The sequence below is a fragment of the Carassius carassius genome, chromosome 2 (assembly GCF_963082965.1).
Source record: "Carassius carassius chromosome 2, fCarCar2.1, whole genome shotgun sequence".
NCBI lineage: Eukaryota > Metazoa > Chordata > Actinopteri > Cypriniformes > Cyprinidae > Carassius > Carassius carassius.
In genome coordinates this window covers 44,268,309-44,329,256 of record NC_081756.1, presented here as the reverse complement: position 1 = coordinate 44,329,256, position 60,948 = coordinate 44,268,309, and the positions used below count along the sequence as shown (strand labels likewise).

General features: G+C 37.2%; 2 protein-coding genes across 3 annotated transcripts; one reads left to right on the top strand and one right to left on the bottom strand.

Moving 5' to 3' along the window:
• Nucleotides 1–546: 546 nt before the first annotated feature.
• Nucleotides 547–20,680, top strand: LOC132110496 (RNA polymerase-associated protein CTR9 homolog). The gene is made up of 23 exons (XM_059517154.1): nt 547–719; nt 2,363–2,461; nt 2,538–2,777; nt 2,870–2,987; nt 4,524–4,613; nt 5,150–5,406; nt 5,484–5,591; nt 7,384–7,620; nt 7,699–7,788; nt 7,867–7,995; nt 8,083–8,266; nt 8,354–8,442; nt 10,496–10,681; nt 10,757–10,844; nt 10,974–11,122; nt 11,211–11,327; nt 13,927–14,072; nt 14,161–14,232; nt 16,408–16,690; nt 16,764–16,918; nt 17,413–17,506; nt 17,596–17,702; nt 19,954–20,680. Exons 1-23 carry the CDS (start codon nt 675–677, stop codon nt 20,348–20,350), a joined length of 3,480 nt encoding a protein of 1,159 aa, XP_059373137.1. The 5' UTR covers nt 547–674; the 3' UTR covers nt 20,351–20,680.
• An 899-nt stretch (nt 20,681–21,579) lies between these two features.
• Nucleotides 21,580–33,378, bottom strand: LOC132110485 (eukaryotic translation initiation factor 4 gamma 2-like). Of its 2 annotated transcripts, XM_059517133.1 has the most exons (21): nt 33,320–33,378; nt 32,677–32,787; nt 32,400–32,462; nt 31,640–31,765; nt 31,392–31,494; nt 31,054–31,185; nt 30,904–30,970; nt 30,665–30,816; nt 30,464–30,574; nt 30,205–30,387; nt 27,328–27,466; nt 27,092–27,228; nt 26,894–27,001; nt 26,599–26,727; nt 26,413–26,517; nt 26,123–26,338; nt 25,784–26,042; nt 24,590–24,794; nt 24,296–24,504; nt 22,779–22,900; nt 21,580–22,695 (listed from the first exon to the last, which is right to left on the bottom strand). In XM_059517133.1, the coding sequence occupies exons 1-21, from the start codon at nt 33,361–33,363 to the stop codon at nt 22,630–22,632; spliced, it is 2,787 nt and encodes a 928-aa protein (XP_059373116.1). In that variant the 5' UTR covers nt 33,364–33,378; the 3' UTR covers nt 21,580–22,629. The 2 variants fall into 2 exon arrangements, with proteins under 2 accessions (XP_059373116.1, XP_059373125.1); XM_059517142.1 differs by lacking the exon at nt 32,400–32,462.
• Between the last annotated feature and the right edge of the window lie 27,570 nt (nt 33,379–60,948).

The following is a 60,948-nucleotide window of genomic DNA, read 5'->3' as shown; positions in this document are numbered from 1 at the left end:
ACACTTATTGACTATTAACTACAGAATAGTGAATATTAGACCCTCAAATAAAGTGTTACCAAATAATTTATTAGATACTACTTTCATTTCGTTATATATTTATAATTTAATTATTATTTATCTTTTTCTGCAAAATGATAATAGTAGTATAGAAGAAACGGAAATAGTAGTAATTTTATGTAAAATTATAATATTCAGAATTGCACATTTGTTATTTTTATGTATCTTTTTATTTTTATTCATATAAATTTAGATGTAAATATGCTTTTATCGTATCATATGTGTCTTGTTTTTGTTGTTTTAATTGTTATTATTTTGTTACGCCATGCTCAAGCTAAATATACTTTAATTAATATTTGCATTCTTAATCATTTGTCACGCTACATGATAATTTACGACAGCTCACGACAGAACACCATTGACTCACGACAGAAGAGTCATTAAAATGTTGAAACAAGAATTAGTGACCAGTTTTTGTTTATTTAAAAGTCCGTAGGCGCTTGTGTAAGAAATTTTCGAAGACTTTTCATTTGAAGCGCTGTACCGCTAACCCGGATGTGTAGGGTCCAGGTTCAGTCGGTGGTGAGTGTGTAGAGCTGCTGCTGATCACCGCTGGATACAAACGAATACAAACCAAAAGCTGCAGTATTGGGTTCCTGGCTTGAGTCGCAACCATGTCTCGGGGATCCATCGAAATCCCTCTGCGGGACACAGATGAGGTTTGGACTTGTTTTATCTCAGTGCGGCGCTGAATATAATTGGATTGCAGTTCTGCTATGATCTGCTAACATGCTATCATTCACGCGCTTTTAATAAGTTTACATAAAAAAAATAAACCAACATCGGCGAACGACAGAAATACCCCAATGAGTCTTAGGATACTCAAATCATAAATCATACAACGAGAAACTGAACGTGTTTCACGAGATGTACAATACTTCACCCGAGCATCTTTCAGTCTTTTTCTGTTGAGGTTCATGTCTGCGATCAGTAAGATTTGTGATGTTTGTTGAAGAAGTCATCAACAAGGCTGCATTTATTTGATCAGGAATGCAGAAAACAGTAATATTGATAAATATTATGTCACTTTAAAATAATGGTTTTCTATTTTAATATACTTTAAAATCGAATTTATTCTTGCGATGCAAAGCTGAATTTTCATCAGCATCATTTACGTTACTCCAGTCTTCAGTGTCACGTCATCTTTCAGAAATCATTCTAATATGCTGATTTAATTCTTTTTTTTTCATGATTCTTTTATTAATAAAAAGTTTAAAAGAATTGAGTTTATTCAAATCTAAAATATTTTGTAGCAATATACACCACTGTTCAAAAGCTTGTGGTCTGTATTTTTTTCCATCCTTTAAAAAATAATAAAAATAAATAATGCTTTTATTCAGCAATGATGTGTGAATTTGATAAAAAGTGAGAATAAAGACTTGTATTGGTAGAAGAAAAGATTCCTATTTTAAATAAACCCAGTTTTTTTAATTACTTTTATTCATTAAATAATCCTTAAGTTTCCAAAAATAAATATAATGCAGACCAAATGTTTCCAACATTGATATTAAATCAGCGTAGTTGAATGATTTCTGAAGATCATGTGACACTGGAGTAATGGCTGATAAAAAAATCATCTTTGCATCACTGAAATAAATTATATTTTAAAGTATACTGAAATAGAAATCCATTATTTCAAATGGTAATAATATTTTACAATATAATTTTTTTTATCTGTATTTTTGGTCAAATAAATGCAGCCTTTGATGAGCAGAAGAGACTTCTGTAAAAGTAAAACTCATTAAAAATCTTACTGATCCCAAACGTTTGAAAAACAGTGTATTTGTGAAATGTCCTTTATTGAAACCCAAGCAAATCGTATTAACAAACATCTCGGAAGTAAATAGAAGAAGAAACCATTGTACATTTTAAACCGCACCATAGTTCATAGTTTTATTTATTTTGACCTTATGAATATATGACAACGTGTCGACGTGCATGTCCAATACAAATACTAGAAACACCTTAACATCTTCAAATTAACCAAATTAATCATAGCTTCTACCAAATTAACAATAATCCTAGCTTCATATATTTTAAAACAAATCAATTAAATAATTATCTCCAAATTAACTACAAAAATGGTGTACCTGATGATATTCCCATAATAAATGATTAATCGTCTCAGGGGCTTTTTTACACACATTCTTTCACATTGACTGAAGCTGTATTTTATTGCATGTTATTAATAAATGATATTTATCGTAGGTGTTAGAGTTCTATTGTCTCACTGGAGGAGTTTTATCCTATGTTCATGATCTCATCCTTGTTAATGGTCATTCATTTGTTGCTTCTTTCTCAGGTCATTGAGCTTGACTTCGACCAGCTTCCAGAAGGAGATGAAGTCATCAGTATCCTCAAACAGGAGCACACACAGCTGCACATATGGATTGCACTCGCTGTGAGTCACAAGCTCGTTTACGGTGACATTATTAGGATTTCTGGTGCGCAAAAATCTCACGACTATTTCTTTGCAGTTGGAGTACTACAAACAAGGCAAGACGGAGGATTTTGTCAAGTTGCTGGAGGCGGCGCGCATCGATGGAAACCTGGATTACAGAGACCACGAGAAGGACCAGATGACGTGTCTGGACACACTGGCAGCTTATTATGTCCAGCAGGCTCGGAAAGAGAAGAACAAGGATGCAAAGAAGGACCTCATCAACCAGTCCACTCTTCTGTACACCATGGCAGACAAGATCATCATGTACGATCAGGTAAATGAAGGTTACAGTTTTCATAGTAATCTCTGTCATTGTTGTATTTTTTTGTTAGGTCTTTAGCCTTGTGATATTTCTCATTTCCATAGAGCCATCTGCTGGGAAGAGCTTGCTTTTGTCTCCTGGAAGGAGATAAGATGGATCAGGCAGATGCTCAGTTTCAGTTTGTACTCAACCAGTCGACAAACAACATCCCTGCACTCCTGGGTAAATCATATGGCACATGATCATTATATACTTAAGAGTCTGAACTTGAAATCACATTTCACTTTATTTTTCCTAATACAGCAGAGTTTCTGTGGGTCTTGAAAAGTCTTAATTTGCCCTTTTCATAAACTAAGGCCTGAAAAACGGTCTTAAATTGGAGCGAAAAGTCTTTAATTCGTAAAGTCATTAAATGTTGCAAATATCTGAACATTATTAAATCAAGATACATTTACTTGAGATGCAAATTGAACATGAAGTTTCGTTTTCTGAGAAAACAAACAAAATTAAGTACATTTATGTTTAAAACATGAATAAACATGAACTCGCTTTCCCTTTCAATCAAGTTGATTTTTTCTGAGCCCAGTGGAAGGTATTTGTTCTTGTTTTGATCATAAACTCTCTTCATTTTAAGCAATTTCTCATTAAAGATGGCTTTTTATTATTTTTTTTATTTGATGCAAACATGCAGAAAGCCTCTACGGTGTTCCTTTGAATTCTTTAAAAGTCTTAGGCTACGTATACACGACAACGGTGTAGTCAAAACAGCAAAATTCCCTTGCAGTTTAAAAAAAGTTTCACGTATACTAGAAAACATTTTCAAAACGTTTCGCGTTTATACACATCCAGTCAAAAATGCTTTATTACTTATGCCAGGCCAGTAGTTGGTGCTGTCACCTTGTTAGTAATCAGTACCTGTAGGAAAGTGATGATTATATGATTCATCTCCGCTGTTGGTTGTTATGTTGAAGTAAATCCACACTTTAGTGAAGAAGCGTTAGCAAACTCTTGAGCAGCAACAACAGTACCATATATACTCTGCTATTGTTGTGTATGTTTGTTCGCGCTTGCCTTTAAAATCGACACGTATTGCACATGTCTGCATACCTAACACGTACTACGCACGAGCACGATGTCACCGTTTTCATTTCATTTCAGATTTTCTTACTGGGTGTTTACCCAAAAATGATAACATTTGCGTTTTCAAAAACTTGCACTTTGAAAACCGTTTTCAAAAATATGCGTTTATAGTCCCGAAAAAAACGTTGTCGTGTAAACGAACAGTCAAAAGGCATAAAAAGTTTCCAGTTTTTGTCTGAAAACATTGTAGTGTAAACGGCCTCTTAAATTTACGTTCATAAAAACCTGCAGAAACCCTACAGTGTTCCTTCAAATCCTTTAAAAGTCTTAAATTCAGTTAGATCAAATTTAAGGTCAAGCCAAGTCTTATGTTATAACTAAAGCCTTAATTTGAAGAGGACTTAAATTGCATCCTTAATTTGAGGGAGAAAAAACACAAATATGTGGCCTAATAACGATATGGCCTAATTTGATAATTAAACTCCATATTAGTTAATTTAATTTATTAAAATGATTGCTGCATGCTCAAATTCGAAACAGCTCAATCTTGCACATTCTACAGGATCAGTTTTCAGAGTAAATCGCGATCATTGACTATTGCACATTTATGCCAAGCGTTTGCTCTTAATAGATGTTGTCGTGTTATGAATGATTATTTATGTTTATGTCCTTCAATAGGTAAGGCGTGTATCTCCTTCAACAAAAAAGATTACAGAGGAGCTCTAGCCTACTACAAAAAAGCTCTCCGCACTAACCCTGGCTGTCCAGGTGAGTCTGTCAGATGTGTTTAAATACTATTGTCATAGTAGATCAATGTATCCTAATCACATCTTGACAAAATTATACGTCAATTGAAAGATGAAGAAACGTCAAGATTTTAATAAAAATGTAGGCCCCCTATGAAATCAGTTTTATTTTTCCTAAAATGCTGTGTTTTTAATTTTTCTGTATTTTGTTTTAATGGTTTAAATAAATATGACTAATCAAAATGCAATCAATAGAATTCATAACTTGAGTATTATTCAGTTCGGTCATCTGTACAGTCCTACTTTTGATATATTCATTCATCCAAAATTTGCTACATTGTCAAATTCCACATTTTGCTGTAAATTACATTTTTATGATTGAAATCCATGATTCTGTCTCCATTTTCTGCATCACCGCAATCTTAGGGGTCTATATTTAAGCCACTGTAATCTCAAATGTTGTTTTAGGGTCCATGTTCCAAACTGCTGTTTAACGGGTTAACCTTAACTGTTATAATTCACACAGAGCTGATTTCTGCGTAAATTGTCTTATTGCAGCCGAGGTGAGACTAGGCATGGGCCACTGCTTTGTAAAGCTCAACAAACTAGATAAAGCTCGACTGGCGTTTGGCAGAGCCCTGGAGCTCAACTCCAAATGTGTGGGAGCTTTGGTGGGGTTGGCTGTGCTGGAGCTCAACAACAAAGAGGCCGACTCCATCAAGAACGGGGTGCAGCTGCTTTCCAGAGCCTACACCATTGACCCCAGCAACCCCATGGTGCTCAACCACCTCGCCAATCATTTCTTTTTCAAGAAGGTAAAGCTGGATCTCTCTTGTGATCTGCTTTTTTAAAGTGGAGATCTTGTACTTTATATGTGCATTGTGTTTTTCAGGATTACAGCAAAGTGCAGCATCTGGCTCTTCATGCTTTTCACAACACAGAGGTGGAGGCTATGCAAGCGGAGAGCTGCTATCAGTTAGCTCGATCCTTCCATGTCCAGGTAACAAAGAGACTTCTTTCATTTGAAATAGTTGTCAGTCAGTATATTTTAGGGCTGAAACAATTAGTAGACATTATTATCGGCAAATATTTTTGTTGTCGAGTAGTCGTTAAAGTCATATGATCTAACGTAAGAGCCTGCAATAACGTGGTTTGACCAGTGTGGCGCTGTAGCGCAAGACTGTAATTCAGCTCTCCAGATGAAATCCAGGAGAAGAAGACAGCGCTTCAGAGCAAACGGAGCCAAATCCGAGGGTGCTGAACTGCATTTGGATGATTGTTAATATTTGCTGCGTATTTAATAACAAAATAAACACATCAAAAACTGATAGAGGTTAGAAGGCAGTAGTTTAAAATGCATCTGATTAAAAAAATGTGGATGTTTGCACGAGCTCTGTAGTTAGTGAAGTGACATTCAGCCAAGTATGGTGACCCATACTCAGAATTCGTGCTCTGCATTTAACCCATCCGAAATGCGCACACACACAGAGCAGTGAACACACACACACACACTGTGAGCACACACCCGGAGCAGTGGGCAGCCATTTATGCTGCGGCGCCCAGGGAGCAGTTGGGGGTTCGATGCCTTGCTCAAGGGCACCTAAGTCGTGGTATTGAAGGTACTGAAGTTCAGTACTTCAGTGAAGTAGTCACGTTTATTTATTTAGTACTTTAGTTCTATAGATAGCCTTAAAGAGTTAGTTCAGCCAAAAATGAAATTTATGTCACACTCATGTCGTTACAAACCCATGAGACCTCCGTTCATCTTCGGAACACAGTTTAAGATATTTTAGATTTAGTCCGAGAGCTTTCTGTCCCTCCATTGAAAATGTATGTACGGTCTACTTTCCATGTCAAGAAAGGTAAGAAAAACATCATCAAAGTAGTCCATGTGACATCAGAGGGTCAGTTAGAATTTGTTGAAGCGGCTCTGTTGTGAGCGCGTTCAAGTGATTACCTTTATTTATTAGAATATGTACAACTCAATATTTTAACTTATTGCAAAAGCTGAATAATCAATAAATGTCTACTGATTAATCAGCAAAATAATGATGCTTAGCTGATTAATCGATCCAATAATCGGTAGATTAATCGATTATCAAAATAATCGTTTGTTGCAGCCCTAGTATATTTCAATTATAACGTGTAATTACATATAAAATAAACTGGGAATTGTAGCATAATCTTCTTTAAACTGTTATTTTAGTATTATTCATATTTTAACTTTTTAATTTATTTTTGATTGGCTTTTATTATACTTTTAGTTTGAATTTCAAGCATTTTTATTACATGCTTTTTTATTTCATTAATTACAATGTTTTTGATTTAAATTCATATTTTAATTCATTTATTTATCACTTAATTTTTATTTCAGTTTTAGTTTCAGTAATTTAAACTTATTTCAATAATCTAATATTTATCTTTAATTTAATATTTAATATCTAATATACTATTTATTTATATTTAACTGTGTTTTATTACAGCCTTATTTGAATTACCGAAAACTATTTTTTAATAGTTGCATTAATATTCAAAACACTGAAGTCAAAACCTTTTACTGACCTCAACACTGACCTTTTACTTATTTTTATTTTTATTTTTACATTTTTTACATGCTTTACAAAAAGTGAAATGTTAAGTGTAATATTTACTCAAAAATGTTAAAGACTGATAATATGGACAGAGGCCAAACATTATTCGACCTGGCCAATATATCAGCCTGTCAGTCAGCTTAAATTTCCTGCAGTGTGTATCACCAATGCTGATAAACGTGCACATGTGTTTGCTTTTAGGAGGACTACGACCAGGCCTTCCAGTACTACTATCAGGCCACTCAGTTTGCGTCGTCTACTTTCGTACTGCCCTTCTTTGGCCTGGGCCAGATGTATGTGTATCGTAGAGACAAAGAGAATGCTGCACAGTGCTTTGAAAAGGTCCTGAAAGCTTATCCCAACAACTATGAAACCATGAAAATCCTTGGGTCTCTTTATGCCACATCGGATGACCAGGAGAAGAGAGACATTGCTAAGGTACGACATTATATATCAAAAACTGCATTACATAATAGATAATTATAAGTCTCCTGTTTGTTTGTTTTTTACTCGTAGGAACATCTGAAAAAAATCACAGTGCAGCATTCCGATGATGTGGAAGCCTGGATTGAGCTCGCCCAGATTTTGGAACAAACAGATATTCAGGTAACAGTGTTATTCCTGCACCTGCTTGTGTCTGGACTCATGCAAGATATAACTCTCTAACACCCATGTTTCCTGCAGGGTGCTCTTTCTGCATATGGCACGGCCACTCGTATCCTCCAGGAGAAGGTCCAAGCGGATGTTCCTCCTGAGATCCTCAATAATTTAGGGGCTTTACACTTCAGATTGGGAAACCTTGGCGAGGCAAAGGTAAAGAGGGATTTTAGGCTCGAATTAAATGAATGTTGCGGTTCTGCTGTTTGGTACTACAGAAAACACATCTCAATTTCTATGTAGAAATACTTCTTGGCTTCTTTGGAGAGGGCAAAAGCTGAGGGCGAGCATGATGAGCACTACTACAACGCCATCTCCGTCACAACCTCGTATAACCTGGCCAGACTGTATGAAGCCATGTGCGAGTTCCACGAGGCTGAGAAGCTCTACAAGAACATCTTGAGAGAGCATCCCAATTATGTCGACTGTAGGCATCATCACAGTGTGTCTGTTTTTTTTTGTTTTTTTTTTCAGGAAATGGTCTGTTCAGTTGCTTTATTTGAATCTGTCACAGGTTACTTGCGACTTGGAGCGATGGCACGTGATAAGGGAAATTTCTATGAGGCCTCTGACTGGTTTAAAGAAGCCCTTCAGATCAATCAGGTATGTAGTTCTTATCCTTACGCCGCCTTCACACTGGCAGTTGAAATCAGCTCCGATACGGCAGCGAAACGACCGGAAGTCATTCATTTTCTATGGAGATTCGCAGACCGCATGCGAATGGGTCCGAACCAGGTGCGAACGAGTGCGGTGCGAAAAAAATCGTGTCCGTTGGCCATCCGGATGCGTTCAAAAAATTGAACTCTTGCGAAAGGCTACGGACGGTTCCTATCCGACAATTCCAGCGGAAGTTGGCGTTGCTATGGTACTGATAAACAAACCTGAATTCTTAACTTTTAATAAAATAAATAATGATTTTATAACGACAAGTTATGTCATTTTTTTCATTTTAATGATTTTATAACGTAATTTATGCAGTTAATACAATTAAATAATTAAATATTTAAATATTGTACAATTCAATGTTGTGGCCATTTTCCCGCTCATTCACATACAGCCAGAAAATTATATTATGGCTAATCGTAGACTTGTCAATGCTCTTGCTGTTGCTCTCCTATACTGGAGAAGCAAGCAAAAAAAAAAAGAGATCCATGTGGGTAAAATACTACCTGGCAGAGAGGTATCAGTACGGGGAGTTTCACCGCCTGGTGGGTGAGCTGCGTCTGAACAACGGTGAGGATTTCAGGGAGTATTTCAGGGTGTCGCGCTGTCAGCCTTTCCAACCTTTCCGCCATTTTTGTTCTACTCGGTTCCGAGGCTTCCGACACTTTTCACCGTTGTGTACGACGTCCACTGGGGGTGTATTGCGTATTACGGAGCTGATTTCAACTGCCAGTGTGAAGGCGGCGTTATATGTATTACCGACAAATATTCTCATTCTTCTAGTTCTGTTTTAATCCAAATAAAAAAAGCCAACAAAAAAGCAAATGCAAGATAAAAACCACAGCTTTACTGAGGAACAGCAAACATTTTGGACACAACATGTGACCTTCTGTGCCTAATTGCAATGTCAGGTCACATGATCGTGCATAACGTGATGACCAAAAATCGAATGGTTTAATTAACACGGTCATGTTCTTTAGAATTCAGTAAGGCTCTAATCTGTTGAGATTAATAAAATAATTCTCAGTTAATTAATCTATTTTCATTCACTAGCAATTGTTTAATTTTGCTTTAAGTCTAATCATAATTCATTACTTATTATTTATGTATCTAATGTTATCTTTTTTTGGGGGGGGGGGGTAATCATGTAAAGTATGCAACCTTGTAATCTTTGTTTTAAGGTGATTTCTTGTACTTTGTTGTAATTAGACACTGAAGAAGGTTACGATCTAAACATTTTCCATTCCTCAGTAAAGCGGTGCTGTTTTAGTATCATTGTTTTTATAAGTGCTGTCAAACAATTAATCGTGATTAATAGTTTTTTTGTTTACATAAAATGTGTGTGCGTGTATATTTATTATGTATATATAAATACACAAACGTGTATGTTTGAATTTTTTTTTACGTGTGTTTGTGTGTGTGTGTATATATATATATATGTGTATATATAATAATTATCATAATACATCTTATTTGTAATGTGCTTTTCTTAATACTCAAAGCGCTAACATATATTTATAAAAATTGTTTATATATATATAAACAGAACATTTTATGTATGTTTTTATATAGATAATAAATATACACGGTACACACAAATATTGTGTAAACAAAAATGTTTATTTATGATGCGACTAATTGCGATTAATTGTTCGACAGCACTAGTTTTTATAATTTTTTTAAATTTGTTACATTTTCAATTAGTGAATAATCATTTTCAGTAATTTATGTATGACTATATACTTTTTAATGAATTTTATTTAAGTTTTAATTGCTTTATTAAATCAAGTCAAACTGAAATGAGAAATGTTGCTAGCTGAAATAAAGTTTATATTAAGTTAAAAAACATTTTTTATTGTTTAACTATAATAGTGCTTCAGTACAGCTATAGTTTTTATCTTGCTATTTTGGCTAACGCACCTAGACTTTCTAGACGTATTTTCAGGTTTTTGTTGATTTCTTCAGATCTTTATTAATGAATTGTGTTTTGCAGGACCACCCCGATGCCTGGTCTCTGATTGGTAACCTTCACTTGGCGAAGCAAGAGTGGGGTCCCGGGCAGAAGAAGTTTGAACGCATCCTTAAGCAGCCCTCCACTCAGAACGACACTTACTCGATGCTGGCGCTGGGAAACGTGTGGCTCCAGACGCTGCATCAGCCCTCTAGAGACCGAGAGAAGGTGACAAACTATCTTGTGTTGTCATAATTTGTGGTCTGTTTTATTTATTACAAATTCTTTTGTTTGTTTTCACAGGAAAAGCGGCACCAGGATCGAGCTTTGGCGATCTACAAACAAGTTCTGAGGAATGATTCCAAAAATCTGTATGCTGCCAATGGCATAGGTGCTTTATCTGCTGTTTAATTAGTCTTGTAAACCCTGTCCTGTAACTAGCAATATAGACCAACATACTGGTGGTTAACCGTCTTTTTGTTTTATTTCATCATAAGCGTCTTTCTTTCGTGTGGCACAGGTGCTGTTTTGGCACACAAGGGTTATTTCCGAGAGGCACGGGATGTTTTTGCCCAGGTCCGAGAGGCCACGGCAGAGATCAGTGATGTCTGGCTGAATCTCGCACACATCTATGTGGAGCAGAAGCAGTACATCAGTGCAGTGCAGATGGTGAGAGAATAAACTGAAGGAAAAGTCTCCTGAGGATGAGGGTTTTGTTCTGATTGTGCACTCGTGTTCTGTTTTTCTGTCTCTTCAGTATGAAAACTGTTTGAAGAAATTCTACAAACATCAGAACACCGAGGTGCTGCTGTATCTGGCCCGAGCGCTCTTCAAGTGTGGCAAGCTGCAGGAGTGCAAACAGACTCTTCTGAGGGTGAGCCAATCTTAATAAAACTTTAGAGCTTCTTTTCTCTACTGAAGGGTTTCCCAAACTGAGTTTTGTAAAAACTGATAACTGATTAAAAAATGAAAACAAGTTATTTTAAAAAAACAACACATTTTATATACAAATTATTATTTTTGTCATGTGCCTTTGACAACATCGAGACACTATTATAGTTTTTATTGATATTTTGAATTGGTATTTATTTTATTTTCAGGTTTCATTTATATTTTTGCTAAAGTTTAAATAGTTTTTTGTCATTATTATTCTTATTTTTTTTTAAATGTCAATAGTTTTTTTTTAACATATATTTTTACATCAGTTTCAGTTAGTTTAGTACCATATTATAATCGTTAAGCTGAATGCAAACAATAAATTTCATCTTATAAGTTGTTTTAAAAAAATGAAAACAATTACACGTATTTTGAGAATTACATAAATATTAGTTTTCAAAAAGTTTGCTGCTAAACTGCTTTTAGATCTTTGTTTCAGTTGTTTCTGTGATGTACCGAAATATAATTACAAGCACTTCATACGTTTCAAAGGCTTTTATCGACAATCACATGACATTTATGCAAAAAGTCAGTATTTGCAGTGTTGGCCCTTCTTTTTCAGGACCTCTGCAATTCGACTGGGCATGCTCTCAATCAACTTCTGGGCCAAATCCTGACTGATAGCAACCCATTCTTTCATATTCACTTCTTGGAGTCAGAATTAGTGGGTTTTTGTTTGTCCACCCGCCTCTTGAGGATTGACCACAAGTTCTCAATGGGATTAAGATCTGGGGAGTTTCCAGGCCATGGACCCAAAATTTCAACATTCTGGTCCCCGAGCCACTTAGTTCTCACTTTTGCCTTATGGCACGGTGCTCCATCGTGCTGGAAAATGCATTGTTCTTCACCAAACTGTTGTTGGATTGTTGGAAGAAGTTGCTGTTGGAGGGTGTTTTGGTACCATTCTTTATTCATGGCTGTGTTTTTGGGCAGAATTGTGAGTGAGCCCACTCCCTTGGATGAGAAGCAACCCCACACATGAATGGTGTCAGGATGCTTTACTGTTGGCATGACACAGGACTGATGGTAGCGCTCACCTTTTCTTCTCCGGACAAGCCTTTTTCCAGATGCCCCAAACAATCGGAAAGGGGCTTCATCGGAGAATATGACTTTGCCCCAGTCCTCAGCAGTCCATTCACTCTACTTTCTGCAGAAGATTAATCTGTCCCTGATGTTTTTTTTTGGAGAGAAGTGGCTTCTTTGCTGCCCTTCTTGACACCAGGCCATCTTCCAAAAGTCTTGGCCTCACTGTGCGTGCAGATGCGCACACACTTGCCTGCTGCCATTCCTGAGCAAGCTCTGCACTGGTGGCACTCCGATCCCGCAGCTGAATCCTCTTTAGGAGACGATCCTGGCACTTGCTGGACTTTCTTGGACGCCCTGAAGCCTTCTTTACAAGAATTGAACCTCTTTCCTTGAAGTTCTTGATGTTCTTATAAATTGTTGATTTAGGTGCAATCTTAGTAGCCACAATATCCTTGCCTGTGAAGCCATTTTTATGCAACGCAATGATGGCTGCACGCGTTTCTTTGCAGGTCACCATGGTTAACAATGGAAGAACAATGATTTCAAGCATCACCCTCCTTTTAACATGTCAAGTCTGCCATTCTAACCCAATCAGCCTGACATAATGATTTCCAGCCTTGTGCTCATCAACATTCTCACCTGAGTTAACAAGACGATTACTGAAATGATCTCAGCAGGTCCTTTAATGACAGCAATGAAATGCAGTGGAAAGGTTTTTTTTGGGATTAAGTTAATTTTCATGGCAAAGAAGGACTATGCAATTCATCTGATCACTCTTCATAACATTCTGGAGTATATGCAAATTGCTATTATAAAAACTTAAGCAGCAACTTTTCCAATTTCCAATATTTATGTAATTCTCAAAACTTTTGGCCACGACTGTAACATATTACTTTAGTTATATTTTACAAGTGCAACCCAGTGTATTATACTGGAATGTACATATATTTAAAGCCGTTTCTCATCAAAAGTAACAAGATTAACACCCATATATTTATTTTTATGCTTATTTTTGTATTATGACTATATTAATTATGATTCATTAACAAAAAATAAAAAACTATATATATATATGTGTGTGTGTGTGTGTGTGTGTGTGTGTGTTTGTGTCTATATATATATATATATATATATATATATATATATATATATATATATATATATATATATATATATATATATATATATATATGTAACACTTTACAGTGCAATAAAGTCCCATTAGTTAATGCTAGGTAATGCATTAACTAGCAATGAGCAATACATTTATTGATATTTGTTAATGTTAGTTAATAAAAAGACAGCTGTTGATTGTTAGTTCAAGTTAGCTTAGGTCCATTAAATAATATTAACGGGTTAGGGTTAACACAACTTTTGATTTTAATAATTTATTATTAAATATATTTAAAAATGTACATTATTTGAACCTATATTTTATTCCTAGTTATTAAAGTTTCTGACATCCTGCTGTTTTTCTTGTTTCTCCTTTTCTCTGGTTCTTTGACTCTCAGGCCCGGCACGTGGCTCCCAGTGACACGGTGCTGATGTTTAATGTGGCGCTGGTGCTGCAGAGGTTGGCCACGCTGGTGCTGAAGGACGAGAAGAGTAATCTGAAGGCTGTGTTAAGTGCGGTGAAAGAGCTGGAGTTGGCTCACAGGTACGTGAACTCTATGACCTCCAGCCTATGACGCACTACAGCTTGAAGCTCTCATGTCTTTCATAACTTTCTGTTATTGTTCTCACAGGTACTTCAGCTATCTCAGTAAGGCTGGAGACAAAATGAGATTCGACCTTGCGCTGGCTGCAGGCGAAGCCAGGTATGCTTGTTCTTCCAGATATGGGATATTTGTTCTGAAATAAAAGTTTCCACAAATGTCCCAGTCAGGTGTGACCTGACACACCCCGTGAAAATACAGGGTGTCATGAAAAAATCCACAGCCAATCTAAAAATATTTAATGCTTAATACAACCCGAATTCCGGAAAAGTTGTGACGTTTTTTAAATTTTAATAAAATGAAAACTAAAAGACTTTCAAATCACATGAGCCAATATTTTATTCACAATAGAACATAGATAACATAGCAAATGTTTAAACTGAGAAAGTTTACAATTTTATGCACAAAATGAGCTCATTTCAATTTTGATTTCTGCTACAGGTCTCAAAATAGTTGGGACGGGGCATGTTTACCATGGTGTAGCATCTCCTTTTCTTTTCAAAACAGTTTGAAGACGTCTGGGCATTGAGGCTATGAGTTGCTGGAGTTTTGCTGTTGGAATTTGGTCCCATTCTTGCCTTATATAGATTTCCAGCTGCTGAAGAGTTCGTGGTCGTCTTTGACGTATTTTTCGTTTAATGATGCGCCAAATGTTCTCTATAGGTGAAAGATCTGGACTGCAGGCAGGCCAGGTTAGCACCCGGACTCTTCTACGACGAAGCCATGCTGTTGTTATAGCTGCAGTATGTGGTTTTGCATTGTCCTGCTGAAATAAACAAGGCCTTCCCTGAAATAGACGTTGTTTGGAGGGAAGCATATGTTGCTCTAAAACCTTTATATACCTTTCAGCATTCACAGAGCCTTCCAAAACATGCAAGCTGCCCATGCCGTATGCACTTATGCACCCCCATACCATCAGAGATGCTGGCTTTTGAACTGAACGCTGATAACATGCTGGAAGGTCTCCCTCCTCTTTAGCCCGGAGGACACGGCGTCCATGATTTCCAACAAGAATGTCAAATTTGGACTCGTCTGACCATAAAACACTATTCCACTTTGAAATAGTCCATTTTAAATGAGCCTTGGCCCACAGGACACGACGGCGCTTCTGGACCATGTTCACATATGGCTTCCTTTTTGCATGATAGAGCTTTAGTTGGCATCTGCTGATGGCACGGCGGATTGTGTTTACCGACAGTGGTTTCTGAAAGTATTCCTTAGCCCATTTAGTAATGTCGTTGACACAATCATGCCGATGAGTGATGCAGTGTCGTCTGAGAGCCCGAAGACCACAGGCATCCAATAAAGGTTTCCGGCCTCGTCCCTTACGCACAGAGATTTCTCCAGTTTCTCTGAATCTTTTGATGATGTTATGCACTGTAGATGATGAGATTTGCAAAGCCTTTGCAATTTGACGTTGAGGAACATTGTTTTTAAAGTTTTCCACAATTATTTTACGCAGTCTTTCACAGATTGGAGAGCCTCTGCCCATCTTTACTTCTGAGAGACTCTGCTTCTCTAAGACAAAGCTTTTATAGCTAATCATGTTACAGACCTGATATCAATTAACTTAATTAATCATTAGATGTTCTCCCAGCTGAATCTTTTCAAAACGGCTTGCTTTTTTAGCCATTTGTTGCCCCCGTGCCAACTTTTTTGAGACCTGTAGCAGGCATTAAATTTTAAATGAGCTAATTAAGTGGATAAAAGTGTAAAATTTCTCAGTTTAAACATTTGCTACGTTATCTATGTTCTATTGTGAATAAAATATTGGCTCATGTGATTTGAAATTCCTTTAGTTTTCATTTTATTAAAATTTAAAAAACGTCCCAACTTTTCCGGAATTCGGGTTGTATACAGTTATGTGTAGTTTACCTATACATAATATTTACATGTTTAATTATATAATAATTTTATTCAATTATTCAATAAAATACAAAATATATTTTTCTTTTTTTATATTTTAAACATATTTTGTAAATGTTATAAATTATATAAAAAATGTGTTATAAATCCAAATTAATGTTTTATAATTGTATCCTTTTTCATTTTATATATATATATATATATATATATATATATATATATATATATATATATATATAATTACACATTTTTTTGTATAGGCCTACACTGTATATACACATACATACACATACAAAATTTTATTCTTATTTTTTTTCTTTCATTTTGGGAGGGCGAGGCATTTGAATGACATAAGAGGAAATAAATAAATGACAGAATTGAATCATTTGAAGTGTATGTTATCTCTTTCAGGCAGTGCTCTGATTTGCTAAGCCAGGCTCAATACCATGTGGCCCGAGCTCGGAAACAAGATGAGGAGGAGAAGGAGCACCGCGCCAAACAGGAGCAGGAGAGAGACCTGCTGCGGCAGCAGATGCTGAAAGAACAGCAGGAGAGGAAGAGCAAAGAGGCCGAGGAGCAGAAGAAGCTGCTGGAGCAGAGAGCCCAGTATGTGGAGAAGACCAAGGGCCTGCTCAACTTCTCCGAGTCGATGAAAGCAGCAGCAAAGGAGAAGAAGAAAGGAGGCAGTGGACGGGTGAGTTTAACCACTTCAACACTCTTTTTCACACCCTGTCTTTTCTAAAATGTAAATGTACCTTTTTACTTAGCGCAAGAAAGGAGGCGACTTTGATGACTTTGTCAATGATGACTCTGATGAGGATCTGCCGATCAAGAAAAAGAAGAAGAAGAAAGCTGGGAGTGGCAGTGAAGTGGAGGATGGTGAGGAGGATGGAGAGAAGAAACCCCGTAAAAAGAGGAGGAGGTAAACACTAATGAGAATATATATATATATATATATATATATATATATATATATATATATATATATATATATATATATATATATATATATATATATAACACCGTATTTTTTGGACTATAAGTCGCACCTAAGTATAAGTCGCATCAGTCCAAAAACACGTCATGACGAGGAAAACAACATATATAAGTCACACTGGACTATAAGTCGCATTTATTTAGATCCAAGAGAAAACATTACCGTCTCCAGCCGCGAGAGGGCGCTCTCACGGCTGTAGACGGTTATGTTTTCTCTTGGTTCATTTCTCTCTGTTCATGTCAAATTAATTTTGATAAATAAGTCGCACCTGACTATAAGTCACAGGACCAGCCAAACTATGAAAAAAAGTGCGACTTATAGTCCGAAAAATACGGTGTGTGTGTGTATATATATATATATATATATATATATATATATATATAGGTTGAGTTTCGGAGTGTTTCTCTTTGTTTCCTCAGACCAGCTAGAAGAGAAGATGAAGGTTCAGATGAGGAAGGAGGCTCAAGGCCTAAAAAGCAGCGCAAGCCCAGAGAGCGCAAGAAGTTCGAGAAGGTAGCAATGCTCTGAGCACTTAATGTGAAAGTTTTACGTGTATGTTGAGATTTGGTTCTAATTGCTTTTCTCCCCTTTTTTTTCCCAAGCCGGAGCGCATGCCGCCGTCTCTTAAAGGGAAGATCAAGTCCAAGGCAATCATTTCATCCTCTGATTCCTCCTCCGATGAGGATGGCCTGAAAATAGCAGAAGACAGGTGAGAGACGTCACTTTTCACTCTGTCTATTATGTAAATGCATGTTATAAAACTTATTGTGAACAATTAATTGGTGCATTCTAGAGCTGAAACAACGAATCGATTTAATCGATTAAAATCGATTATTAAAATAGTTGTCAACTAATTTAGTCATCGATTCGTTGCTAAATAACTTTTATTTGCCGTAAGCGGCTCATTTCGTGCATATTTTAAATCTGCGGTGACCAAAGTGTGGCAGTAATGAGCCACCGGAGGTTTTACTCAGCCAGTACAGCAGGAGAAGTAGCGAATAGCCAATAGCTGGCCTTGTTTTATGTCACGTGCTCATATGATGTCTATAGGTCTGCAGCATTCAGCGTGATGTGGGAGTACTTTACATTGAGCCTTTAAAAAAGAAGAGTAACCTGTAAACTCTGCACTACTGCACTGTTTAAGGGAACGTTCACATATCGCGTCTTTTGCGCGCTCAAGTTCGTTATTTCCAACACCGCACCGCATCGAGTTAAAAACATTTAAACTTTTCAGAATGCAGCAACCGCACCGCGGGTCATGTGACAAGAACTAACCAATCAGCTTCATCCTTTCCCGTAACAACATTAAAAGCTCAGTCAAGATGAAGGAACAGCTGATCATAGCTGTATATGGATTTCCATTTTGAAATAAATTTAGTAGCAGAGCTACTGCAAGCGATTTTTTGAGCTGCAAATCCATTTATCCTTTGCTGAAATTTCCGCGTCTTCAAGGAGAGAGCACGTCATGGTTGCTTAGCAAAGGCAGACGCCTCAGGGGCGCTTCTGCCCGAGCGCTTTGGAAAGGAGAAAGCGGTGCACCTATCGTTTTCCACGCGTTTTTAGGCGCGATTTGTGAACGGCCCCTAAGACTTTTATTTGTGCAGATTCTCCAGTACAATGTTGTTTGCAAATGTTTAGTCGTAAAAGCTGATAACATTGCTTTTTAGTCGTGCAGCCTAATTATGACTGAATGAGAGAGGTAAATGTAGATATTTGAAATGCACTTTTTTTTTCTAAGTATTGTTCACTGCTCTTTTTCACACAGCAGGTTTTTTGTGTGTGTCGTATTTTTTTTTCTGGACAACCTTCTGATGGATTTTACTTTAAATTGTGAGTTCCATTCAGGTTTCATGCCATTGGCACTTTTTTTGAAGGATTGTTTACAATTTCACAGCAAAAGCTATAAAGCTTTTTCCCAGTAAATAATAAAATACAATGCACTGCAATTTTATTCTGTTTTATCCTTATTCTTCGTGAAAATATGTTCTGAAAGATTCCTTAATAAGCTTTGTTCAGGATGTTAAACTACTTTAGGAGCTCTAAGGACTGCCATGGTGAAAACATTATTTGAAATCTCCTTGTGAAATTTGCTAGAGTATGGGTCAGTGTTCTGATTGCAGAAGAGTTCGACAAAGGATTACTAACACAATAAAACAACTCCAGGTATATTTTTGATGAGGATATGACGGTGCAAAATGGTTAAAATCTCTTAAATCTATGCTGAATGATAAAGACCATTTATTAATAATTTACTTGGGGAAAAAATGGAACAAACTAAAATATAAGTACATAAACCGATTAATCGATTAATCGTAAAAATAATCGACAGATTAATCGATTATCAAAATAATCGTTAGTTGCAGCCCTAGTGCATTCATTCATTCATTTCCGGATCTTCCAGTGAAACGACAGACTTCTCTTTGGTTTTAATTTTAATTTTTAATTTATTAATTTTTTTACTTTACACTTTTCCTGTAAACATTTACATAGACTCCCTTGCATTTCCTGGACCTCAGTTTGAAAAACCCTGATCTGTTGATGTTGTAAAAAATTACTAAAATAATTAGTTTTGTTACATTGTATTACTTTTTTTCCGTCATATCATAGTACTGCTATAGTACTTCATTCATTCATTCATGCAGTCATTTATATACTCTATTTGAATATAACTTGATATATTTATAGTTTTTTCTTAGATTTTTTTCTGCACTCACACTTTTTCTCTTGTGGTCATCTAGTTTGCAATCCCCTTATTTAGTCTTAAAAGTCTTAAAAGCTCATGTTCATCTGCCTGTTTTTGAGTGAAACACCCGTGTCTCAAAATCGAATCAACAACCGATGTATAGAACCAAGTCCCATAATCTGTTACTCTAGGATCACAATATGAAAAACAACATGTGCTGCAATTTCAGTTTCATTAAGAATATATTCATTTTTTAAATTGTCTGTTTCGTGTCCAGAAACCCCAGGGACAGCGGCTCTGGTTCAGACGAAGACGAAGGCCACAGGAAACGCATCGCTTCTGACAGCGATTCCAACGAGGAGCGTAACCGGTCGGGCAGTGAGGCCGGCAGCCCCCAGCGCTCTGGACGCTCAGACGAGGATGAGTCTGGCAGCGATCGCCCGGTGAAGAGGAGGAGACCACAGCAGCACTCCGACTCGGAGCAGTCAGACAACGAGAGCAAGAAGAGCCGCTCCGAAGGCTCTGACGACGAGTCTCAGGCCGGATCTCCAGCCGCCGCTTCAGATCGAGGCTCAGATATCGAAGGCTCTCCGCAGAGGTCCGATAACGACTCTGAGCCGGAGGGGTCCAACAACGAAGCCTCCAACAGAGGATCTGATGAAGACAGTGACTGAGATACTGACCATACGGTCTGTCGAGAAAAAAAAAAAAGAAGCCTTTGTGCTAATGTTCAGATCATAGTACGTAGTCAAGTGTCTTCCCGGATAATGTTTCTCCGATTTTACACAACGTTTTTGCTTTTATTTTTCAAAAATGAGAATGGTGTTTTCTGTTCAGTCTGTTTGAAACCTCTTCAGCAGGCACTTTTCGTTGAGCGTTACAGCATATAATGTGCTCTGGAGTCTAAAGGGACAATCACACGCTGTGATTCAGAGTCGGTGTACAATATGAAATACCTTTGAATAAAAAATATTTTGAAAAAAAAATTTCTAGTTTGTATTGTATCCTGGTTTATGAGGCGTTTTGAATATATCCACTCATTGTCATGTTCAATATGCTTCGAGTTGATTTGAGCTTTGTGACATGGCGCACTATCCTGTATGAAGTAGCTATGACCAGATCGATACACATTGGGTGAACATGGTCAGTAACAATACTCCGATGGGTTCTGCGGTTTAAACAATGCTTAATGCTCTGTAAACGGTTTAAAAAAAAAAAAAAAAAAAAAAGGGTAGCTGCAATTACTTGATCTGCAAATGTGACTTTTTTTGCATACTTTATTAGAAAATGTTTCCAACATGGTATCAATAATACAATAACAGCCTACGTATGGAAAGCATTGCACAATATGACTGAGATACATACAAACTACTGAAAAACAAGATACAAATGAACATTTTTAAAAATTACATTAAGAAGCATCATTTATGGGTCATCTTGTATACCAGTAAAGTATATTCGGATTTAAAACCAAAGCATTTTCTTAGATTTCATTTCTGATCAAGGATTTTAAGCATCGTTTTTGTTCATTCCTGAATAGTAAGAAACATTTACAAATCACTGCATAAGTTTACATTTCCGATGTCATCATTCAGGGCCAACCACAACTTAAAAAGTAAGTAGTGACAGAGTCAATTCAACGGATACTCTGAAAAAAAGAAAAGAAACACAACCTGAGGAAAAAAAATAAAAAAAGAACTGAACATTGAGGCCTGCAAGTGTAACCAGTAGTGTTATCAGTCATAAAAGCGATTCAGGTTTACATTTCTCTCCAAAAACTACAAAATACAGAAAAAAATAAAACCCAGCATTGTCCATTTGTACTGGAGGCTGACTTCTGTTGACATAAATATTCTTTGTCACATATTCACACCAAAGCACATATGAAATAAGGCCAAATAAATGCTGGTGTGCAACTTTATTGAAAGCAACAGTGGCACACTGAACATTCTGAGCCCTTAAACTAACACTTTAAATAGCAAAACCACATGATCAGGTCATTATTTGTTGTCCTAACTAATGATAAAGTTTTGATTTCCCCTCATGATTAAATAAATATGTATAATATCCATCATGGGAAAACAGGTTGTAAAACAGTGATTTGTATATTGAACATCCATACCAAAATTCTCATCTCGTTTCATCTTTATTTTACCAATTAAAATGCATTAAAAATTACACATTTCTGTTTGGATCAAATTGTTGCATCTAAACAGGCTGTGTTTGGTAATCCCTGCACATGCTGTAAAGAAAAAAAAATATTCAAGTATCAGCTTGACGAGCGCTTATGGGTTTGAAAGAAAAAAAAAAAAAAAAAGGCTGCATAATTTCATCTCTCCCACATGGCTTTGTTAATTATTAGAAATAGTAGGGGAAGGAAAAGAAAGAAGAAGAAGAAAAAAAACACTTTTACAATCATAACTGGAAAGTAAACCATTTTTCCTGTTTCACAGACTCGAGCACTTTGCAGATCTGGAGAATTTTCCATTAGACTCCGTCACACACACAGCACACTACACCCATCACGGTGAGGTATGAGGAAAAGCATCCACTAAACAATATTATGGTAACCAATGACTACTGAGGATTCATTGTAACAAACAAAACTGAATATTGCAGCAACTCAAAATATGACACTGAGCAAAAGTGCATTTCTATAGTTTTGTGGTGAAACGAACAGCAGCAGAAAAGGCTCTTGCAAATACATGTTTTTAAAAGCAAAAAAAGAAATGCAGTTTCAAGCTGCTAATACCATTTGTGTGTGGTGGGTCTGAACAGATGCTAGTCATTACATGCTTTAAACAATGAGGCCAAAGAGAAGCGTGAATAATACGTTGGCTTGACACTGCAGGAAACAGCAGCATGGAATGAACTGCGGCAGGTGAAAGGAGAGATGGAGAAACGAAAAGGGAGAGATCGCAGAGGAGAGTACATCAAGGCTTTGGCTGGTTCTTTAGTCCGCTTCCTCCTCAGACTCTTCCTCTTCCGCAGTCTCCAGCCAGGTGAGCCACTGGTTCACCTGAACAACAAGAAAAAAAAATTCTTGTAAATGTGATTTCCAAAGAAAAGGTGCTTCACTGTTTACCGCAGTAGGATAGTTACCTGGAACAATGCTTTTCCCTTCCCTGGAAACTCTTGGGCAATATCTTCTTTCCATGCTAGGAAGGCCTCTTCTTCAATTATCTCCATATCATAGAAGTTGACAAAGTAGCGCAGTAACATTCCTAAAGACAGAAGAGGCCATTAAAAGCCAGTTCTTCTGAATACTTTAATGTCTTGGTAAACAAACTTCAAGGCTCCCACACCTTTAGATTAGTGGTGTCCCCGACTAAGGATTTTCATAGTCGAATCAGAATTTTCGAATCTTGCTGATATTCGACTGATAGTCAAATCACATGTTTGGGCGCGGGGCAAAATACATTAATTCAAGTCAGACATTCGACGGCCATAATTACTGACGTTAACAGGGAAAATGTGTAACAAATGCCTCGCAGATACAAACGGGGTAAATGTTTTTATGTTTTCATTAAAAGATAGTTAACACTAAATGTCAGCGAAACCTTGATTCACAATTGTTACAATAGTGCTCTCATTATAACATTAGCCTATGCCTAGTTATTAATGTTCTGCATTTCAGTTTTGAGCTGCACGCACTGAAGATGACCAGTAGAGTGAGCATTTGATAGCAAGTTTTTACATCAATGGGATCAATTTAATGTAGAATACGCTTCGTTATTTATACAACATAACTTTAATATTAGGACTTATAGGCTATCTGCAAAAAGAGCCCAAATGCAAATGAATATATCTGCGGGACTCTGAATGCAAACTCTTTTTGTGGACACGTTCTTCACGGAACAATGTGCAGAAACACGGCAGCTAAAGTCTCAATTCACAGCGTTTTATTATAATGGTCTGCTCATTATAATTGTTTGGATGTGACAGTCCAGTCATAGTTATTAATATTTTGCATTGTAGTTTCCCCTGCTCGTGCTGCGCGCTGAACAGATGTAGCACTACAATGAAGCGCTTGACTCAAAACCAGATGCATCTTAGATCAGGTAAATAATATATTCACGATATATACACCGGCTGAAATGTTTTGAAATCACTTATACACCACCTAATCGAAAAAATCTAGTCTCTGTCTGTGTCAGTTTGAGTCTTGGTAAAGTTTTAAATCCCTGCCGCCAAGATGCTCCTCTGTCGGTCACGGATTATAGAAGTGAAACAAATCTATAGGGGTGGTTGGATTTATTCACGTACTTTAAAATATTAATTTGAAGCTTCTGTTCAGATTCTTATTTAGCTTAATCATAATAGGCTGCATATTAACTTATTGGGAGAAAACCGCAAGTTCTATGTGAAATCAGACATTTGAGCGCTCACATATAGTCAAAATGGCATAATCATAACAGCCCGCGAATATTCGACTGTGAGATTGGTAGTCGAATCAGGCTCCTCGAATCGAAGCGTCGACTATTTGGGGTCACCCTTGCTTTAGACCAGTTAATTTCCACGACTTTCTGCATTATTAAAAAAATAATAATAGGCAAGATCTGGGGGGGGGGTTATTAGTACTATTATTTTAATTTAACAAATTCGATTTTTAGCCATACCTTTGGGGAAAGCATGGGCGTTGCAGTGGACTTGCAGTGCATAGAGTGCACTGACTTGAAGGTCCACGTGTTCATGCAGGAATTTTTGCATCACCGGTTTGAAGCCAAGTAGCAGCTGTTTTTCCTGGTCAAGCTGCTCTTTCGTAGGTGCAGATAATTGGTCATCACCTTCAGTGGTATACATCTCATGGATAATGTACTGCAAAAAGCTAGAAGAATTTTGGGAGGGTTAACCAAGTGTCCATAGAGTCAACCTTCTAAGAAACATTCGGGCCAGCATGCCCATCTTCATACCTGGTCATAAGAATGTTAACAAAACCCTTATCAGTGTGCAGTTTTGGAGAAATGTTGTCCTTGATCCACTTGTAGATGGTTTGCGGAGCAGGATCTGCTATAATTTGTTTCAGCAGCTCCTTCTCCAGCTTCATCAGAGGGAATAAGAAGCTCAGGCCCTTCCCCTCCAGAATCTCCAACATACGATCTTTGTTTTGATCTATTTCTGTGGATAGAGACAGGAATATTGGAAATGAACACCAGTCAATACACAATACTAAATGGAAAGTTAATATTCATTTCTTCATAAAGTGATTTAACAAATCAGGCAAATGAATTTTGAACTTCTAGATTTTGCCAACTGAAAGTGTCAACACCGTTACCATGATTTTATATAGTAAACCAAGTGGACAAAACTGAAAGATTCTCTAAAAACTATAAGTCAAAGTAAACTCTAGAATTATGGTCAACCGATATTGGTTTTCTGAATAATGCCGATATCTTAGAAAGCTGATAGCCAATAGTTAACATATATAATTTTAAACAAGAGGGAGAATGTGAGCACGGTGTGCTCAGGTGCTGCAGCTCTCAGTGCAGTCAAAATAAAAGTCTGGTGCACCATCAAAATACATAACTCAAAACACATCGCGCAAGCAGAAAAACGTTTCAGACGATGCCGATACTTGCAAAATGCCAAATATCACACTTGGCGATACTCTAGAAGCATCAACCCTGTTACCACTCTAAAGATAATTACACACTGGTGATAAAGGGGACATCAGATGCCCATTTTCCACAAGCTGGTATAATTCTTTAGGGTCTTCATGAAATGTCTGTAACATACTTTGGTTAAAATTCCTAATTGGTTGTGTAAAACAACAGCCTTTTTACCTTCTCAAAAACTAGCTTAGTTCACAGCGACCCGTTTCATGCATGTCTCTTTAAATGATAATGAGCTACTGTTTCATGGGGCATGTTGAAACAAGACATGCCTTGAATTCTGTATACAGAGGTGGTCTTTCAAAAAGCTAGCTCTCTATGTAGAGAACCCACTCATTGGATGACACTGGTTAAGACTGACAGTACAAAACAAATTGGCTTCATGCTTTTACAGCTTTTCTGAGCTGGCAGACACATAAAAAAAAAGTGAAACCTTCATCTGATGTTCAATTCAAGTTAATTTACTTAAAACAGGGAGGAAACTGTCACACATACCTGGCAGCATCTTCTGCATGTTGACCTTGCTCTGCTGGAACAGGTCAGTCAACCACTCCCGATCTTTCATTTTGGTCATTTGCTGCAAGCAGAGGAGGAAAAGAGGAAAGTGGGTGCCGTTCTGCAGAGGGTGGGCCAACTCTGCCATGCTCACAAGCTCAGCAATGATCGCCCGGGCAGCAAACTGAGCCAGGTAAGACTTCACCAAGGGAACATCCAACTCTATCTTGGGACACTGGTCCAGAACATTGAGGAAAGCCTGTAAAAAAACGTTTTGAGTTCCGGTTTCAGTAAAGATGTTGCACCAGTGAAATTCACCCTCATAACATGTATACAAACCTGCATAAAGTTCTCCCCTGTGACCAGTCCCTCCATGCGGAGCATGTTGATCAGAGTGCTGACATGCTCTCGGTCCTCGTCTGGGCTCTCCAGTGAGCACATGATCATCTTACTCAACATCTCAGGCAGGAAGTGTTTGGGAGCTTTCATCTCTCGCACCCCATTCACAGCATCGTTCATGTCTTTGCTGCTCAAGTAAGCGGTCACAACATTCTCCTGCAAGCAAATTCAAGGAACAGCTCACTCAAAAGTTTCTGTGAACCATTTTCAGTAATAAGAGTGGTACGTACAGTCATCTTAAGCAGTTCCTCCTTAGCAGGAGGTGGCTTCTTAATCGTCTTCTGTGGCTTCTCCTGAATTGGAGGTGGGTTGGTTTTCAGGCCAAGCTGTGGTGGCTATAAATAACAAAGCATTAAATCCACCTTTATAAAAATAAAGCCATTTTATTCCTATGCATGAACTACAGTACTCATTACCTGTCCCAGCGGAGGTGTGGATGTGCGTGGAGGTTGAGCACTTGGAGGAATCATGGTAGGTATCTGCGGCTGCAACTTCGGCATTTGGTTTTTGTTTAAAATGAATGACTGAGCAGGTCTCAAGCTAATCTGAAATATGATGAGAAGAATCATTTCAAGTCATTAATCCTACCAGACCACACAGCATACAAACTGTGAAATATTCAGTAGTTTTTTTTCAGTACAGATTTGTACTGATATTGGTGTATGACAATTATACATGTATCATTAACAAAAAAAGAAAAAAAGTCCCTACCTCATCAGCATTCAGCTGTCCTTTCTTGATAAAACGTGGTGGCATATCCTTGGACTGAGCTTGCTGCTGAGATGAATGAGTCTGGTTCTGGAAAAGCAGATTCTGCCCCTTTGATTAAAAAATAATAATAATATGAAAAAAAAAAGACTAATATTTTGAGGTCTTGAAGCATTAATTATTTGGTAGCTGGGCATTTACCTGGTTGGATTTCATGAAAGGCTGGGGTGCAGGGGCCATGTGGCCACTGTGACCATTGAAAAGAGGGTTTGTGCGACGGCCCATGGTGGGGGAAAACCTGTCCTGAATGACCCCAGGGCCAGTACCAATCCCACTGCCTACAACCAGACAAGAGTTATTAAGCTGGCGGTGAACCATAGAGCAAATCCAGTCATGCACCACCTGTCCCAGAAATGTCAACGTACACTAGGACATACCTGGCATCTGCCCAAACATATCTGCTAATCCCCCGAGTGTTTCTCGATCTGGTTTAATTCTCGCCGGCAAGAAAGGACTTTCTTGAAAGAAGTCAGTCCTAATTCCTTGAGACATTTGTGGAATAAAAACACCCAAATCCTGTGAGGAACAAAGAAAGAAATGTTGAGCAGAAAAATTCTGATATTAGAACTACACATTTAGGAAGCAATGTTGATTTGAAACGGCAACGTCTATCATAATATTCTGAACTGTGAAATGACTGTAAAAACTTAAACAACTTCACGGTTCAAATAACAGTTAACCCTCTGGAGTCAATTAACGCACATACACGTTATGAGGCATTTTCTCCTGATAACCCTGAAAAGAACTTAAATTACACTAAGTTTTGATTGGACAGATAAGAGCAATACAGACATAAAACTTTGTGCATTTAAAAAGATAACAAACAAGGTGTGCTGTCTGCAGCCTTTGTCTGCGCTGATCTTCATTTACAAACGCGTCATTAAATGGTAAATGGACTGAATTTATATAGCGCTTTCAACAGACCACATGACCATCCAAAGCTTTACAATTTTGCCTCACATTCACCCATTCACACACCGACTGCGGTGTCAGCCATTCAAGGCGCCATCCAGCTCGTCGGGAGCAGCTGGGGTTAGGAGTCTTGCTCAAGGACACCTCGACACTTGGTCAGGTGGAGCCAGGGATTGAATCACCAACCTTCCGGTCTGTAGACAACCTACATGAACCACTGAGCCACCCCAGTTAAAATGAACTAACTCCGTGAATACTCAATGAAGAGACATGAGAGATGCATCTATAGAAAGCCTGACATATCTACTTTTAAACTAAGCAAGTGCTGCCGAAAACAGATATTCTGTGATTAAGTAATCCATATGAAAACAACGAGATGTTTGTTTTTCACGTCTCCCTTCATTATCTTCTAATGCGACCATGCCCCCATGCTGAATGCACTATTCAGATTCTAATGTTTCACTGAAGCGCGCGGCTTGAATATGCCCACACAACAGAAGACAACGCAGTGAGACTGTTTCAGTTCTTTTATTTTACTGTTTGCTTCGCAATGAGAGGAATAAGACAATTCACCCCAAAAAGATGTGATGTGGTTTGCCTCAGGATTTGGATTTCCTCAGAAAAAAAAAAAAAAAATGAATGAAGCACTTTATTCAGCAGAGATTATAAACATGAGTCAGTCCCTTTTTATTTATTTATATACTTGTACTAGTTTTCACATAACGTGTAAACATTTTATTAGTTACTTTTTCCAAACTATAAATTCCTGACTAAATGTATAATCAAGTGAAACATTATGAAGTTTCAATAACAATATATACTACTATACCATTCAAAAGCTTGATGTAAATAATATAAATGTGACAAATAAATGTAACTTTAACAAATGTAACAATGCTGTTTTTTCAATTACCCCCCCCCCCCCACCCCCCATACATATTAAAGTATGTTGTGGGATAATTAAATATATTCTAAATAAACTACAAATATAAAATTATATAGATTTATTTTGTCCTCACATTCTTTCTTGTAACTCTTCCCTCTCAGTGGCACAGATGACAGAGGCTCATTATGCAGGCCTTTGTCTTCTCAGGTGTAAATCACAATGATATTCATGATAGTTGACGCCTACTCGCATATGACTTTTACCAACAAAAAGTGTCTTAGAAAATTTAAATCAATATATTTTTTATGTGAGTGAGTAAACAAGATTAATTTCACATAATTTAGAAAGAAATATTCTAGGCTACAAGCTCCAGTTCTCAAAAGTCCCAGGAACCAATGTTCTGTATGTGTTTTATGGCCTTATTCAAGTGATTTAACATTTAGTTTTTCACTAACTACACTAAACATTTTTCTCAAAAACACAATCATGTACATACATGCTGCTCACATATTATAGCCCAGTTTGTGCTGATTACAGTGAGATTAGACTTTAGCCATTTAGATGTTTATAAAAAACTGAAAAAAGCACAATGTCAGGGCATGACAAAACTTCTCCAGGCCCCAAAAATACCCTTAAACTCCAGAGGGGTATAAATAAATAAAACAGGTCTCCACAATGTATTGAAATAAAAATCACAAAAGGGCCTATGCCAAACACACAGCTTTAGGCTGAATCCAACAGAACATTATTTATCAGCAGTCCAAAATTTAAGCCTGGTTTACCATTTGAAAATGAAATTAAGACATTTTACTATTGTAATTTACAATATTGTAATAAAACAGTGGGAAATCTTGCCTTATGAAAACTAAAGTGGAAAGAGACTTCTGAAAAGGTCAGTTCTTAATAAAAAAAAAAAAAAAAAAAAAAAAACATTAAGTTTCTCCCAAATCATTTAGCACAAATACATTATATAAATTTACTACATTTAAGGTAAAAAAATTATTTTAGATTTACATTTAAATCTTCAGAGAGAGAAAAAAAGACTAAGCTTAATTTTTTTTTTTTTTTTAAATGCAGATGCACTCCCCAGCAAAATCAACCAATTAACGTTTTAACAATTACGCCCAATTCTTTCAATACTTAGCTATTCAGTCACCTGGTGAAAACTTCTTAACTTTTGTTCCAGATTTCAATATATGTCAGACGAAAACAATCAGTTTCTCAGAAAACCGTTCGCTTCAGATGAAAAAATAAATAAATAAATAAATTCACATAACTTGCCCCATCCCAAATAAAAAGTCCTTGGATTTGTACAAATCATGTGAACTGCCCATTTCAACTGCCAAAATGTCATATCTCATAGAAAGGCAACGAGTTTGCAAGTACAATATTAATGCATTCATACACTAATCCTATAGCTTTTTGACTTTAAAAAAAAAAAAAAAAGGGGTCTCACCTTTACTGCATCCTGACGGATCTGGTTGATAGTCTTGGGTCCATTATCAATAAAAGCTTTCCTAGGAACCCAGTTGTTTTCTCGCAACTCCACGGTATCCTGAAGCAGGAAACGAATCCGAGCAGGCAAGTCCTTGTTGTTCATTAAGGATCGCATACGGCCGTAGTACTGATCCATTAAAGACTGCGAGACAAAGGGGTGTTAGGAAATACCACGGTCTTAATGCACCCAAAGTACTGCTAGTCTTAAAGCAGCTTACCTTGGCTTTCTCATGATCTAGTCTTGGCCCCACAGTTCTCATTATCTGACAGAGGCACTCCAAATCCTCCCCCATATCCTTAAGTTGGACTCTTTTCTTCTTTTCCAGAAGCTTCAATTAGGAAAGTTCAAATGCAACAACATTAGTTTGGAAATCAAGTAGCAGACATGAATCTCAATGGAGGATTTATGAATAACTCACTGTTTTGATGCATTTATGAAGGATAGACTCATGAATGAGATCGAGTTTGCCAAGTTCTCCGATGAATTTGATGTTGCCCAGCATTTTGATCTTGGCAATGGCACGCTGCTCCTCCTCCTCAGAGGTGAGAGGGCTGTCAGTTTTATCATAGACTGGTAGAAAAATAAAATCACAAGTAAAACATCAGGCAATTCATTATAGTTGCTGTAATAATGTTAGCACGTCCACAGTCTACTTACGGTCAACATTTCGGGTGCGGTTTTCAAATTCATCCTGAAGTTTGGATATCAGAAGTCTCCTGAATGTCTATAGGAGAAAAAGTGGAATAAATACACGGACATCACATTGTGCTGTTGAGCTTTTTGCAAATGAATAGAGGAAATTCTTACAGTGCTCTGCTTTTGTGATGACTGGATCTCTGTTGATGGGCCGTCAAAGTTTGGAGCATCCTCTGCCAGACGCAGACATAGCTGAGCATATAGCGAGCTATACTTCGGCTCTTCAAGGGCTTTGTCTACAATCTGGTTGAAGTGAACAAGTAGATTGAGAAGTAGGTTTTCAGGTGAGCCAATCCACAAAAGCTTTGGCACCTAATGATTAATTTTTTATGACTCATTGTTGCATGTTCTCTCGTGATGATCTTGCACAAGAAAAGATGGCATTGCCAAGTTTCACCAGAACTCGTATTGTGTGACAACTCTACATATATAACAAACAAAACCCTCACCAGCAAGATGATTCCTTTGAGGACGAGCTTTGAATCTACGCCCACATTCAGGAGCTCAAGGCATAGCTTGTCAAACTTTTCAGGGGCCAGTTTATTAAGTATGCTAAAAAAAAAAACAGGCAAAGTTGGTTAGGTCTTCGGTGACATCCATTGAAACAAACAAACAAAAAGCAAATTCAAGTACACAGTCATCATTCTACAATGGTCAATCAGCACAAACAATGAGGAGACTCATTTCAGGCTCTTACCCTCTCACTTTCCTGAAGATTGCATCGTGTCGTTCTTTTTCGTTTGAGGAGTTGACATCTCGTCTAGTGCTTCGTGAAGGAACCCATCTCTGAACGCCAGGCCCCGGGGTTTTCCCCAGGAACTCGCTATAAAAAAAGCAGAGCATAGTAATTTGTTTGGTCAAGCCTTTATGGACTTATTAATGTCCGTCATAGAACATCAGTACTGAAATATTTTTGAGTTAAATTCATTAAAAAAAATTCTGCCACCACCCTTAGATTACTAAAACCACTTAACTTCAATGCCTCAAATTCAGAACAAGCTACTAATAAGGTCTACTTTTAGAAACAATTGTAACCAAATTTAGACATTAAAATCAGAATGAAATGGAAGTTGAAACCATCTTTTCAATTGTGACTTCTCAAAGTTAAAGGCACGAACGGATACTTGAAATTGTCCACCGAGAAGCTGTCTCGTTGTTGTTTGCTATTGCTGCAATCTATTGAGTGGCAGGTTGTGAACGGTGCACACTTCAGAGAACACGTTATTTTGATTAAGGATTATGAGGGGACATTATAAAAAAAATATATTAATAATTCTGTCTGTCTGTCTGAAAATGCAGTGCCAGGCTTCACATTTAGAAGTTACATTTATTTGTATTTAATCAATCTTAAAACAATCTTGTTTTGTTTACGCACTAGCGTGTACCTCGTAATCCACAACTAATACAGCCTTTTTTGAAATTATTAAATTGCTTATTACCGAATTATCCAAATGTACCTGTTGCCAACAGACTTGGGATAGTGCTGCGATGCACCCCTACCACCTCCTCGACCCGAAGCACTATAAAAGTAAAAATTTGTATTCTGAGTTTTATTTTAAATTAACGCAATTCCTTTTCCAATCTTTATACCCCATATCCCAGGAAGCTCTTTCTGACTTTCAGCTAAATTAAAAAAGCTACTAATATATGTCCCTCCTTACTAATTAATCCTTAGGGTCTCCTGAAGTGGCATAAGGTCTACCAAAAACAGCGTTGGAGAGGTCAGATGTGTACCTGAAACGAGAAGCACCCCCCTCTGCGATCACACTCTCCACTTTGGCGGCTTGACAATGAAAGATCCTCAAAAAGAATGCGACTGGAAGTGTGGGGGTGTAGAAACACGGCCTAAAAGAGAGGAAAATCGCTTAATTCATACACATCTTCACAATAAATGGAAGTGACAAGCACGGAGCTTTGACCTAAATGTACATGAGAGATCAAATGGTTCTTCAGTCCCTGTAGAAAAACGGTAATGCGGATAAGTGTAACGATCAAATCTGAACAAAGCACAAGGCCTCTGCCACGAGCGCAGATTTCACAAAAGAGCCTTGATTCATTCAACAACACATTCGAGCGCCATTAAAATTGTGTTTATTAAAAGGCTTAAATAAGAGTACATACAGACGGTTTAAATTAATGGACATTTTATGACGGACAATAATTAATAATCACATAACTTTACTCAGTTGTTGTCATTCTCATGTATTAGCATTGAGGCTAAGTAGTTATCACACAGAAGAAAACAGCCCGGATTGCAATGTTCAACGTTTAGAATCAACTCAACAAACAAGTGGAAACTAAAACCGGGCATCACGTTTAATAACAGCTCACTTGGGTCTGTTATATTCGTTGTTTTCTGGTCAAAAGAGCGGTTTACCGGCAGATAACAGCTGATCTAATAACCGGACGCCATTTCCTCATAAAGCGAGTCAGCAGAGCCGCAGCATCACCGTGTTTAAACCCTCAGGAGCTCACAAACAGCGCGAAACCTCCAAATAATACCCTTACCTTTTCTAAAACAACTTCAGCTTTGATGGTGTTGGGGTAACCAGAACAGAAAACAGATGAGTAAAGATAAATAGGTTTATGTACACGTTATTAATATTATGGTTCAAGAGCAGTGCCTCGTGACTAACGCTGGACGCACCGGTGTGAGGAGGAGAACTGTGAGCTGACGTCATGAACAGCCGCAACTTTATTCATCGGACGCGTCAAACTTGCTGGATGGTACGTCATCGTCAAGTTTGGCTGCAGCTAGGATGCCGGAGGGGGGTTCGATGCAACTCAGTGACTCGAGTCTTTCGAGCCGACTCATCAAAAAGATTCACTGATTCGTGGTTCTTTCCCCGCAGTTTATCGTTTCGCCAGTAGGTGGTGGCGAATCTTTTGAGCGAGTCATTGAATCATTTACTTCGTTAAAGTCGGCATGAAATGCAATCGCTCTATCTGTTTTCAAAATGTATATTATAGGCCTAGATCACAATTGTTTGTTTGTTTATTTATTTCCTAATTTTAAATTAAAACGTTGCATTGACAGACTTCTCTCTAGGTGGTCTACTCTTTTTGATTGAGTCACTAGCCGCTTTCACGCTAGTTAATTGCCATAAAATAACCTGAATGACTTTACCAGTAAATACAAAAATGCCTTGTTCAGACAGGGAACAACGTTTCGTTTATTTATTTATTTATTTTTTTTACTGGTAAAGCACCATTCACACATCAGTTTCAAAATACAAATATGTCTGCAAGATGTCTGTTAAAGGGTTAGTTCACCCAAGAATGAAAATTCGTCCATCTTCTACTCACCCTCGAAGCAACCAAGGTGTATGTGACTTTCTTCTTTTAGAATAATCCAATCAGAGTTATATTAAATATTGTCCTTCTTCCAAACCTTTCACTGGGGGTAAGCGGGGGTTTATTGTCAACAGTTCAGAAGACGTGAAATAAAGCGTTCGCATCTGTAATAAAATGTCCCTCACACAGCTCCGGGAATCCATGCATTTTTATAAAATAAATGTCCAGATTTCAAGATTAATAATCACTTTTTTTTCTCACTTCTGCTGACTGTGGGGAACCACAAGACGTGCAGGCGGATGGCGTAGTAAGTCAGTGCTGCGTAGTTAGTGTCGAGCGCGTAGAGAGAACAAAACAAAATGCTGGTCACGAATTTTAAGCACAAAACAAGGATTTGGAAACAAAAATGTCAGAGGATTACCTCTGAAATTTCGACTTTGTTTCCTTTGCTCCTTCATTTTCCAGAGGCATGCGCACAACGCATAAGTTTAATGCCTGCAGGTCTTCCGCGTCCCACAGTCAGCAGATGTTAGTAAAAAAGTGTTTATTACATTGACAACAAACACCAGCTTACCCCATTGAAAGGCTTGAAAGAGCAAGGATGATTTTTTATATTTTGCACTTTAAAACTGTAACTGTTCAGTAACAGACAAAACAATTTAGACATTGCGGTGCATTTAATTAGCTGATAAAAAGAATTTGCAAAGTGTTTTACTAAATACACATACTCATCAATAAAATGTGCAACACTTTACATTTACAATTAGACGTGATACAATTCATTTTACATATACTCTCAAAGGTTTCCCTTAAAGTCTTTCAGTTTGCAGAGCATATGAGCTCCCGAACATGATGGGATAACAAGTTAATAATACTGCTCTCCTCTGAAAGAAGATATGACAGATTTATTGTTCATTAAGGTCACCGAGCTTTATCATTTTAGTCTGACACACATTTATACACTCTCAAGTGGCCAAGACCGCAGGAGTGAATTTTGCTTATGATAATATAGTTTTGCCACAGAACCTACATTACCTTCAGTAGTGTCTGAATTACTTATTTAGGTTGACTTCAGGTAAATTAGGCCACATTTGTCACTAAGACTACAATTTAAAAAGTGGCCTTGTTTACCTTATTTCAGGATGTACCTGGACCAGCAAAGACTGTGGAGATTCAGAGATCCTCCACACAGCAAATATCACCTTTTTCTCATTGCACCATAAAATTTTGAAATTTTATTTGAAATTTGATTCTAGCAAAATCAGAAATATTTTAGCCCTTTTCAATTTTTATTTAAATTGGTCATATCATTGCAGAAACAGCTAAAATGCTATGTCCAATGACCCTAATTACTGCAGGTAATAAATGACACATTATAAAAGATTTAATAAGAATTAAATTGTATACGCACTTAAAAATAAAGGTTTCAAAATGTTGTTTTCAGAGTGATGCCATAGAAGAACCATTTTGGGTTCCTCAAAGAAACCTTTAATTGTAGAGTTTTTAAAATAACTTGTTATTATTATTATTATTATTATTATTATTACTGTCTTAGAGTGAACATTTTAATAATCCTAAGAACCTTTTTCCACTATGTAGAACCTTTTGAGGAATGTTAAGTTTTCATGGATGTTAAAGGTTTTTCATGGAACCATCAATGCTAATAAAGAACCTTTATTTTTACGAGTGAAAGGAGATCTGGACAGCAAAAAGAAGCTTGAGGGAAATCATTTGAATCAAATCATATGCCTTGCACAATATCCTCACATTTAAGATTTAAGATTAAAATGTTAATTTTCTCCCTTTGATGAGAGCAATTCATTTAAGCTAATGCACTTGCATATCGTTTTTTTTTAGTCTCATGCAAGACTCTCATTCACATTACATGATTTAACTGATTTTTACACAGAAAAGGCGACAGCACACCTCATTAAAAGAAATCATTTATGTTTTCATAACCGCTGGCCAAATTCAAAAACAAAACAAAAATTAAATAATCTTCGAGAGCAAGGTGGCCCCCTGGTTTTTCGGGGGCCCTACGCAGCCTGTGTATTTTGCGTATAGGGAGGATCGGCTCCGAATATGTTGCTTGGACACCTCTGATCTGCTTTAAGTGCTGTAATGAGGTGCTCAGGGAAAAGCTCACTTTCAGATATTCAACTTTTTTTTGACAGTGGTAATGAAGATAGGCAATCAAATGCCACAATCGTTTATTCAGTTTGCTTTAACACAAAAACCAAAGCTGATCCTCCCTATATGCAAAATACACAAGCTGCGTAGGGCCCCAGAAGCACCAGGGGGTCCCCCTTGCTCTCAAAGATGATTTAATTGTAGTTTCTCAAGAGCTTTCGGAGAGCGCGATTCGAGACGGAGGGAAACACGAACAAATGCAATTCATTAATTCACTGATAACCACTCATACCCACTTCAATAAGAGTCTCATCTACCTTTCCCTTTATGATTCAGTTGTGCTTGTGTCTTGTGTCGGATATGCTTTTTACACAGTGGAATTTGCAAGCGTAAAGACAGAACGCGTCTCCAGAGATGAAACGGAGCTACTCGTGAGCAAGCAAATATAGGTAGCCTAATTCTGATACAAGCAGTGACTATCCATTATGACATGTAGGCATTTTTATTTTAATGTAGCTTACACAATAATAATCTTTTACATTGCAGTCCTTTAATTTTTAATATTTGTCCTGCTTGTGCTGCTGTGCGTCCATGTGTGTGTAATAAGCCGATTGTATGAGCGTTGTGGACCCGCCTATACTAACTACTTCTCCTTTGACTTTAGACCAGGTTTTTGTTGGTTAATGGCGCAGTCTATTTTAGTTACCTCAAAATAGCAACGTACAGTATCAAATGTTTTAATATCAAATGCATGTATTTAAACAACATGGCGCAGGACGTGAAAATGACAATTCCGTCGAGCTGAAACTAGCAAAAAACACAACATTGAGCCGGATGTATTATAGGGCCCACTGTTTCTTAAGCGTTTTTTTCCCCCGCGAGCACGATTCCAGACGGAGTGTCGTAACCACTCATACACATCAGCCCCCGCCTCCCCCCTTAAATCCCCCCCGTAGGGCCCCCAGAAGTCTAGGATCGGCTCTGACATCAACTGACACAACAACAACTGGTTGTTTGTCTATGTACAGTATATGCGTAACTGAGGTACTATCCCCATTAACCAGCAGATGGGGTCAGTGACTCTTTAAAGATTTTCCTTCCTTCTTTATCCGCTCCTTTCTTATCTGAATGAATTCAATTTAAGATTTAAAAATTATTGTCAAGCCATTCTTATTTTATGAACTTCTCCATCATTCACCTCTGTGAAGACAATCTAAGTAGCGTACATTGTTTATCTGAATGAACGGCCCAGTATAACTGTTTGAATAAATCTAATTTTGTGTTTCTGTTGTGGTCTTTCACTGGGAGATGATCGATGGATAGCAACTGTTCAACGAGATGGGCCATCTATCTTCTCTGTAATGCTGTCAACATGCTTACAAAGTGACCCTCTTTTAATTCAAGTCTAAAAAACACTATTACAAGCTCATAAATACAATTAGAGACAAGGGTTTATTGGTTTTGTGTCACAGTGGAGGACAAAAGAGATCAGATTCAATAAAACGAGTTTAAGAGGAGAAACTATGGACACAATTAGGCATTAAATCTGTTTTTATTTTCCCATGCAAACATAATAAATTGTACTCACAGCTGCTTACATGAATTATACTCACTTCAAATGCTTGCCACTATGAATAATTTATCTTCAGCTGTATGGGTGAGAAGCTAAATCCTATGCGTTGTCACATATGATTAATTTCCTTGCAAATTAGACAGAGCTTTATGCCAGCAGACAAACAGGCCTGTCTATAGATGGTGATCTGCTAGGACCTAAACGTTGCATAGTTATGATGATTTCCCTTGCAAAAAAGAAGTGTGCTTAGTTAAATGTGCACTTGTAGTGTACTTTGAAACTCATAAAAAGGACTGTACTTACAGGTAATATAATGTTAATGAAATAAAAAGCCACTTAAGGGTACTTAAAGAGAGTACATTTTTTCATGACTTTCATTAAAGAGAGTTTCTGTTAACTTTAACCATATTTCAAAGACACCAGAATTATGAAATTACATATAAAGATGTACTAAATTGGTCAAAAAACAATTTTAGGTTTAACTAATTGTTCTAATAACTAATAATTCAAACTATAATATACATGTATATACATTGTAAATCCACTGCAAATAACATGCAATTAAGTGTCTGAAAACATTACATTCATTCACATTTATTTATTTATTATTTGTATGTTATTTTTTGGAATAAGTCCCCTTGTTAAAGTGTAAATGAGCTCATCTTCAGTAATCTGTGTGGCTTATCAAGTGTATGGGGCTTTTTAAATCACAGATACTAAGGAATTAATGACTTTGAATCACATTTTGGACCAACAATATTTCACAGCTCCTAGTTGCCTGAACAAGCAAGCTCCTATTGAATACTGTTGTTGATTTGTGAACTCCCAGCATTCATTGCAGCATGACTAATTTATGCAGTTGGTGTTATAGGCTTTTTCTTTTGCCTTTTGCTGCATGTATTATTATGCAGTTTTTATTGTCATCACAATTATTTATTTGCTGTGTGGTATGTGGTGCGGTTTGAGCTTATCTTTCGCTTATTAATTGAGGTTTGTGTACTAACACAACAAGTGTTAAACACTAGGTATATCTATATAAACCTATTGAACATATTGTTGTTTGTAATATTCTGTTATTCCGAAAATTGCACAGCTCTCATATAAAAATCCTTTAAATGAAATTATGACAAATTAGCATTTCTTTCATTGCTAAATGATAATTTGCTGAATAAGAAACCTGTGGTTGACTTGACAAGAATTTATCGGTTGAGTGAGACATGTTGCGTTTAGTGAACAAACAAATTCTGTCTTAAGTTTCTTTCTGTTTTACAGTTAAAGTTGAACTGAGAAAATACCATGAATAGGTTAAAAGAGCCTCGTCTGGCAGTGTAAATTTGTTTTATCCAAATGTCCAAGTGCAAATGTCATTTTGGGTTTCCAAAAAAAAAAATTATTTTTATTATTATTTTTTTTTTTCATTTGAGTTAGTTGCCAAAGCAGCATTTATAATTTTCATTTAGTTTATCTTGATGTACTAAAATAACTAAAATTAAAAATGAAATAAAAATGTATAAAAATGTTACAAACGAATAAAAATTACAAAACAATGAAAAAAAATAATGAAATCTTTAACTATATATATATATATATATATATATATATATATATATATATATATATATATATAAATAAAAACGTAAAATAATATATAAATAGTAATAAAATAAATAGTAAACAAAATAATCAAAACAGTACCTCAATGATACTAAAATGACTGTGTTGAAGTACTTGATTCCAGAAAAGGCCTGACTCAGACTTAAGTCTGTCTCAATATTATGTCCATTCATATTATGACTAGTCAAGGCTAGCTCATTCAAGTCCGAGTTCAGGTCGAGTCCAAATGCTCCTGCAAATATGGTCTTGGACTTGAGATGGGCTTGAGCCTGAGTCTGGTCTGGAACTACAAAACAGTTTTTATCTGTGTAGTAGTAAAGATGTTTAATAAACTGGCAACAATTTCTTAAAGAGGAGTCATGAAAAATTTATGCACAGAGCAAGAGTGATACATAATTGTTGGGAAGTGGTACCAAGTTGCGCAAAATGCAAAAATTTCATTTCATCATTCAGTAAAGAGCACTAACGTCTCCTCTGAGACAAGAGTGTGTGCCACCAGACGGCAATACTGCATGGGTCATGAAGCAGTGCTGGATCAATACTGGGTACAGACTACATATTATAGCTGAAGCCATAACTGCTGCTGTTGATTGATAGCAGGGCAGGTTGTGGAATACTGGGGTCTGGAATCCTTTATTGTACCCTTGCTCTTATATGTATTTTGTAAATATGTTGGGTTGTATCTCGACAAGCGGGCCTAATCAGCTCATGTAATGGAAATATCATGACTGTAACAGTATGCTAAACTATAATTCTAAAGTAATCTGAAATTCATGTGCCAAATGAGTTGCTTAAAGGGATAGCTGATCCAAAAATGAAAATAGAAATTTAATATCAGATCACTTGTTCACCAGTGGGTCCTCTGCAGTGAATGGGTGCCGTCAGAATGAGAGTCCAAACAGCTGCTAAAACATCACAATAATCCACAAGTAATCCACACGACTCCAATCCATCATTTAACATCCTATAAAGTGAAAAGCTGTGTGTAATAAACTAATCCATAATTAATACATAATGCTTCAGTGAAAAAGTCCATGTTGTCCTCTCACATCAAAATCCTCTGACATATTAATTTAGAACTGTTTTGGACTGTTTCCTCTTGTAAACTGTGCTTGATCTGTGCATATTTATCTCCTGATTCAGACAAGGCAACCTTTTCACTGGAGAAAGCAGTATAATGGATAGAGATAGATAGATAATATTTTGGATATTTAAGCCAGAAGTAACGGATTTAAGTTAAATATGTCTTTTAATTATGGATTTGTTTCTTACAAGCACGCAACTTCTCACTTCACAAGCCATTAACTGATGGACTGGAGTCGTGTGGATTAGAAGATCCACTGGTGAGTAATGAAATGAATTTTTTCCAAATGAGTTCAGTATGACGTCATCTAGTTCATGTTTTCATGATTTATTTTTATGATTTAAAATGTTTCAAAACACCCCCCCCCCCCCTCTGCTTTTTTCACAAATCGCACCCTGCAAAGGCATTGGGGATTTATATATTAAGTATGGCACAGTAGGCTTTATAGGGTTAAACAATCATCCTTCTGGATAAAATGAATGGTAAACACATGCAACCAAATGCTTCAGTGATGGCTGGAGATGGTTCTTGGCCATTTGCTGTTTGGTCAAGGAATGGACATGGATGAAAACCTGCACTGAGACACTTAACCTAAGCTCCCAGATCCACGTATATCTTATAAAGCACCTCCACCAAGCTGTAAATGCTGGGCTAATAGAACCATTTATGGATGCTTGTCTCCAAACTCTTTACAACTTCATAACGTTATGGGTGAATCACTGATGGCAGATGGACTATTCTGACGATGCTTTTCATACTCTTCTGGACCTTGATAGTGTTATTTATTTGGCAGTCTATGGGACAGTCACAAGCCTCCCGGTTTTCATCCAAAATAACTTAAATTGTGTTCCGAAGACGAACGAAGCTTTTACGGGGTTTGGAATTACATGGGGGTAAGTGATTAAGACATCATTTTCATTTTGCAGTGGAGTTACCCTTTAAGGGTAACAAAGGCTAAATTAAGGATAACCTTTGTTAGATTTGAGGCCCGTCCACACCAAAGACGATAATAACTATAATGATAACTACAAAGAATACTATAAAGACTTTAAAGAGCTTGGAAATTTTAAAGTGGCAGATGACAAAATTTCAAAATATGACATAAGATATAATTTATTGGTGCACTACCAATTGATTTTATTTTAAAAATATTTATTGTGTCTGTCCCAGCATGTGGTGTCCATTTGGAATCCAAATTGGACTCTTCAAGCTCCAGTGAGAGTAGAGCCAGAATAAATGTAAAGTGCTCTCAGTGGTGCTTTGCCCACTGAGAGCAATTTACTGTGCCACTGATTTTCATTATTTCATGTATTTTAACTTTCTGTATACCTCCAAATTCCATCATAATTACTTCTGATATAAATGGTTCTCAGCAGGGGCGTCACTAGGCCTTTTTTAAAATATAAAATTAAAATATTTTAAAAATATTTGATTAATACATTTTTGATCGCCTCAGTCCCCTTTAAAAAAAACTCGGCGGCAAGCTGCGTCAAGTTTCGGCTCCTCCCCTTATCTGAGTCTGTTTGGATTTAGCGCATTTTTCAATCTGCAGGGGCACCGAGCAGAGCGAACATCAGAGAGCACAAGGTGTGTGTCGTGTGTGCGTGCATTTATTGATAGATTGCTAATGCTATGATATTACATCTGCATCGGTGCAGTTCTTTGTCATAAATGCATTGCAGTTTACATAATGTAATGTTACTGGAGCATTGGGAGCACACGGCATGGCTCGGTATCTCATCCAATACCAATACGTTTCGCTGCGTTCACCTTCAGCCCTTGTGTGATAGTTGTTTTTTATTCCTACAAAAATGAAGTGATTAACACCCATGAAAACATACTTTAGATTCAGAAAACGATCATGATTCATTTTCATTTACTTTTTAAAAATTACAGACATATTATTATGTATTTTGACATTACATTATGCAGCCATGCACAGAAATAGACATCATTGTCTGAAAGCACTAGATGGCCCAGAGAGAGAATGTGGAGTTATTTTGTTTTGTATTATTAAGTATAGTTTTGTATTAAGTAATAATGAATCAGGAGAGGTGTCATGATACATAAATTAGAGTAAGCGTAGAGTAAAGGGATTTTTGATTTTCTTGATTTATACTAGAATTGTACTTGATTTATAGAAGTGGCAAATTGATAATTCATGTTGTTATTTTTAATAAATAGAAATAAATATAGAACAGATTAATCATATTGCCAATAGACAATTACATTAATACATGGTTTGTCTATATTCTTAATGAATATTAGCTGGTTAGTTAAAATACTTAAAATGACATCAATTTTCATGGGGTGACTTTATGAATATCCAACCTTATTGTTGATTATAAAGGCTAAAAAGCTAAAAAACTAAAATAATTTATATTTCATTGTAGATGGATGTACGAAATTTTTTCTTGTCGTGCAGGACTAGGTCTGCAAATGAGCAACAGTCAGGTGAGAATAGAACGTAGACAGCCTCTCACACACACAATACCACTGTGTTCCCAAGATTCATTTCAGTCATTGAACCCTGACATTGTTTTAATTGTCTGCCAATTTCCCTGTACATTTTCTAAGAAAAAGCAGTGGTATCGTCAAAGGAAAAAATTCCTTTCTGAGGTTTGTATATGAGCATAGAAATGCAAACAGTAAAATGTTGTGTTTGTACTGGAAACATGTGTGCGTGTGTTTGTACAGTGAATGAATCAGGAGGTCTTCATTGTAAAAAAAAAAAAAAATCGACATTCCCTATTTTCTAGTGGTCACATCCAATAATTATTTTTTTATTACAGTGTTGTATATGGCACAGTCAGTACTCCTACTCCCATATATGAAATACAGGGAATACAATGGAATAGTGGATTGCAGTAAGGTTAGTAGCATACCACCCTACCCTAATAGTCAAATAATTTTTTTTTAATCATACCCTTATTGGGGGCTGAGCCCCCCTAAAATCAAAATCCTAGAATCGCCCCTGGTTCTCAGTGTAAAAAAAAAACAAAGACCATCACAGAGGTCTGCTTGATGCCCTCTTTGCATCTGATATAATGGATGATAATGTAGAAGCAGGAGTTCGAGGTTGGGTCTGGGATATTGTTTAAGTGAATGACAGAACTTTCTATGTGTTAAACTTTCTGTTTGCAAAAAAAAAACTATCTTTTGTATTTTTTGGGACAGTTAGGAAAAGAGCAGCGTAAACATTCAGATAACCATCTACTTTTGGGTGTTATGGAAGTTAGAAAGTAATTCAGTCATTTTCTATTTTTAAACACTAAAATTTTCTGCACACTCAAAGTTCCTTCTGGTTGATTTCCCCTGAAAATTAAAAAATAAATAAAAACTGTGAAAAACATGAGTAAAACGTCTTCAGCCTTCCATTATCTGAGTATTAAGTGCATGATAAAGTTGCCTTGAGATATAGCTCGAAGAAGGAATATTTAATCAAGGATCTCTGGGAAGCTCCCTGCTGATCTGTAATTTATAACACAGTGACAAAGCTGTTTGCAATATTAAAGTAGCTGGGTGGTAAACATCAACAATTTTATCATTAAATGTGAATATGCAGACCTTTGAAATCATTACCTGTAGCCGTATGATTGAGGGCGTAAGTTTAGGCTTTGGGACATGGGACATGAAATGATCTTTCTGATGGATGACATTCCCTGCACTGTGTCTGTGAAAGACAGCAGTATGACAAAATCCAGAGAACCGTAATATTCATGCTGCTAGGAAAACTGTCACTGTCTGCCTCAATAACGCTCAGCCCGCCTCCATTTGAGCTGTTATTACATGTGCTTATGATGCTTCATTTCAATATTTAATTATTATATTTTTTTCATTTTCTCAATGCAACCTCTGTTTGTATGTGTATCACAACAAATACATTTATGGTAAAGTATTGAGTAAGGAAATACAGTCTAGGTTTTAGACACTATTGGGCACGGATGTTTCATTGCATTAAAAAACAGGATAAATGACATGACACTTCCTCCCTGGAAAAAAAAAAAAAAAAAACCTAAATGGACTGTGTCAAGGTAAGCTCAAATTGTATAATGTCAAGTGGTGGGACCTGACATATTTCTAAGACTTCGGCTACGATGGACACTCTTATTAGAAACTGTTTCAGTACCAAACAAAGTGTCATATGCAAACAAATGCTGCTAAATTTTTTCAAGCCATGTTTGAATTAATTTTAGCCAACTGATGTAAAAGTGCATGTTTTTTTTACATTAAATTTCCCTCAAGTTCACATTAAAACATATGCCACACTTGTCCATGGTATATTCTTTTTATTCCAATTTTTGCAGGATACTTGTAGTACACAGAATTTTCATGATCACTTCTTTAGTTATTCCCTGCTGCGCTGTGAGACATAAATCACTACACTCTTATCTTGCACAAATTTAATGGAAAAATAATTATGTTTCTTGCTGAGGCAGGAGAATGTTAAGCCCCAAAAGTCAATCGGCAGTTAAAGACGGAGAACAGTTCAAAATGTGTTCATACATCCATTCTGTTTGTTATCATTTTGTGTGCCAGACATGATTTAAACAGACAAAAGACTCAGAAAACTGAAAAAGATCTTGCATGTAATTGAAATATGGACTATTTGTTATGTCAGAGTATCATGGACAACAATATTTGGCCATAAGGAAGTACATTTTTTTTAATAGTCTAATCGAGTTGTCATTCCTTTAATTGTTAATTTCAAACAAATCCGATGCGAAACTCATTAGTCAAACACACAAAATATTAATTAAACATCTCATTGTTTCTGTCTTCATGCATGTCAGTGCTTGAACAGTATTTGATTATCATTTCTCAAAATATCTTTGAGTAACTGGAAATAGAATACAACCCGAATTCCGGAAAAGTTGGGACGTTTTTTAAATTTTAATAAAATGAAAACTAAAGGAATTTCAAATCACATGAGCCAATATTTTATTCACAATAGAACATAGATAACGTAGCAAATGTTTAAACTGAGAAATTTTACACTTTTATCCACTTAATTAGCTCATTTAAAATTTAATGCCTGCTACAGGTCTCAAAAAAGTTGGCACGGGGGCAACAAATGGCTAAAAAAGCAAGCAGTTTTTAAAAGATTCAGCTGGGAGAACATCTAGTGATTAATTAAGTTAATTGATATCAGGTCTGTAACATGATTAGCTATAAAAGCTTTGTCTTAGAGAAGCAGAGTCTCTCAGAAGTAAAGATGGGCAGAGGCTCTCCAATCTGTGAAAGACTGCGTAAAAAAATTGTGGAAAACTTTAAAAACAATGTTCCTCAACGTCAAATTGCAAAGGCTTTGCAAATCTCATCATCTACAGTGCATAACATCATCAAAAGATTCAGAGAAACTGGAGAAATCTCTGTGCGTAAGGGACAATGCCGGAGACCTTTATTGGATGCACGTGGTCTTCGGGCTCTCAGACGACACTGCATCACTCATCGGCATGATTGTGTCAATGACATTACTAAATGGGCCCAGGAATACTTTCAGAAACCACTGTCGGTAAACACAATCCGCCGTGCCATCAGCAGATGCCAACTAAAGCTCTATCATGCAAAAAGGAAGCCATATGTGAACATGGTCCAGAAGCGCCGTCGTGTCCTGTGGGCCAAGGCTCATTTAAAATGGACTATTTCAAAGTGGAATAGTGTTTTATGGTCAGACGAGTCCAAATTTGACATTCTTGTTGGAAATCACGGACGCCGTGTCCTTCGGGCTAAAGAGGAGGGAGACCTTCCAGCATGTTATCAGCGTTCAGTTCAAAAGCCAGCATCTCTGATGGTATGGGGGTGCATAAGTGCATACGGTATGGGCAGCTTGAATGTTTTGGAAGGCTCTGTGAATGCTGAAAGGTATACAAAGGTTTTAGAGCAACATATGCTTCCCTCCAAACAACGTCTATTTCAGGGAAGGCCTTGTTTATTTCAGCAGGACAATGCAAAACAGCTATAACAACAGCATGGCTTCGTCGTAGAAGAGTCCGGGTGCTAACCTGGCCTGCCTGCAGTCCAGATCTTTCACCTATAGAGAACATTTGGCGCATCATTAAACGAAAAATACGTCAAAGACGACCACGAACTCTTCAGCAGCTGGAAATCTATATAAGGCAAGAATGGGACCAAATTCCAACAGCAAAACTCCAGCAACTCATAGCCTCAATGCCCAGACGTCTTCAAACTGTTTTGAAAAAAAAAAGGAGATGCTACACCATGGTAAACATGCCCCGTCCCAACTATTTTGAGACCTGTAGCAGAAATCAAAATTGAAATGAGCTCATTTTGTGCATAAAATTGTAAACTTTCTCAGTTTAAACATTTGATATGTTATCTATGTTCTATTGTGAATAAAATATTGGCTCATGTGATTTGAAAGTCTATTAGTTTTAATTTTATTAAAATTTAAAAAACGTCCCAACTTTTCCGGAATTCGGGTTGTACATCAAACATGCTTCCTCAGATTTGAATAAAATGTGGGAAGGATTTGGATAAAAAAAAAGATATTTATTTTATTATGGATATTTATTTGTAATGAGCTTTATAATAATAATTAAAAAAAAAAGATTTATAACAAATTTAAAGGGACAGTTCACCCCAAAAAATTACATTTGCTGAAAATGTACTTATTCTCAGGCCATCCAAGATGAGAATAAGTTTCATGCAGCTTTTCACTTCACAAGATATTAACTGGTGGACTGGAGTGCTGTGGATTATTGTTATGTTTTTAATCAGCTGTTTGGACTGTCATTCTGACGGCACCCATTCACTGCAGAGCATCCATTGGTGAGCAAGTGATGTGATACTAAATTTCTCCAAATCTGTTCTGGTGAAGAAACATACTCATCTACATCTTGGATGGCCTGAGAAAGAGTACATTTTTAACAAAATTTTCATTTTAGGTGCACCTAAAAAGAATCAGTCAAAAGTTTTGTTGAAACCTGTTGAAAGGACAAAGCATGTGCAAACATCACTGAAGTCAGCCACTATGTGCTCAAACCACTGCTTCAATTCAGCACCCTCTCATAAAGCTGTCAGGTCTATGTGGCGGTTGACACCTTTAGACTGCTGAAGAAGAAGATGAAGGTGAAATGTGAGGGGCATGCTGTATCTCACTGCATAATAAAGCATAAATATGCATGACAATTCATTTTCCTAGATGCTAAGAATGTCATGTCGGGTAGGGCTGCTGTGAGGAGGCTCGCTGTGAGACAGGAGCATGATAACATGACAGGAAGTTCAGAGTCTTTGAAAGGAAACACCCTTGGGATGCTGTAATCTCATGAGATGTTTCAATTTCCTCAAGCTCTTGATGCTGATTCAGGCGTGTCTTTGTATAGGAAATATGTCAACAAGACTTTTAGGGAGAATTATGTTAATACAATCAGTGTTATTAAATTCATTTATTTATTTTTCCCGCAAAATTTATTTCAGAACGGTTGGAATGGTTTAAGTCAGAACGGGTCTATTTTGCAATAACAGTTGTCTGACAGACATAAATTAATATGTGGAAATGAAATACTGATTTGAATTCAATTATTTTTCACCTGTATACTAAGCACTAAGCATTTGATGGCATGGATGCCCTTGTGAATAAGAAATACACTTTAGCATAATAATAATATTAAAAAAAAGAGTAAACTTATAGCAGAAATAATACACTTCAAAAAAACAGACTCAACATTTAAAATTCTGTCATAATTTCGTCATCATTTAAGCCCTCATTTACTCCAGTTGTTCCAAACCTGTTTGCGTTTTCTTTCTTCCATTGTGCACAAAAGAAGATATTGTTTACAACGTTCTTCAAAATCCCTTCAAAAGAAGAAAAGTTCGGAACAAGTAAAGGATGAGTAAATTCTAATAGGATTTTTATTTTTTGATGTAAACTATCACTTTATATGCAAACTGAATGTAATGTTTTCAGACATTTAAAATGTTATTTACAGTTAAATTTAAATTTATTATGGTTTAAATGTATATTAAATGGAATTAATTCAGCTTTAGAGTGCTTTTTGACACACTTAAGAAGGACTAAAGTACACAAGTTTTTAATCTGTTCACAAGTATAAAAGCATTTTAAAAGTTGTACTTAAGTGTGTCAAGAAACATTCATAAAAGTATACTCTCTTTAAAGGCACCACAGTGGCATTTAATTTCATTTATATTATAATATCTTCAAGTAAAGTTTTTTAAAATACAGTTTTAAGATTTGAAGTACACTACAAATGCACATTCATTACAATTACACACACTTCTTCCTCACAAGAGCAACCACTCAGAATCGAGTATTCCAGAGAGCTGTGTACTACGCAGTAACAACTACCACATTTATGTAAACACAGTGGGAGTCTGTGTCTCTGTTGTGCTATGAAACATTCCTCTGTTTGTTTGATTATACCAACCTGTTCAGCATAGCAACATCAGCTCAACTAATTTTGCATACAATGACATTTTTTTTTCATTCTAGTGGTGGAGAATTTACACACCACACCTTTAATACAACTGTTAAACATTTGTGTGAACACCAAGCAACGGTTCAGTGTTCAGATGAAAACAATATGGAGTTAATTGGTATTAACTAAAGTTCGGGGCTGGGGCACGGCCAAACAATCACCTGACTTCTAAGAACCTCCATATATACCGGGCCACGTCACATCGCACTGATAGTCTCGTTCTCTCGTAGGACAGGTGTACTGTACTATGGCGTTATTTTTGTGCCACAATCCTGAGCGAGTAATTGTACATTTTGAGCACAGAGAACTATATTTTGCTAGCACATTACATTATATTTTGAACAGCAATTAACAATCGCAAAAAAAAAATTTCACTTGAGCAAAGAAAAAACGATTCCGTGCTCAGATGTATTTGCTTGTTTGCTATTATCCAATTAACGTGCAGTAATAACTCCTCTCACGCAGTTTACTCAGCTGCTCTCTCACAAACTTATTCTCTGCGCTCCTGTCAAGTCCCTCTCTCTCGCGCTCAACTCTTGACACACGCTCGCTCAACTTACAACAGCGTTACAAGTGTGCCACAAAATCAACAAATCGGAAAATGAAAGGTCAATTGTGATTGGCTGTTGGTCTCCAATCAAATCGCTAGTAGAACCAAAGCCCATCTGGTCCGTGTACGTTTTGATCATTTCATTTTCTATTTAGAATTCAATAGCGAATTAAAAAAATAAAATAAAAAAAATACATGTCAAAGCTCTACATTCTTTGCATGTGATTTATCAACACCTAGTACATCTTAAAATATACAGCTCATGAAAAATAAAACAAACATTGGACAAACATTAAATGCATAAACCAGTGTGAATAAACTATATTTTAAAATAAATTTGGAGGTAGGTTGAAAAAGCCAGATTGGGAAGTTTTAAAAAGTTGTACAGTTTGAAGTGTGAATTATTATTCTTGTACACAGATATGGCATATTCATGGCAGTAAACATGAAATTAATGTATATATTTGTCACTTAAACTATTGTAAACAGAAATCCTGTCGCCCCCTCTAGTGGACATTAAGTGTTAAGGGCTTCTTTGCTCGGGTAACAAAAGTCACTAGGATTTTTTGGGAAGTTAAATCTGACCAGTTATACAGCAACGCGAGTCAGACGAGTCTGAAGATCTGAGCTGAATTCGGTTAAACATTAAAGTTCTAGTCGGTGTCAATTACTCTTATAATAAATAATAAAAATAATGTTTAAATATATGTTGGCTTTCTCAAGCCCAACAAAGAATACTAAGAAGAGAAACATCATTCAATTTAGTATGTAATAAAACTAATATTAGGCTACTAATTTATTTCATAAATTTAACTATATTAATTTTCACAATTATTTATTAATGTCACACACACACACCTAGTGCCTTTAGACTTAAAAGACAAAAAAGTAATAAATGTTACAGATAGTGTTGTCACGGTACCAAAATTTCAAAATTATTCGGTACCGATACCAGTGAAAATCCACGGTTCTCGGTACCAATTTCGGTACCAAAGCAAAACACAAAAATATGCTAATTAAAAAAAAACTTTATAGCACTAAAAATAAAACCAATGCCATTCTTTATACTTATTTACAATTGTGTTTAAAGTTTTTCTACAGGTTATATAATTATGAAAAACAGTAAACAAGTTTCACCCAAATTTAATTTGTCTTTTAATTTATGAAATTTAAACATTTTATTTCTGGTAAATAAAGGGGATTTTCTATTAAAATTAAAACATGTAAGAAATATTGTGATTTATTTCTTTAAAAAATAAAGTTTTATAAATTTTTTCAACAGTAGTAGCAGTATCACATACATTTTACTAAATAATAGTAATATTTCTAGCACAATGCTTTTATGTAAAAATGAACTTTTAGGCTAATGAATGCATATTTGTCATTTTAACTGAACTTAAAACTGGTGGTGATGCTTAAGATATTTTTGGTCATTGATGGTTTCTGTAAAAAAAATAGTAATAGATCATATTAATTATTATTCATATTAATTATTATTAAAAGATAATACTACTACTAATTCTACTATCATACTAATGTATATCCAATGCACTATGAATTGATGAGCTGCTGGGTTCATGAATATTAATCACGTTGTCTGCGTTCGGTCAAACTGATTTGCTGAAATCAAAACAGGGACGGTACTAAATCAGCGCCCAGCCAATGAAATTGCCATTTGTGCATTAGCTCCGCCCACTACCGGAGAAACCGGTATGTCTTCTGCTTGTTCAAAAATGAATATGAATAATTCTAAATGAACTCCATTACAGGAAAAGACAATAAAGGATAGTTTACATATAGCGTGTCGATTCAGCGTGGTAAGACTCTCACTCTCTCTCTCTTTTGCATGTGTGAGAAACTGAAAAGATCGCTTGATGGAGAGAGAACTCTGAAGCTCAGATGCTGAAATTAATGCAAGCGCCATGCGCTTCGGTCTATGTAGTACACAAACCCGCACGTCTCTACCATTCATTAATTCACACAGAGACGCGCAGAACACGGATTCATATTTCAAACAACATTTGCGGCTTAACATTTACAGATACTGGTCTATATGGAGATTTGATTTGATTAATTTATGCTAACTTTAACAAATTCCATGACTGTCCATATTAAAATGTAAGTTTCATTTTCATGACTGGATTTTGAGATTCCGTCCTCATTTTCTGCTTCGCGGAAATCATAGCGCTGAACCGGGTTTGAACGGGACCTCGGTACTACCGGTACTTAAAGAAACCTGGTACCGTCACATTTAAATTTTTTTAGTACCGATTTGGTACCAAAGTACCGGGTCTTTTGACAACACTAGTTACAGACATATTATCATGGAACTTTTCAGTCCATTATTGATTTTGATTTCCACTTCACTTTTATCCAAGGAGACAGAACTATTTGCACTGTATTTACAGTGGGACAATATTCATACAATACTATGACCTAGAAATAATTTAAAGGGGTCACTTGCAAGTCACAGCAGCACAAATAATGTGCCCAGCCACATCTGTTTGAAATATTATTCTAATTAACAGTGAGCGGTGGTTTCAGACATTACAGTGCGGCACTTGTACTGACTCTTATTCTGCCGAAAGAATGAAAAGACATGCTGAAGGCGGAGTGATTCGACCAATCAGATGAAAGCAGGATTGTGGCACAAAAATAACGCCATACTGTACTTGCCTGGTCTGAACGGCGCGCTGTTTGATTCAATGTCACTGACGACACTCGACGATCACCTCTCATCATTCCGATCACAGTCTCTTTCAGAGCGGTCACGTTCGATCGCCCACATTCTGGGCCTCGAGCGCCCACTCACAGGCAAATCTCAGGCGGATTCTGAGCCCAACCTCCTTGTTCTCCGTTAGTGAGATCCACGGGCCGGGTTCGCCATCATCATTTGCGTGGTGGACACAGAAACTGAATTCTCGCTCCCGTCGCGGCTGCTCTCTCATGCTTCCTCAGCGCTCTCATTGCACGTCTTCTAGAATCCAGAGCCGAGGACAACTGAACCACGGGTCGCCTTCAACACGCACTTAAATCCAAGGTACCCAATTCAATCGTGCAGATAACAAACAGTTATTTCAACTATATTTAGTTTCAATAAAACTTCTGTCATGACAAACATTGAGCCCTCAGCACTTCCGGCAACTCCACTCTCCGTCACACGTACATGTTTTCTAATAATTCTCTACAGCTACTTCTAAATTCCAGATGCCCATTCACTGTCCCTCACGCCATTCAAAACTAAAGGAGTGACATGTCTTGTGTATTCTTTAATCTTCGCTCATGCAGACCAGGCGGTCTCCCTTCAACCTCCAATTCTATTTAAATCTTCTTTTCATTCTCTACCTCCCAACCTCCCTCCCTCCCCGCATCTTGCAACACACCCCACTCACGTATACCCTTTCATCCCGACATCCTTTTTTCCACTCTAACATCAGCTGTTTACAGGAATATGGCCCTGTGTTTCTAATTATCTCTAACAAATCCGACAGCAGTTAACAACAGCACCCCCAGCAGCGCCTCCGGTGAAACTATCATACAGCTACAACAGCACCGCCACCAGTGCTTCAGGCGAAACGATCATACAGCTACAACAGCTCTGCCACCAGCGCCTCAGGCGAGACGATTATACAGCTATAACAGCACCGCCAGCAGCGCCTCGGGTGAAACGATCATACAGCTTCAACAGCACCGACACCAGCGCTCAGGCAAAACGATCATACAGCTACAACAGCACTGCCAGCAGCGCCTCAGGTTAAACTATCATACAGCTACAACAGCAGCGCCTCAGGCGAAACGATCATACAGCTATAACAGCACCGCCAGCAGCGCCTCAGGCGAAACGATCATACAGCTATAACAGCACCGCCAGCAGCGCCTCAGGCGAAACGATCATTCAGCTACAACAGCAGCCCCACCAGCGCTTCAGGTGAAACGATCATACAGTTACAACAGCACCGCCACCAGCGCCTCATGTGAAACGATCATACAGCTACAGCAGCACCACCACAGCAGAGCCTCAGGCGAACAGTCATACAGTTAACAACCACCAAGGCAGCACCTCAGCGGAAGAGCCCGCAGCCAACCACACCTCCACTGTGGCGCCTCAGGCGGACATCCCAAAGCTAACAACAGCACCACCACAGCAGCACCTCAAGTGGACGAGCCTGCAGCTAACAACAGCACCGTTATCTTATTCAGCCTAGATCAGTCAGTGTGAAAGCGCAGTCCTAAGTGCATGTCTAAGACTGCTGACTGTTTCAATAGCAACCCGGGAAGCTTCTAATGGCAGCTGACTTACTGTTCGGTTCTTTCATTCATAACGCCTTCATTCAGAAGGCGTTAACCATTTAACGCCTGAACTAATCAGCCTCTGCGTCCTCTCTGTAGCATGATCAAGCATGATCTCCAAGATACCACTCCGCCGGGAACTGTCTCAAAGCTTCCTTTCCCATCAACCAACCCACCGTCCATCTACAACTTTACATCTTACAATCATTCCTTCTTCAGATCCCCACGTGCATTTAAACCTACTTGGGGGATCATCTATTCCTTCGAATATCCACTGGCTGCGATTGCCCAGCTTCTCTCATTCTCACACATTCAGGCTTACGAAAACAAGAACCTGCGTTAACCATTTAACGCCTGAACTAATCAGCCTCTGCGTCCTCTCTCTATGATCGGGCATTCCGAGCTCACACTTGACTCAGCTCTTCCCATCTTTGGGGGTCCTCATTGTCTGGCCTAAATATACGCTAGAGACGGTACCCCCACCCTGAGTCTCTCTGAGCCCTCAATTCAAGACGCCCTGTTGTATGTTTTTAACTTTCAGAAGGGTGTACTCATTTTATGCAACACAACAATTTATCAGTTTGATATACTGATACACCCAGTTCAGCCAATTATATTTCTCTGTCAATAGAAGAAAATATCAGTATGAATGTGATTTTGCATTTTAAAGCGTGAACTTAACATAAATATAATATAACATAAACAACCTTACAAGTGCTTTTCGAATTAAAGTAGGCTGCAGCAATGCATTTTGCATACCCTTGTTTTTTTCCTTCCTAAATAAGGTTCACATAACAGTCTTTAAGAAACAAAAAGATAGTTTAATATATATTTTTTACTACTACTACTACAACTAATTAACAATATTTTTTTAAATACCATACTCAAAAGTTCACATACACTTGATTCTTAACAGAATAGAATAGAATAGAATAGAAAAATAGAGTCATTACATGGATGATCCACAGTATTTAGAAAAACTTGGTGTTTAAACATTCAGCTGGATGCTGAACCTTTATAGTGTCAAACTTTATAAAGCAAGATTGAATTCAGTGCCATGGGAGAGTCTGAATGTCAGGATTTTTAGATGGTGCTCTAAAAAGCATCAAAAACACTCGGCGCCTCAGGCGGACATCCCAAAGCTAACAACAGCACCCACCACAGCAGCACCTCAAGTGGACGAGCCTGCAGCTAACAACAGCACCGTTATCTTATTCAGCCTAGATCAGTCAGTGTGAAAGCGCAGTCCTAAGTGCATGTCTAAGACTGCTGACAGTTTCAATAGCAACCCGGGAAGCTTCTAATGGCAGCTGACTTACTGTTCGGTTCTTTCATTCAGAAGGTGGGGCTTCCTGCGATTAAGCGACCTATTGAGCATTGCATGTTCTATAGTGTTTGCCCACCCAGACCAACCGGTCTCCTTCAACCTCCAAATCTATTCCCAAACCTCTTTCCGTACTCCCCCTCCCTCCCTACTTCTTGCAATACACCCCACTCACAAACATCATTTCATCCCAACATCCCTTCTTCCACCCTTCCTCTCTCCCTACCTTCCCTACCTCTTCCCCCCTCCTATATCCTCTCATCCCAACATCTCTTCTTCCACCCTTCCTCTCTCCCTACCTTCCCCTACCTCCTCCCCCTCCTATATCCTCTCATCCTCAACCCCCCCCCCCCCACTCAAAGACATCCTTTCATCCCATCATCCTTTCTTCCACCCTTCCTTCAGCCACTGTCAGGGCTGCCTCTCGTCTACAGGCGCCTTCACACCTGCGCATTCCGTGACAGAGCCACGCGAGAAACCCCTGCGCTCATAACTCTACGACACCAGCAGACTGACTTGCCAATCACCTCCGCAGTCCTATCAAGAACCTGACATGGTCGACTGATCACTAGCAGAAGAGACTGAATTAAATCAACTTATCTTCTCTCCATGACACTCTCATTCCAATCATTAACTATATCACAACCACAGAGTACTCATTCACTTAGCAAGCCACGGAACTGGCCGACCAAAACCGATACCACTAAATGCCAAGTTTTGCCTATCCATCATGAATCCGGTGAGGCTTCTGGGATGGTGCCGTTAATTCATCGTGAGCCTCATTCGTTTGCAGAAGCAGCCTAGGATATTGGTCTCTCTACCGAAGCTACAAAGGATTCTTACTAACAACCACAGTCTCCTTACGTTCCTCCTTGAAGACTTCAGATAGTCGCACCTTCATCTGCACCTCCATGATGAGGATATCCATACTAATCTACATCTCTCATCTGGCTACATCTAACTGTATATGGATGCAACACCCTAAACAGACTTCGGCAGTAATATGGTGGCTGCCGGGTCGATTCTGAACAGCATCCAGAATTCAGTTCCTACAATCCACAGTCAAGAGCAGTCGCCACAACATCATGAAACGTATCCCATAGTCATAACAGCCATCTTTTGGGGTTTGAATAGTCCGAATCTGCTCATCCGCTCAGACTATGCAGTAGAAATTGAAACCATAAACAAGGGATGACTATGTTTGGCAGTTATGCAATTCATGCATAGGCCACTAATCTACTCAACAACAATTCCTCCTCCAAGCAATCCTATACCACGACTCCATAATCTCGTAAACCGGCTCCTCATCTCGTTTCCCATTTCAGAAGTTAGACTTGGCTCCGGAATAAATGCATCTCTCGCCAGTCACACCACAGACCAAACACCAAATAGGCTTTCCAAGAAGCCATTCTTAATTGCCTTGCTCCAAGCATGATCTCCAAGATACCACTCCGCCGGGAACTGTCTCAAAGCTTCCTTTCCCATCAACCAACCCACCGTCCATCTACAACTTTACATCTTACAATCATTCCTTCTTCAGATCCCCACGTGCATTTAAACCTACTTGGGGGATCATCTATTCCTTCGAATATCCACTGGCTGCGATTGCCCAGCTTCTCTCATTCTCACACATTCAGGCTTACGAAAACAAGAACCTGCGTTAACCATTTAACGCCTGAACTAATCAGCCTCTGCGTCCTCTCTCTATGATCGGGCATTCCGAGCTCACACTTGACTCAGCTCTTCCCATCTTTGGGGGTCCTCATTGTCTGGCCTAAATATACGCTAGAGACGGTACCCCCACCCTGAGTCTCTCTGAGCCCTCAATTCAAGACGCCCTGATCAACCTGACCATCATCCCATTCCTTCGACCCCTTCATCCTCTTTCTACTCTTCCCCAGTTCCTTAGTTTGTTTGTGGCGTGGTCCTAGCTTGTGAAGTCTCTAATAAATGGCACTATTTCAAAAACATTACTATTCAAATCATGCCCTTGATGACAGCCTACAAAACGATAATTATGCCCTTCAAAAAGTCCTCAAATTTGAATGATAAGCAATTTATGTAAGGTTTCATTGTTTAGCATGAGCAGAGAAAAAGATAATCTCAAATTAATATATTCAGCGGATGCAAAGGCAAATATCCCTTTATTGTTTGTTAACGCAAGCAGGCAACTAGGGTTCAATTGATTAATTCTGTAAAGGGATCACACGGTGTCTGAGGTGCCCCCAAGAGCCTCATGTGTGGCTTCAGTTTCCAGCAACTGCAAAGAATCAACATCCTAACATACAATTGCAATCAGTGCAGAGGTGTCTAAGCTTATTTCATCTCTGGCTTGTCTCTACAGTGGATTACTGGCTCATACTGTGGCTCATGGGAGCTGTGCTGATGTGTAAAATCTTTTTTTTTTTTTTTTTTTTTTTTATCCTAGGTCAAGTAGTTGGACGGAACAAACTTCAGCTTAGACCAAAGGCCCTGTCTTCAATACTTTCCCTTAAACAAATTAACAACCCAAACACTCACTATAAAAAGGAGCTTAAATGTAAATCATTTCTACCCATTGATTTTGAAATCCAGTCCAAGACTATGCTTAATCAGGAAATTAAAAGAGGAAATTATATACTTAAAGAGGAAATTATTCCTATTCAAATGTTTTGGTTTATAAATGGTATTTAACATGCACCAGAACATTATTTTTATGTAGTTGTATGTTTTTAACTTTCAGAAGGGTGTACTCATTTTATGCAACACAACATTTTATCAGTTTGATATACTGATACACCCAGTTCAGCCAATTATATTTCTCTGTCAATAGAAGAAAATATCAGTATGAATGTGATTTTGCATTTTAAAGCGTGAACTTAACATAAATATAATATAACATAAACAACCTTACAAGTGCTTTTCGAATTAAAGTAGGCTGCAGCAATGCATTTTGCATACCCTTGTTTTTTTCCTTCCTAAATAAGGTTCACATAACAGTCTTTAAGAAACAAAAAAGATAGTTTAATATATATTTTTTACTACTACTACTACAACTAATTAACAATATTTTTTTAAATACCATATACTCAAAAGTTCACATACACTTGATTCTTAACAGAATAGAATAGAATAGAATAGAAAAATAGAGTCATTACATGGATGATCCACAGTATTTAGAAAAACTTGGTGTTTAAACATTCAGCTGGATGCTGAACCTTTATAGTGTCAAACTTTATAAAGCAAGATTGAATTCAGTGCCATGGGAGAGTCTGAATGTCAGGATTTTTAGATGGTGCTCTAAAAAGCATCAAAAACACTACATTCTTAATTATTTGTGGCATCCATGTGTGCCATCCAATTTGAACAGTGAAGTTTAAAGGATGTTTGGACTTGTGGATAGAAACACGCTTGAATAAGCACTGTAATAAAAAAGTCAAGCATCAGTGCAGCCCTCACTTTACAATTTTTTTTTCTTGTTTATCAAAGGCTCTTTATAAAATGTTAAAAGACCTCAAGGGTTTGGTTTTATTTGAAACACTGTCACATCAAGTGCTCATTTTATTGATATAGGGTGTAAGTGAACATGTCATGGCTTTTTGGAATAGAATAACATCTAATATAGAGAGATGTTCACAAGATGGTACACAAGAGAGGTGTGAATTTAAATAAAAGAGAAGCCAAAATCATTTTTTTCGTACAATATTTGAAAGTGTTAGTGATGCTTAGTCATATAAAATTCATATGTCTGGTTGGGATGGCATTGCCACGCAGTTGCAAGTGTATTTTGGATGGTTGCCAGGGCAATTGCAGGTTGTGGTCCCTACAATCCCTATAGGTTTTCCACAATCTGGGTTTTCTACATATTTATTTTTTTTGTTTTATGCATTAGGATTCCTTAGCTGAAGCCAACTATTCAAATATTGTATGAAGAGAGATTAGGGTATTCATTTTAATTTGTTTGAAAAATTGGACAACGTATACATATTTATGACATGGATAAGCTTATATCAGTGTGAAGAAAAATAGACCAGGGTTCTCATATTAAAAATTTGGAACTGAATTTATTGCTTGAGCTTTTTATTTAGAGAGAGATCATAAATTGACTTCAGCTTTTGGCTTCATTTCAACAAGACCACAAGCAACATGTCAGTGCTTCACTTTCCTTTTTTTCTGTGCAAAAATGTGGAGACAAGTGGAGAATAAATGCTTATTTTATTCTCAGGGTGTTTTCAAGTGCTGTATTGAGGTTTGATTATAGCAACCATTCAGAGGTGGCATTTTCAATTTGGACGCCCATTTCAAAGAAACAGTTGGAGGCCTCGACCCAAACCTCCAGGGGGATTAAAAATAAACGACGGACAAAAACATTTCTTTCAATGGGACTGCAATTATTTTATAATCTCTGTTATATTTAACAGTGTTAACACATAACTCATTCTTCATCTAATCTTGTAAAATAAGTCTATTTAGAATTGCATTCTATCTCTTTAGTCATAGTGCAATGATAATTGCTAGCTAAACCATAAAATCCTTGACTTTATGAGTGAGTCATTGATTGATTTATTAGAATGATTCCCCAAAAATAATTGCACACTTCAGAACGTTCATCAGCCAATCAGATTCAACCATTCAATGACCCCATAGTATAAATACCAATAAAGAACCTTCATTGTTAAGAGTGTTTTAACTAGCACAACATTTAGCAAGGAGATTCTTTGACCACATGAGACAAGTAAAGAATTCCAATCCATTTACTCAGGTTTTACAAACAAGATTTGTGACTCAAATTTTAATGGTTTGAGCGCTACTGAGTTCCACAGATTTTCTATTTTCAACTCAGATTCTTCTGCCCTTGCTGCCTTTTGTCAAACCCCATTCATGCTGCACTGTATTTTTCTCAAATCCTCCATGACTGTATTTCCAAAATACACGAATAACAGTCAATAGCTACATTCACATTTTTAATAACAATGTATGCATGCATGCACTACAATTCAATAGTTCGGGGTCTGTTCCATTAATTTTATATGGTTTTGAATAAAGCCTCTTATGCCCATCAAGGCTCAAACACAGGAAAAAAAAGGAATATTGTGAAAATTTATTACGTTTAAAAATAACTATTTTATATTAATTGTAATATATTTTTAGATAAAATGTATTCCTGTGATGCTCCAGTCTCCAGTGTCACATGATCCTTTAGAAATCATTCTAATATGCTGATTTGATCAGTGTTGAAAACTTTTTTTTATATTCTTTGATGAATAGAAGATTCAAAAGAACAGATTTTAATTTTATTCTTTTACTTTACCATACTTTCCTTAGAATTAAATTAATGATAAATATTTTAAAGCAAGTACACCAGGCTAACAGAAAATTGTAATACCATACCATAAACTCAGAACAGTAAGCTCAAGACAAATATTACAAGTATAAATCATATCTGTGAGCCAAAGACCCAAAGGCAGCCCTCAATGTGATTTGTCAAAGAGATCCTTTTATCAGAGTAATGGAAACTACATTGCAACACCTTGACAAAATTTTCTTATATCTTATTATAATTTCCTCATAGTTCCAGCATTTCATATCAGTTTTCATAATCCACTGAAAACTTTTATTTAACAGTGTGCATTTCACAGAGGAAGTATGCATTTCAAGACAGTGAAATATATCTTGTAACAACAAGAAAATATAATGACTTCAAAAATG

What these genes read in the sequence shown, in the direction of transcription:
- LOC132110496 (XM_059517154.1), top strand. Translation starts at nt 675, where the DNA reads ATGTCTCGGGGATCCATCGAAATCCCTCTGCGGGACACAGATGAG. An exon ending in GTATGCTGCCAATGGCATAG is followed by an intron (nt 10,845 to 10,973) that starts GTGCTTTATCTG and finishes CGTGTGGCACAG; the next exon opens with GTGCTGTTTTGGCACACAAG. An exon ending in AGAAAGGAGGCAGTGGACGG is followed by an intron (nt 16,691 to 16,763) that starts GTGAGTTTAACC and finishes CTTTTTACTTAG; the next exon opens with CGCAAGAAAGGAGGCGACTT.
- LOC132110485 (XM_059517133.1), bottom strand. Translation starts at nt 33,363, where the DNA reads ATGAGGAAATGGCGTCCGGTTATTAGATCAGCTGTTATCTGCCG. An exon ending in GACAGCTGAATGCTGATGAG is followed by an intron (nt 26,728 to 26,893) that starts GTAGGGACTTTT and finishes ATCATATTTCAG; the next exon opens with ATTAGCTTGAGACCTGCTCA. An exon ending in CAGGGGAGAACTTTATGCAG is followed by an intron (nt 26,043 to 26,122) that starts GTTTGTATACAT and finishes GTTTTTTTACAG; the next exon opens with GCTTTCCTCAATGTTCTGGA.